This window comes from Harpegnathos saltator, unplaced genomic scaffold (assembly GCF_003227715.2).
Source record: "Harpegnathos saltator strain DR-91 unplaced genomic scaffold, Hsal_v8.6 scaffold384, whole genome shotgun sequence".
NCBI classification, from domain to species: domain Eukaryota; kingdom Metazoa; phylum Arthropoda; class Insecta; order Hymenoptera; family Formicidae; genus Harpegnathos; species Harpegnathos saltator.
The window spans coordinates 1,051,950-1,121,223 of record NW_020230188.1 but is presented as its reverse complement, the minus strand read 5'-3'; the positions used below and the strand labels follow the sequence as shown (position 1 = coordinate 1,121,223).

The window sequence follows — 69,274 nt, the reverse complement described above, 5'->3', positions numbered from 1 at the left end:
GGACGAAGGGGGGTGACGAGCGAGGGGGAGAGGGTGTGCGGATAAGCGCGCGGGGGTGCGCTCGCGTTGTCGAGCGGAGGTAATCACACACGGTTAGCACATGTTACCCGGGGGGCAATTCTCGAAAAAGGCCGCGGGTCGTTCCAGACGACGTCTTGCGCGAGGGGCGAGAGGGCGCGAAGGGGGTGAGAGATCTCGGGGCCCTCCGCGGACTCGCGGCGGCTCGAGGGGGGTCTCGGCGGAGGGATGTCGGCGGAGACGGTAGAGGCGGCGCCGGAGGCGGGCCGCAGTTTTTCAGGAGCTTGCGCATGCGGGTACTTTTATACCCCACCAGCGACACCGCCGCCTTGGCGTTCTTAGAGGCTTCTTAGGGTGAGTTTTGTCCCCTACGAGGCGCACTCCGACCTACCGCCGCCCACCCGCGCACCGCCGCCGCACGGTTGTCGCGGAGAAGTCGGCGGATGCCTCGGCTGGCTCGAAGGGGTTGCGTTCTGCTGCTTCTCGCGGTGCTTGCGGCTGTCGACGACGGCTGCCTCGAGAAGCTCCGTCATTTTCTCCTTTGTTTTTCTTTCTTCGTGTTTGTTCGTCGTGCGCGTTTTTCTCATCGTCACCGGGACCGCGATGACTTTTGCCTCCCGGCGGGCGACCCGATCGATCATCCGCGATCGATAAAACGTCGAGCGAGAATCGTCGTTATGGGAATCGAACGGGATCCCATTGTTCGCTGCTGAGACGCTGCGATCGGAACGTAAAATTTGCCATGGTTGCCTTCGCCGTCTCGTCCGGGTGGCGTTTTCTGCGCGCTCGAACCATGTTAGGCTCCGAAGTCTGTCTAATGGAGGTAACGAGATTATCGAGAGAAACCAACGGAGTAGCGTTAAGGAGTTCTCGGTCTGGAGGCAGCTGAAATCGGATTAGCAGTGAAACGAGTAATCGGCACCGGGGGCTTCTCGCGTCGTCGGTCCTTCGGGCTACCGGACACCGTGTCTTCGCGCGACGGAATCTGTCGGGATGACGAGACGGGAATGATCGTCCGCCATTCCGACGCGATATCTCAATAAAGATAGGGCGTTCGTAAATTAAAAGGGACTCTCCCAAAACTTTCTTTTTCAAAATCTCTGCATCTCCGCAGCTCCGCAGTTCTTCGGAGCGAGCACTCATCAGCCGCCCTCTCGTCTCGTTGCCTCGTCGCTCTAATTATTTTTTTTACCGTACCTCGTGCGCTCGATCGAAGGAAATAAAGATTCGTAGAGAGAAGCCCGGAACGCAGTCAAAGTCTCTCGGTACTCCAAGGGAGGAATCTTTCGGGTCAGTCGCGTCGCGATTTAATTCTCGCGCGCCACTGTCAGGCATCAGCTGTCTGCATCGAGAAGAAAATTGGCGAAGCAAGAGTCCGCGGGGTGCGAGAAATCGTTCTTAGGCAAGGGTAGCAACGCGCGACGAGCATTCGGCGAATGGGGAAAAACCAAGAAGAGAGAGAAAGAACTAGGAGGCCGATAGGGTAGGAGAGAGAGAGAGAGAGAGAGAGAGAGAGAGAGAGGGAAAACGGCAGGAGCTCCGTAACGGAGAAAATAAGAAAGCAAATTACCTAGCAGTCACCTACCCTCGGGGTGAGGTGTCGATATGACATGTAGTACGAGGAAGAGAGAGAGAGAGAGAGAGAGAGAGAGAGAGAGGAGAGAATGCGCGCGAGCGAGAGGGACCCACTGGTGGCAACCCCTGGGGTTTATTACAAGGGTGGAATCAAATACACCGGGTGTCAAAAAATGAAATGCCACCCTACCGCGTTTCTTGTCGACTCCCTTTCCGACGGGCGGCCGAGGGGTGGGGTCATGGTGAGTTACGGAAGAAAGAAAAGGAAGAGTCGTAATAGGGTGAAACCGCCGCTCTTCGCGGATAAAAGATCACAGATCGTTCCTTCTTCTCCTTACATCCGACGCGTTTCGGAGATTTAATTAGATATCAGGAGGGAGATTTTTCTGCGATACCGTTTCTACAAGTTTCCCGCTTCTTGCGTTGCTTTGGCAATCTCGCAATATTATGCATACTAAAAGTTAGCATTCTTTTTTTCTCACGCGAATTCTGAAATTTCCGTTTGGAGCGCTTTTTTCTAAATTTCATCGTCCAGGAGGAGTCTCGTGGAGCTCTGCTTGAGCGATGGCTCTCCCGCGGTGAAACAGTTTCAAAGGGTTAGCAGGAACCCGCTTGCGACATAGTCACCCCATTTGCCAGCTTCACGCTCTTGTTTGTTTCGTAATCTTTAAGATCGGAAGGGTTCGAAGTATTCCAGGTGATGCGGAAGTATTGTCGAACTCGAAGTCGTAGAATTTTCATCGGATCCGAAAACTGATTACTGTGACGATACTTGCGATCTTCCCTCCTCGTCGCCGTGAGTCTGTCTCTTCGATCCCGCGACACCGAAGGAGAAAAATCATCGCGTCGGTTGCAGATCGTAATCGAAGGGTCACGATGGTTTCTACGATTCGGACGATACATTTCCTGCTCGCAGCGGCGGCGAAACTTCTTGCGGAGGATCCTTCGGGAGGGAGAAGAAACGAGTGGTGATTAAATATTATGACCGGCTTAGTCTTCCGCGACGCGCGACGCCTGCGGGAGACGTTACTTAGCATAATTAGAAGCTCTCTGCCGAATATCCATGGGACAAACCACGTGGCAACGAGGATCTCTCTCCTAAATCATTTTCACAGTCGAGGCAAGTCCAGATAACGTGCATACGAGCGTTTAGAAATTACACGGCAACGCGTGTCCGGTCATTGATCACGCGGCTCGAAACACGTGGTGTTTCCTTTTGCTAATTTTATTTTTGCCAACTGTCGAATCTACGAATTTCATTGTTGGTAATCGCGATTCAAACGACGCTTGAACGTTTCGCTGTGAAATACCAAAGTAACATGTGAATCTTGAGAAAGACGTTTGTCTCGGATGATGTATGGTTAAAGTGTCTGGTAACTGTCAAGTGATGTCATCTCGCGCGCAAGCACAAGGAAACGACGAGAGGGTCCGTTAGCGACGCGCGAGATGACGACTCGTAGTCGCCGAAGGATGGACGTGCAGCTTGTTCCGTCGCTTTCAGCGCAATACCTCCCAACTACGTATCTCATCGTTTCCAGGCAACCTCCGATTAGCAGCGCGGTTACGTAAAAGTCTTACGTTCCCGTGAAATCAGTCAATCGATACGAAACAACTGCGCCGTTGCACACGCTCCTTCTTCGCCGTATGTATGATCGCACATTAGCGAGGAAAGGGAATTTCCTCTGTCGCGAGATGGAACGCGAGGATATTTACCGATCGGCGTGTCTTATTCGTGTATCGCAGCGATCGAGGAAGGGACCGTGCTTCTACGTGAGTATCGACCGCACTCGGTGAGTTACAACTGCTCGAGAGGCAGAAGCTCCTTAATCAGGATAGTTTCGTTATTCCGCCCCTCGCGATTCCGTCATCGCGCCTGACCAAGAACAACCCTAGAGAGCTACGATCCGGAGGCTGTCCCAGGGTCATTTCCATTTGCCCCTTGCAAAGTGGAATCATTTCCCAAGAGTCTGCGTTCCCCCGATCTTCGGGTTGCCGCTGGCACAGCTGGCCAGTACGTAGTATCTAGAATCACCCTTCTCCTTTCGTTCAATCGATGAAGCGAACTCACTCATAAGAACCAATCATCGATTAAGGGTTTCCCATCTATTATGGGGAGTGTTATGTTCCGATGATTTGTCCGGAGATTGTTGCGTGCAGTACTTTTATAGTGTGTGTTCCATGTGTACTATACTACTAGCTTGGAAAAAGTTGATACCAAAATGTTCGGCTGCCGCGCTGGTGTCGGACAGTTTGTTAAAATTGATTAACGATATTGCGTAGGTTTTGTTTGTTCGAACTGGTAAATGCGTAAGCACGTGTATCGAATTACTAATTAATTACGATGCCCGATCGTGCGTGCCATTATTACGTTTTGGAGTCGTGGCGGAGCGTCCGAAAGGCATTAAGGGGTGACTACATCTTACTTTCGTTAAAGTTAGAACAAGGCACAATTGGAATTTGATTGTTCTTGATTCCTTCGCATCGGGTAACCACCACCATGTCGTTAATTGGGACAATTATTTTTTGTTGTAGACTTGATGGAGTTGCAGTTGCAGGGGACGCGGCTGCGACAGATGCGGTAGATGCAGCACCGGAGAATCCGGTTCGGGCCAAGCGGGGTCGGCTTGAAGGTAGATTGCATACTTCTCTCTTCAAACTGTTGAGCAAAAACATAGAGATATTGACATTACTAATGACTCTGTGCACATTTCTTCATTGAACCGAATCCCAGTACCTGACCAAATTATTTCCCTTTCTTACCCCAGATTTGGTTAGCGAAACGTGGCCGGCCTTCGACTGCAAGTCGTTTGGTAAGTGAACGAATGAGTCACAAACATTCAATTTGGCAAGGGGGTTTATATGTACTTTTGTTGGGATCAATGCGATTTATTTTGCTAATAGTATTTTGCATGTGTACGCACATAAGACGAAATATACTGATCTGAATAATTAAGAGATTCAGATAGTTGTTATAAATGTGCATAAATTATAGTTCTAACAAATTATAGTTTCAACAAATATCTAGAGCGTCTCGACTACTTTTCTCCTAGTGTATCAGCTTTTTAATATTTAATGAGCTACATATATCGTCCAACACAACTATTCGTTCAGTGCAATCCCCTAATTGCTTCGGGCAATGTATTATGCAACACACCAAGCGCATCAGAATTGCGCCACCGCGCAATTGCGTGGAGAACTCGCGATTATTTCGCTCACGTTAATAAATATTTCAATTGTCGCATAGTTGTTCTTTTTTTTTTTTTTTTTAATTTCTCGCACGTATATATATTTGTGTCGTATTTACATCTTACGATACATATAAATCTCGCTGAATTAATCTTTCAAAGAATATGGTGGGGACAATCGATTTCGTCAATCTGTGGCGAAAGAAACCCATCACATGTGATTAATTTCTTTCATTATTCACAAATATGCCGTTCAACATTATCGTCATCTCGTCATTATTATTATTACCGAACAATGATAGTTATAATCAATATTATGCGTACAATTAATACTGCATGTATATTTTTTAACGGTATACGCTAATATGACAATGATATATGCGATAATATCATATTATAGACGATTGTGATTATATAGAGCGTTTAATCGAATCAATGCCTCATTGTTGTACAACCGTTATTATACCCAAAGGAATAGCTGCGAACTGTTAATGCCAGGATATTATTCGTATTGACTGAATTATACCATCACGTACGTATTTATATTGTTTTCTTTGAACCTTGTTTTTGAAAAATACGACAACAATTTGTGTAGCCAGAAACTTTTGCACGTTGTCGCATATTGTTTTGTAGTTGTTGTCGGAGATCGTTGTCTCCAATAACCTCTGGCTCGCTGCCGATCATAATTTTTATATGGCTTAAGATTACAGAAATTTGTCGTAATTTGTACTACAGTATTCTCTCCGTGTGGAGAATGGCCAGGTCAGCAGGCTCTTCGACTGCTGCTTATAATATTACAAAATATGAATGAAAGTTAGTGGATAAGATAAAAGGATTTGATAAATTATCAGGACATCCACAGATCAACTGTCGATTATAAAAGCCAGTTGGAACTTATGCAAGATATTAATCGGAAAATTCATAAATTTAAGGAAAAGAATTTTCGACGGTAATTCAGCTGCGGGAATTGCTCTTAAGGTATGAATAGAATGTAATTAAAATTAGATACCATGTGTGTCATACTGATAGTTTTTGAGAGGGATAATTTGTCATACTTCACGTTTCACGTTTATGTGAGCGTCAACGTTAACGCTCGTCCCGTTTGGACGATTTGGAAATCTGCGTCGTGCGACTCTATTTCCCTGTAATCTCTATTCTGGTTTATGCTCCGGTGGCTTCATCAAAAGCAGGCTCCCACCCGGAACTAACTACTAATGCAGCAATCTTTCTCGAGATCTTATGTAGCCAACTTATGATCGTGTGATTTACATAGAAATGGAAACGTGACGTTTTCAAGCTCACCGGGACCATTCCTTTGGTGAATCTCGCGCTCCTGTTGTAAAGTAGAAATCGCGCGCGCAAGTTCCGCGTCGTGCGCGCTCCTTGTTCGAAATATAATACCTCGAGATCTAGAACGAACGTAGGAAAAATCGCGCTTTGCCCTATCGCAGCCTCGCGGCGCAGCGGCTTTTCTAGCCGTTGTAAAACCGAGCGGATAATCGAGTGAAGAAATTCGATAGCCAAGAAATTCTCCCAAGTTGCCGGCTAGTTTCGGGTAACATGGTCGTACGCTCGTGACAGTTTATCAAATTGCAAGGCTGCCCTCGGTACCCGTAAAGGGATGTAAGGGTCGTAACGTGGAACGAGGTTTGAGGGGGGTAGCTTATTAGAGCCGCGACAGCGACCCCGACTCCACCTTGAAACCTCCGGCCAACCGCCACCCTGCCAGAGTCTTACCACCTTGCTTCCTTCCACCCACCTCTTCCTACCGCCTACCTTCGACCAGCTCCTTGCTGCCCCTCGCGCCGCGACCTTCTCGCCTAACACCGGCTCACGTCCGTACCAGTTCAAGCACCATGGAAAAGATGCTCCGACATAAAAGGCCGCGTGGGACTGGGAACGCTTGGTGCTCCTCTTTAATCTGAGAAGCCATCAAACTTGGGGAGGGATCGTTTTCCGAATGATCGAAGAGCGCAGCTTGCGCGGCAAATATTTGTGTGCGTATTCGGCGGCGTCACATTCGGGACTTGATCTCGACCAATTAACTGTGCCTACGCATCTCGAAGAAACGAGAGAGAGAGAGAGAGAGAGAGAGAGAGAGAGAGAGAGAGAGACGCCGAGCTGCTTCTTCGATCGCCTTTCTTTCGCCATCTTGGTAGGTCGAACTTTCAGGTCGAAGTTGAGTATCTAGTCGAAAGTTCGCGGAGAAGTTGGGCGCGTCAACTCTCTGAATGGCAACAGCTAGGGATGTACGTCGAGACGCATCGGCATATCCCTCGGGACATGTAGTTTCTTACGCAAGAACAGCACCGCACACAGCCCGATTTTAAAAAAGACGCATGGCCTCCCGCTTCTCTCTCGGGAGAGCAGTTTTAAAATTCAACCCCACGCGGCATCGCACACGAGGGGCGATGTGTGTTACACAGCGCTCATATCAATCCCAAGGATCGATATAAAAGCGCTGATAGTCCGCGGTATGCCGGAGGATACGCGTCAGGTTTTCCCCAGCATTGTAATTTCATCGTACGCCTAATAGACACACACACACACACACACGCATAAACACGTACCAGTTGTCATTAATTATGCATAATTATGTTCACGAAATAATATTAATTATACAGCTATATGTAAGTGTAAACTTTGGCAGCCTCTTGCTGACGCCAAAGGATGAAATAATTTCTCTCTCTCTCTCTCTCTCTCTCTCTCTCTCTCTCTCTCTCTCTCTCTCTCTCTCTCTCTCTCTCCGCAACATAAAGGAATCCGTTCGCGACATAGCTGGGTTCGGGCTCGGGACTAATCCGGTTATCCAGTTAAATTGACAACATAATTCTTTTCATGAAACGTTCCTACCGCCCTGTTTTCCAATTAATCGCCTCTATGCACGACAAAATCATGGATTCTAGGTTACGTCCGAATGCATGTTGCGCGTATCAGGAGCGGCTGGCCACGTCGCGCTAATCGTATCGATCGAGCACTCTTAATCCATTAATGAACTTCCCAGGCTCGTTTTACCCTGGGTACCCGGGCTTTTCGCAGGCATCGTCTGTATCTGTTACATTCTGCCGTTAGGTGTGTGTGCGTGCGAGAGTATGCGCTTCTACTTCACGTACGGTCGCGGACAAAAGTTCAAGTCAGAACTGCTTCAACTGCTACGATCTAGCGTGCCTCTCTCTTTCATTTTTGCCTTGTCTCTCGTTCTCTCTCGTGTCTTGTTACATTTTCACCGCTATATATCTCCCATTTGCGCGTTATTTGCTAGTATATCGTGTTTTCTCTCTCTGTCTCTCTCTCTCTCTCTCTCTCTCTCTCTCTCTCTCTCTCTCTCTCTCTCTCTCTCTCTCTCTCTCTCTCTCTCTCTCTCTCTCTCTCTCTCTCTCTCTCTCTCTCTCTGTCTTCTATTTTATATACTTTTTTGATGATGCTTGAAACATCGAACGCACTTGCAAACATTAGAGTGTTTTACGAAGCTCGATTTATTGCAGTTTTAATACGTGTCCGTCTGGTTTGTAGATGAAACTCGTCTCGTGCGCAGAAGATTCTATCAACGCGCGGCTATCATCGTCACTTTTGGCCGCGACTTTACAAGTACGCGCATGTATGTATTTGTATAATCCGACACTTTGCAGACTCTTGTTGGTTGACAGTGATTTTCCATGGGCTACAAAACTGTCGTTAGACCCTTTCGCGAAAGGTCCATCCCCGACCCTCGTACGTAGCTCACCTAAAACTTTTCCTACGAACCGCACACGAGGGCGTAATGCTGTACATCGAAGGGTTAGAAATTTCTCGTCACCGCGCTCCTCTCTCTCTCTCTCTCTCTTCGTTTTGTCACTCTTCCATTCACAACACGGCATCGCGTGAAAATTTCGTGCATATCCGGAATCGCTTTTCCGTTGAAAAAAAATCAACAATTAAAAAAGAAATTGTATTCCGTCGCAAAAGTAATGCCGCAACGCGAGAGTCCAGAGAAATCGGCCGAAATCTTTTTTTGTAGAGCCGCCAAACAAGCGATAAATCTCCCGTGCCGCCTTCATCCTCGACAACAAATTCCTCAAATATTTATCTGCCTTGCGCCCTCGAATCTCTCTAGTATGTCGTCGCCCCAAACGCCACTTCCGTTTCACACTCGACGAGTGTGTCAATTCTGACGCCTATCGACGTATGACAAACACCCTTCTCGTCTCGCTTTAGCTGCCGTCTTGTCGTTCCCGACAACTCTGACAATCGGGACAAAAGAATGACTCGGTGGAGAGGAAGACGCCGCGACGACCTCGACGTTTCTTCTTTGTTTTCTTTTTTCTTCTCGAGAATTCAGTCGCGACCGAGCTGCGTGACGCTTGAAATTGAACGGCATCTTCAAAATTAACATCGAGGTGGGCGACACTTTTCGCGTCGCAATTCATTATCTCGCGAACGCGATCACTGTGACGCGACTCCGCCGGCGCGCAAGTATTACGCGTAGGTGTGTGCTTTTATCGCGTCGTGAGCGAAAGAAATACAGCTTAGCTTTTGCACAAGTGCAGCGAAGCAAGCTCTTTCGAGCATCGACCAGGCCGAATGTTCGTGACGTGTTTCGCGTCTGCTGCGCGCAATTAATTTATTTTTCCCCGCTCGGGCGTTAATTGTTAAACTTAGATGGGCGGTCGTCGACGATCCCGCAGTTAGACTCCGTGATCGAAAGAAGGAGAGGGCGAGCGTACGGTAAGAAAAGAGAGGAGACGACGAGACGAGGATGCGACCGGACGTCTGACGCGAATCGAACAGAGAGGGACGATCGTATAGAAGACGACGGGTGTAAGGACTGGCTGGGTTAGACGCAGGGGGGTGCTGGTGGAAGGCTGCTAGGCCGGCGGCAGACCGAGACGAGAGAATCGAGAAGTTCCGAAGGGTGGCGGGAAGCCAAGGCGCGACAACGACGGGTAGATTGGGTTACCGAGATAATTAGAACGATGATCAGGAGCGATGCACGCCTCGTTGAACGATTCTTTTTAGCCGACCGGTTGTCCGACACCGTTGTCGGCTGTCGGCTGTCGGTTTCGTGTTTTCGAGAGAGGGTGAGAGAGAGAGAGAGAGAGAGAGAGAGGGGGGGGGAGGGGAGAAGCGGCGATAAAGGCGGGATAGTGGCCCCGTCGAGGGAAGATACGATCGCGCTGAGCGTGTCCTGTGCCCAGGAATCAAGACCATGGCGCGGCGCGTTTTCCTCGCCGATAAGTCTCAACGGGGAGATATTACGGCACCCCAGTGACACATTTTTATGCGCCGCAGCTACGACGACGTCGTCGTGTGATTGGTCGTTGAAGTCGGCGCCCCGTGAGATCGCTTGACCGGAAACGTGTAGCTGTCGTAAAAACGTCTACGGCGGCGTTCGCCGCCGACCGGAATATTCATCGCGATTCTTCTCCGCGCGGCAGCGAGTCGCCTCGCGCGCGCGATTTTCTTCCATCGGCGAAAGGCTCTTTCGGAAAAAAAGCATCGGCACGATACGGTGGTTGGCGACAGTTTGCGCAGCACACGTACAGCAAAATGCGCAAATGCGTAGAAGAGTCGCGATCTCAGACGGATGGCGAGGGCGCGAAGATATATATCTTTTCATTTCGACTTGGCGCAGTTTTTAGATTGCGCGCCTCTGCGCCGAGCGCGACGTCGCGCGCTTGACTTTACTCTATTTGCGTTGAGGGACATCTGAATATTTAATCGGCCCTTCAACTACCCCGCCTCCTTCGCTCCTCCGCAAACCCCGCTTCTCGTCCGACTCTCAGTCCCAGCTGCGGTGAATTATTTAACACCCCCAGGGAGACCCCGGTTACCTACGCGAACCGACGTGTCAGCGAGATTTTAGTATTCTTTGTTTATGTTTCTCTGTCACGTACGACATCGATAGCCGCGCGACTTTCGCTGTCCCACCCTTCGACTGTACAACTGAATGATGTAGTAAAAATATTTGGAATATGTGCCGGGGAACGTGTATGACTGTCATAAATTCAGCTTATCAGATGCAGTGTCAGATGAATGCACGAAGCGGCTGAGTGATCATTCGGAGAAGAGAACAAAGTGATAGGGAGAATCTCATCTTATTTACCGCTACTATCATCAGCTCATTATGTTGCGAGATTGCGCAACATGAAGCGCGGGTCTATATCATTACATAGATCGAAATTTCTACTGAAGAAGTATATTATCCCATAAGTAATTTAATCTTCTTTCTTTTTTTTTTTTTTTTTTTATCACCAAACTCAAATGAGAACGAAGGTTGTTAAAGGAAGTTCATTCGAGATACATTCATTATTTGAATACATACAACGCTGCAAATTTACGATATGCCATTTTATGCTTAATTCTGTGATCTCATATTATAATTTAAAAAAATTTTAAGCGAATATCAATATTTTACGTAATTACTTGCGGGATGATTGATTTATACGTTCTCACTGTGCTTCGGTAGACATCAATTTCTACGATGAAATCGTTAAATTTAATTTTGTCAGTGCGTACTTTTGACACTTCGCACTGCAGAGATGTTGAAATATTCCGGCTCGGATAAGCCAAGGGCGAGGGTGAGAAGATATTCGCAAGAATTTCCCATTTCCCCTCGAGTCGAAACCAACTCGGTAAATGCACAGGGCGATTGTTCGACAAATAGAGGTCGGGAGTAAATAATGTGCAAACACAACTTCGACTATGTGTGAAAGACGTCTTCGGCTGTGCATACATTACACATTTAAATGGAAAAGCCAAATATATCGTGGTAGATATTTACATGCAATTAAGCAAAAATTCATCGGGTCGAATTGCATGGTACTGATAAATTTTCAGCGTTAGCCATCTTCATTCAAATGTGTATCCCTGTTATTAGACGAGAAATATCGTCCTCTTTTGAACAACCTATTTATGCGATTAGCTCTCTCATATTGCTGGCGCCTCTCTCGGAGTAGGACGGTATCATCATGGTGACGTTGCTCGAGTTAGGTCCTGAAGAGAGTACGCTCTGTCGGGTTTATCTCTCGTCGGTAATATTTCCCCACGTCGTAATATCTCTCGTCATTTCTCTCTTCATTTTCGTCGAATTTGCTCCCGTCTCAAAACCGACCATGAGACCACCATGAGACGACAGAATTTATTAAAACGCTCAAATATATTGCGTCCAACGATTGTATCCAACGATGTTACGTCAGGTTACGTCTGTTTCTGAACAGAGTGCGCTAGATTGCATCTCCCTTGTCTCGATTGTGGCCTGTCTTCGAGTTTCATGGACGAGTGAGGCGGCAACTCGTACGGTAAACACGTAAGAGAGCTGCCATCGGTCTCGAAATGATAGACCCCGTCAATGCCAAGCGCGTTATGCATTGATTGCTGCAGTAACGGCGATAAGCCGTCGCGACCGTATAATTAGTTCGATTCCAAGGATTATGCAGAGAATTGGGGCGCGGGCGGGGGCGGGGGAGGGGAGAGATAACACACGCGAGGCTCGCTGTGAATGTGGCGCAGAAGCAGATATGATTGCAGTCCTTCGTCGAATGCAGTGACGCGAGAATGGCGGAAGGACCGGAATTGAGTTTTTTCGATTTGCGTACGGTGCACGATCATTTTGATCAGGCGCTCATGGAAAACGATGATATTGACTTGAAGGCGTATCTGGATGCCTACAACGAGTTGTACAAGTAAGTAGTGCCGCTCTATCGCTATTGCTATTGTTTGACATAACCTCAATGTCACACACGGGTGTCAAATTGTTCGACACCGTCAGTGTCCTTTGAAACGTTTCGAAACGACATAAAAATTCAGGTCGCATGACGACACAACGAAATAAATCTACGTTATCTGTTTAGAAAGATCGCTTACATCAGGCATTGTCTCAATATACGCAAGTGTATACAGCTCTATCATGCGGCTTCTTTTCTTTATCTGAAGAGTAAAATTCTGCATATTTTGCAAGTTTTGAAAAGCGTATGCGACAAAATGAAAAAAATCTGAGTCACGTGTCAAGGCAGCATTTCCATGATATACGCTATTATCAGAGATAATGCTTCTTGTCATTGTTTATTACGTTTCTCTTGAATCAGCAAGATAATCGCGCTATCTCTTCTGTATTTGTGACGTCAAAGAGTTTAGATTGCTTCCGCGTAAAGCGCGTAAAACGCATTGCGTAACCATGCCATATGGACAGATTTTTTCAGTTAATGGGCAGTGTCTTCAGTTTTGTGTCCTCTGATTTGAAGCAGAAGATAGACATATTGGCCGAGTTGAGAAACAAAGATAATCAGAATTATACAACCGTCAAGACCATGATCGAGTACGAAAGGGAGAATAAACTGTTGGAGAAGGCCGACTTCGTTAATGGCGCACGTACTTTACTACGGTTACATAGAGGTTTAGGTATTGCCGTCATTGTTTGGCTGGCGTTGACTCACCGGGATTCACGATTCACGCATACGTTTTGGCCTTCTAGATTTTATTAGGGAATTTTTACGGCAACTGGGTGATCTTACGGACGTCGACAAGACGTCCAGTTGTTGTCAGGATGCGTACAACAAAACCCTGGCGAAGCATCATCCGTGGGTGATTAGGAAAGCTGCGATAGTCGCGATGTACACTATGCCAACTAGGGAGATGTTATTGAAGAAGGTAAAGCGACTAGTGGATTTACTTTAAGGAGCTCGAGACAGGAGGAAATAACATTTCTCTAACACGCCTGACTCTTCAGGTCTGTGGTGAAAATGTCCAGCGAAACGTAGACATTCTACCGAAGATGTTGGAGGTGACTGCCGACGTGTTCGATCGTACACACACGGTTTTTGATAATTATCGGTTGCATACGCTACCATAAGCGATAGTAGAGAGATAAAATGGGGGAGAGAGAGAGAGAGAGAGAGACAAGGGAGAGAGTGGGAGAAACATTTATAAAACCAATGTTGCATTTTGTCGATACTATTATAGCTTTTCGAGGCACCGCACGCGATATTCCATATGTTCGAGATAATGTGATATATACGTAATTACCGTACTACTTGTCGATGTAATAAAATAAGCACGCTCACTTTTGGGGACATGTATTTCTTTTATGGGCGATTTTACGTATACTGATGATGTACAAATAATAGGCACGTACGTACTACAATAAGTGTATCATTTTTATAAGATGACATGTTTGTTGCGGCTTAGCGCGCGTGCACAAAATTTATTTCGCCACGCGAACAGGTCTGAGCATATCGCGTCGTTTCTCTTCTCCGCTCGAATGCTCGCGTATATTGATTACAGTCTGTATTTCGATGTTTCTATAACAGTATTGTATAAAAACTTAATAGCGATAAAGTGAAGGGACGGGTAATAAGATTATACAGCCTGTCTCATGTGTCGCTATCTAATGCTTAAATTGACGCCGAGTATTTAATTGGTGAGAGAGACAGAGAGAGAGAGAGAGAGAGAGAGAGAGAGAGAGAGAGAGAGAGAAATTTCTCGGGGAAATGCCGTATTCTCTCAGAGCGAAAATCCTCGAAACGAAATGGTTGATAAACGCGTCTGATTTAATAATAAACTACTGTAACATATAATTAAAATCATTTTTAATGAATTCACAATACTGAAGTCATTGGTGTTGTGATTGCGGTGTTGTTTGTTATCATCGTAACCGTAGAATTCGAGAGCGAGATGTTTTCGACCAGCATACCTGCAACAATGGAAAACTTGATCGATAACGCGAACGTCGCGCAACAAACGCCGCGACGGCGGACTCGAACGATGGCGGGCCGCCGTTTCTACATTCAGGATCGCGGCCTTACCGGCTATGCTGGCGGTGAGAAAGCAGACGGCGCTGCCGGCGAAGAAGGCTCGCACCACGACACTGGTGACTTGCTCCTTCTTTTCTGGCGCCAAAGAGGAGAGGCAGCCAATCATGATACCGATCGCACTTGGATTCGCGAAGCCGCACAATGCAAACGTGGCGATCGTTTCCGCCCTGCCGTATATCCTGCCTTGCATCTTGTACTCGCCCATCCTCTGGTACGCGACCAGTTCATTTATCACTGTCTTGAGACCTATCAATGTGCCCACGTCCTCGCAATGTTCCCAAGGAACACCCATGACCCAACTTAGCGGCATAAATACTTTCGCCAGGATGATCTGTAAATTCACGCGACTGTGAGTTTCACGCTCGGAAGAAGCGAGAAAGAAGCCTGTCGTCTGTCGTGAGTGACTCGTTACCTCGAGAGACAGGGCTTCGTAACCGACGAGGCCGCCGAACCAAGAGAGCAGGGCGTTGAAGAACGCGATGAAAGACACGAAGGCCACGATATTCGCGATTATGCCCAAGATAATCGGTAGCGCGGCTAATGCACCATTGGTAGCAGCGCCTAAGATGCTGGTGTCCGATCTAAACATGATTATCCACGAACCCTCGTGATTATCGAATTGAGAGGGACGAACGAGCGAGCGAGCAGGCGAGCAGCAACGTACTTCTCACGTCACTTACGATTTCTCCAGCTTCATGTTCTCGAACTTCGTCTGACTCTGCTCGAGCTCCGGGTAAAAGAGCTTGGAGTAGCACAGGGACGCGGGCGCGGACATCACGGAGGCGGTGATCAGGTAGACTGGTTGCGCGCCGAACGCGATGTAAGCGGCCAATATCGAACCTGCAACGGAGCCGAACGGACAGGACTCTGCATGTTATACGAGTCGAGCGAAGCGAGGGTTGTACGAGTTGTACGGAAAAGCCATTACAGACCGGAAACCGTGGAAAATCCCGAGCATATTATAGCGTGAATCTCCGAGGACGTCAGCTTGTTCAGGTACGGAGCGATTAGCAGAGGAGATTCCGACTGAAAAATGAGTGATTTTATTATCGAATTCGGGAGTACGAGAGATTTATTCCGATACATTTATTCCGATACACGAACGAGATATATTACCATGCCGATGAAAGGGTTGGCGACCGCGCATATCGACTCACACAGGGTTGTACCCATTACTCTTTGCAAGATCCATCCTAGTTTCAAGATAATCCATTGCATAGCGCCGAGATACGACAAGACTTGCACTATGAAACTGAAGAAGAAGATCACAGGCAACACCTAATGGAATAAAATATCGGTCCTGGTAGTGATCTGTGACAATTTACGAGATTACAAGATCCGGCCAGCCGTAATCGAGACCTCGCGGCGAAATCATAGAATTCGGCAATTTTTCAGTGGTAAAATTTTACGTGCTATTGATAGTTAAATTTACTAGGATGGGAAAAAAGTACTTTGTTGATAAAATTATGTCGAGCTAACACAATCTTGTTAAACAATTGGTTGTTAGTATTCATATTTTAAGTTATGTTTATCTAATATATGTATGAAGAGGCATCGAGATTACTCTAGCCGATCTTTGTGTGTTTTCGTTAAATATATCAGTGAGAGAAAGAAAGTTCAACCAACAGAGAACGCGAAAACTCCCTTGTTGACTAAATCCTCGGAGAACACGAATCTTGCGCCGGCTTTAGCGAAGTCCAAAAAGATAGCCACTCTGCCGGACACACATTGGAAGACGCTACGTCCGACCTCCCATCGAATCGTGATGAGTCCAAATGTAAATTGCAAAAACAGGCCCAAAATGACGGTACTCCAATTGATCTGTACGTATTTAATTAACGGGCATGACAGTAAATATGACAAGAGGGTAGTAGAGTAGCATTGAGTGCGAGAGTAAGTCAGCAAAGAAAATTCTATCGGGCACAATAGACTGACGAGGAAAGACGAAGAGACAGAAGGAGGGGGAAGGCTAAAGGATGAAATTATATAAAAGGCCCTTTTACTCGGAAACTGAATATGTTATGTTTATCCGAAGCCAACACGGTTGAAAAATATATCGTTGCTTTCTGTCTTTAGCTTGATGTACGTAGATGAGTTTGCTTTCCTGAGTTCCTCCAGGATCCCCTTAATTCTAGCTGGAATTAGCTAACCCTCGATAATTTTCCTCAGTATCGCTCGCGTATGCGTTAGAGTAATTGGAATGCGTTTGCGTCGATGCGACAGATAGGGGACGATTATTACATAAAGAGTCAAATTAGTGAGTCAACTGTTTTTCTCCGTACTACGAATGTGAAGACGAATCGACCGATAAGATGATCGCCGACGATATCTTGACGCATCCACAAAGCTTTATCCTTTCAGGATACAATGTACTAACCTGTCTCGGATGTTTGGAAAATATCAGTCCCAGTCCCAGTATGACGATAACACCGAGGCCACTAACTAATCTCTCTCTCGAGTCTGCGGTATCGATAACGAGGAAAGTAATAATGACGATGAACACGATCAAGTAGAAGATCGTCGCTCCAAAGCGCGTCACGAGCCTGCAAATTTTATTCGCACACGTAAATCATAATTTAGACAAATTTATTACGTTTTTTTGACGAAGAATCACATCAATTTCTTTTTTTTTCTTTTTTTACTTGGTATCTCGTAAGCGCACTAAGGAACTTGTCATTGGCTTGAAACGTTGTGCGATGCGCTTGCCGAAATATCGCTTCACGATCAGGAAGTAAACTAGGCCAACGTAAACGACTCCCACGATTATGAGCAGCATGCCGTAACCACCGCACCATCCGAATTCGCATCGTCTCCCCGAGGCTGAGAAACGTATTGTTGTCGTCGATTACAACGTTGCGGCCGCATCGATTTTTCAGTCATCTCAAGCTCGTCGTCACCGGTATATTTCGCCGGTCGAACAAGTCGAGTTGAGAATCTAAATTGAATGAAATCGCGCGGAATGAAACAACACCAAGGAGAAAATACCTGAGTTTTTCCAATATATCCCCGCGTAGATTATGTAGGCCAGAATGAGTAGATTCAATAGCATCACGCCGCAAATCTTGATGACCCTTCGATTCTTCGAGAGAAATGCTTCGATCGGCTCTTTTTTGGCTGCCCGATGACCTTCCGGTTTCTCGTGACGAGAAAGAACATCCTGTGTGAGCGTGATAATACGTGTTAATATTATATTTCGGGTCATTTGTTGCGCGCTACACGCGCGATATGCGACGGCATTAATGCGCGACCGCGCTGCGTTTTGTTATCGTCTGTGTTTGAGTTTCCATATTAAAGCGAGTATAAAATGAAATCCCGTGGATTACAGCGGTATACAGCCTCGATAATAGCGGAGCGAAACATTATCGTGCACTTTGCTAAGCGCATTACGCCGCGACCATTGTTCTCGAAACTGTTTGCGCGCACGAATGTGAAATTTTCATTGCACGTTCGGTCGGTATCGAACAAAGTTTCGCGATAAGTGGCGATAAGAACGTTACGAGAGCGTTACGAAAAGGAAGCTTGAAACGATATATTTACCTGATTCGCGTTGGTTTCACTTTTTCGACGGCCGCTCTCCAATTCCTCTAATTCATTGTCCTATTCATTAGGAATAACAGAATATTTCCAAATTATTTTTCGAGCAATGTTTCGTTTCGTTTCGTTTTGTTACAAACCGACCGAAGAATTGAGAACATTAGAAAATTGTAGCAATTACGGCACGGTACTTGGCGGTGCTTGGGAATTTAATAGAAGGCTTGAATTTTGGATAAAAACAGTTTTGAAGAGACTGATTACGTCGCGTATTTCAAGAAAACCAAGAGGATTGAACCAAGAGGATTGAATCTAGTCGCTCGAACCAGTTCGCTGACGGTAAAAGAGAAATAGATTTTACATAGAACGCCTGATTCACTCTGCCAGACATGGTTCGCCGCTGTGTACACTGCACTGTACAATATACGCGCTGCTAAAACGTGTCCTCCTTTCGTCGTACTTTTCGCATCAAAATGACGCGAATTGGAAAAACACGTCTCGTCGATGCGTGAAAGTAACAACGATCATTCCTGCATGAATGCCTCAATGCGCACAAATTTCTCGCACTTAGGCACTTCACAATCTCGTTGAGATCAACCGGCAGGTACAACAGGGTTGATAACAGGGCAATTTCGTAAAACTTCGGCGCAATTTAAGTCACCGTAATCTGGTTTGTGCACACCGTCGTTGTCGAAGCACGAGTAATGTCCAGTGCATTTTATGCGTCACGTTACATAATATCGTAGATCATGTTTCGAGCCGCTTTTCGCTCATTCCCGTCTCATCGCTCCCGATGTCGTCTCATACTTTGTGGATCAGATAATGTGTCATTGGTATCTTCATTGATCGTGGTATCGGTCGATCAGAGACTATCAATTGCGCACTAGATAACCGAGAACTCGAGGTACATTGTTTGCTGAGCGAAAGCGACTTGACACTGGAGAATGACGTACACACATGGCAAGGTATATCAGCGTTGCTTCACTCATGTGCAATGAAGTAAGCCTCGAGGCAACTGAAAATTACCACTATTCAGGTGTAGTCAGGTAACGTCGACGAAGAATGTGAGTGGGGGTGTCCAATGTCTTAGCGTCATGCTGTACTTGACAAGGAGGAAAGTAAGCATTTTTATTTCCCGTCACGGCGTGACTTTCGTGAATTGATGGATTTGATGATGCGTATCTCAAATCTGCGACATTTCTCGTCGCCTCTCGATCTTCTTTGATTAATTTTAAATTAATTACAATTGATACAAGTGGAACTTTGATGTCCCATTTTCATTTTTTACGATTTCAATTTTGCACATTAAGCAGCTTAAAGATTTCTCGTTAGAATTTCACGGAGATAATAATGTTGATAGTAGAGATGATAATAGAAAATTTTTAATGCGACATTCATTGCTCACCGCGGAAATTGCAAGAATTTTTATCCGTAATTTATCGATTGTTTCATGTTCTTTTCTGCGCTTAGATCATTATAAGTGGGAGAATGTGGAATGAGGAAAAATATGATGATGAACCGCATACAGGCATGCTTATTTTTATATCTATAGTGAACAGTAATTCCCCGAACCATCATGCTATCAATCGTGAATATCTGAACGATCGAAATTTTTAGAAATCCCATTTAATCGATCACGTGTGATCATCAGTTCACGAAACTCACAGACATTTCTCGAACTGCAAAAAGCTGCAAGCGTTATTAATAATTGTTCTGTTGCTCTTTCATGCTCCCATGAAAATACGATTTCTCGTCTGACAAATTATGAATTTCAGGTTTCATTCTCACTTTTCTCACTTCTCTTTCCATCTCTACACTTTCACTGCAGCGCTGTAACTACGCCCATGGAAAAAGGAAAAGACGCGTTATCAAATATTTACATAACGCGTCTGAATTATGTATAAATATTTCCATTTATATCGAAGCGCGTCTTACACACATACTCCTCGCGTCACCGTTTCGTCATATCCGTTTTGTGTGACTCGAGACGCATGGAATTTTGTTTATTTCGCGCGGCGATACTGTCAGTGCTACGACTTATCTCCTCTATCATTATATCTGTAAAAAGTGCTTCAATTATTCCGGCGAATCTGGCTTCTCCGTATCCTTTTCCTACTCTTTTGATACATAACGCCTACTCATCACACGATTTCTTATCGGACCGGTGCTTCGTGCAACTTACGTATCTTCTATGCTAAACTTCCCCATTATTTATCCTCGTCGTTAACGAGGAACAAATTACCGCCTCATGAGACGGGCAGCACCAAAAAGCCAACGAAAAATCACCAAGTCCGTCACGCGTGTGTCTCTCTCTCTCTCTCTCTCTCTCTCTCTCTCTCTCTCTCTCTCTCTCTCTCTCTCTCTCTCCTCTCTCTCTCTCTCTCTCTCTCTCTCTCTCTCTTCCTCCTCCTTTTCCTCATCATTCTCACACGCACAAGTGCGCGGTGATTATCACGCGATGCGTCGTCCTCTTCTTAACGGATCGCTGCGAGGTCCGCCCGATGAATGCATGCGTGAGGCGCAATTCAAAACAGGTGCGTAAAAATCCTCGCGCGGATGTGTGTGTAGTTAATCACGTTACCACGATGACGAGCCGAGCCGGATGGTACATAGAAATTGGAGAACTAAACCGGAAGACGAGGCTGCGAGCTCGCGCGCGATGCGCCGCGTCGCTCTAGAGAGAAAGAGAGAAAGAGAGAAGGGAGAAGAGAGAAAAAAGTCTGATTGTGCGATGCACATTTTAATGCCTGTAATTGTCTGTAGTAACCGCGTCGTGGTCTGTCGCGGGAATATCACACTCTTCGTGTGTGTGTGTGTGTGTAGGGGGGGGGGAGTCTGGTAAAAGAAACGAAAGAAACTAAACATTACTGCAAAAAATAATTTGCGTCTCGCACATTGAGAAAGTCGTCGCGAGGCGAGTCGGTTGCGTAAAACCGATAACCGATAATCGATATCGATAATATATCATGGTGGATAATATATTATGTTTGTTTCTCTGGTGAAGACATGTTTCACTCGCAGTGCATGCGAGTGTGTGCATGCACTGCGTCATAATTTGTCGAATATCGAAAGAGACACGAGATTCGATAAATTAAAAAGATAAACGTGTCTTTACGAAATGACGAAGTTTTTTAAATTATATGTGATGAAAAATAAGGTTTGGAAAATGGAAATTAAATGTCCCACGTGAACGCGCGTGAATTTTTTACATCGCAATGCATCGTCGCCGTGGACAGCTGTAGTCACTCACGTAAGCACGAATGCGCGTGGTAATTATTGGAGATTTAGATATAATGTGTCTGTTTGTGTGGATGAGATTGCAAAAATTCACATCGAACTTGTAGTAATTCGCCTCGACGGTATCTACAGCTTAATCTATAGTTCCTGCATTATTTAACACATTTTTGTAGATGGACTTATCTACACAAGTACGAAGGTTGAATCCGACAAGGTTGAATCGCTGCTAATAATGCGCACGCGTAGATATCGATACGTGATATCTGTTTGATCTGTTGTCCTATTGTGAAACGAATCTGTTGAATTCCCGATTGTGACGCCTTTCCGATCAGACTTGATGCGGATAATTTCTTTCTCACTTTCTCAGGCAAATTGAACCTACAAGCTGATCGGGAGGAGAGCGAAGCAACACAAATTTCACGATTTGCTTCTGCTTGTGTGTGTAGCCTTGAAACGAAATCTCGAAACGGATGTCGAATGAACACGATCGCGCGCTTTAGATCGCGTTAAATTGCAACGTCCTGGTGGTATCTGCAGCGAATCTGTGATTATGTGTCTGAATCCCCACTTTTTCTTTTTTTTAATGTACAGTTTTTTTTTTTTTTTTTTTTTTGAACTGTGCATTAACACGAGAGACTAAAGGTAAAAGTACCAAAGGCGTGTACGCACCAGACGCGACCAAAACCCACGATGAATTCGAGTGGAACTGGATCAGCCGGAAGAAAAAAGAAGGCCGTTCGCCAAAGTGCGTACCGCTGGAGGTCCAGAGTGCTCGACGGGTTTGTTGTCGAAGTTGAACACGAAGTTGAATTAGATTGCCTTGTAAAACTCGAAGCAGGAAGTCCGAGTAATCGGAGGCTCCCAAGGCTAAACTGTCTGGCTGCTGGTGAGGAGCAAAAAAATCGGGAAGATGATGCTTAGCTTATCTCGTCGAGACGCGACGAGAAGATACCATTATATGCCGAGAATGATGGTGTTCGAATTTTTGTTCGAAGCTGCGCGCGACGTCTCGAGTTTTTCCTCGCTGTAAGCGTTCTCCCTTTCGTTTGATATACTCGAGTTACTTAGGGTTACTCCTTGGAGCGAGAGCATCGCGACTGAGGAAGAGAAAGAGGAAATGCCGAACTCTCCAAGATTTACTCGACGGCGCCATCTCGTTTACGCGCTTGACGCATTTTCAGCGGACACTTCAGCGTGTAGGCGAATAAACGTTGTGATCGCATCAGCGTAATTCCTACGGACGTACGCGACAACATTTTTCGCCGACGTGAGGTCTGTTTTTATTAGAGGATTACATTCCGCTTGGACTCCCTTTTCGGCACTGTCACGTGACGTAATAATGTGTTTAGTCTGCCGAATGTTTTACACTTGGTGCTATTTACAAACGGCAAACGGTCTGCCGTGCTGCTCGAGGAAGAGAGAGAGAGAGAGAGAGAGAGAGAGAGAGAGAGAGAGAGAGTGGCGAAGACGATCTACGAGACGGGAAGCCGAATTAACCTTCGGCACTTTGCGACGCTGAGCGAGAGATCGTCGTCCGTGTCGCTCGTGGTACATCGGCAATATGTTCGCGTTGAATCCCCGAGTGATCTCTTTCGATTCGCGGATCGATGATCAACGAACGATGGAAGAGTGAATAAGATATTCCTCGACGGTTTATCGCGCTGACGCGATTTACGAAATTCTGCTCTCGATCAGTCCGCGAATAGTCCGGTCTATCTTAGATTCGCGTGACGGGTCTCTTTTTTGTTTATGTCTAATGCCTCGACCTTGAATCTAATTTGGAGAAATTCTATTTTTCTCCGCGTAGACGCGACGCGAGCTAGGCGAGCTCCAGCTTTAGATCTTTGGCGCCGTGCCCGAAACAACGCGGGATAGCCAAACGCGAAAAACCCGGACTTGCAAAACCCGAGAGAGACGTAGCGCGCCACGCGCGCGTTCCCGTATATATTATTGAAATCATCGAGCGGAGCCGGAAGGCATCGGGACGTGTCGTCGTCGTCGTCGTCGTCGTCGTCGTCGTCGTGTTAAACGCCAAATATTGTGCCGCGACTCTCCCAGACGAATCCGACGCGCGGATATGCGGTCTCGCTGCCTTGCGCGCGGAAATAGTAAACCCCGCTGATCTGCCTGCTCTGGATAACTGGACACACGAGACACCCGGGAAAATTGAATATTCCGCGGAATCCCACCGCCCTGCCCCTTTGCTCTGCCCTACACCCCTCCGCGCCGCCTCCGTAGCTTCCAAACGTCCTCGACTCGTTCAAACGTCGTCAACAACATCGCACGCATCGCGCCGCGTTTCTTATCGGTCTCTCCCTTGCCTGCTGAAAACAACAGCGTCGAATTTGAGCCTTTCGTTCGGAGCAGGAACGCGCGCGCGCGCGCGCGCGCGCGAGTCCGCTCGAGGTTATTCGAAGCTATAAAATCTGCAAACCCGAGAGGACTCTCAAGAGAATCCTTCAGTGGACGAGACTTTCGCGTTTTCGAACCTTTGTATTATTTGTCATTTTTTTATGTTCTTCATCTTCATCCTTCATTTCATTTATTTCATTCACTTCCCTTTGTCTCGTCTGACTGTTTCTCTTCTTGCTTCCGTTGATCTCTCGTGTAATTAATCGCGGAACGTTATGCAGCTCGCTTATAACGTCGCGAGAGGCGGTGACGCGTGCAGACTTACGCTGCAAGTCGGAATTACATAATCGGGGGGACGGTATCCACGGCGACGAGATCCGTTGTCGCATCCGCGACATAATTCGCGACTAAGCAGGCACCACCTCGTCATTATGCGATTTAACCAGACGGAGCGTACGTGACTGCGCGTACCCTCGCTTCCTCGTGCGTTCTTCTGTTTCTTCTTATGTTTCCCTCCGGTTTCGCTGGAACGTTTGCGTGTCCGATTTATCCGTCATCGTCTGTCGCAGCACGCGACACACAGCTTCTGCGGCGTCTGCGAGGCTCGTGTTCCATCTTGTAACTCTCCTGCGTCACTTCCGACATTCGTCACCCGGTCTCACGATGTTACGTAACTCCGTTTGAGGACGAGAGAGTGCCGAATTTCCGGCATTCACTTTCGCATTCACCTACGTTCTCTCCCTCTCTCTCTCTCTCTCTCTCTCTCTCTCTCTCTCTCTCTCTCTCTCTCTGATCGATTTGCATTTCAGCCGAACACTCTGTGTCTCTGACTTATCGCGAGATGCTGAAAACTTGACGCTTTTCCCGATGGTATTCGTCTCCTCGGGTCGCCTTCGTTCAAAATTCCGGAAGATTCCCAGAACAATTGGGCCTGCGCGGTCTTCTCCACACGTTACCACCCTGTGTGATCTAAAAATGCGCACGGCGGGAAGTTTATACATCTAGCTTAGAAAGTTTAAAAAAAGGTGCGCTTGCATTCCGTCCTCACGGCTTGCGTCTCCGTCTTGCGCTCGTGGAATATCGAAAGTCGAGAGAGAGCCAACGAGCGGCGGCCGTTCTCCGCCGGTGGAGACCAAGCGCGGAGAGCCAGAGGGGGGGGGAGGGGGCGACACAGGGAGATCTTCCCAATCTCTTCTCGGGCGATTTGCGTGTTCTCGATAGGCGGGTATCGAGTTTAAAATGACTGGCCGGCCGAAGACGATTGCGTTGCGCGCGTGGGTGCCGACACGCGGATTGCGCAATCCGTTCCGAAATTCAAATCCCGATTCCACGAAGCGATCAGAGAAGCGGGAAGGCGGACCGAGAGAGAGAGAGAGAGAGAGAGAGAGAGAGAGAGAGAGAGAGGAGTATCCCCTGACGGAACTCGAGAGAGGAGACCTTATCTCGATTGCCGTCTGCCTCCGTTCTCTCGCGGCGAAAGACGTCGACGAGGGCCGAGAGCGCGGCCAGAGAGAGAGAGAGAGAGAGAGAGAGAGAGAGAGAGAGAGAGAGAGAGTGAGAGAGAGAGAGAGAGAGAGAGAGGAGGCCATGCAAATTGCACGATTTCCATTTCTTTTTCGTTCTGTTTCACCACTTCCCCACCGTCTCGCGCCCTTCGCCCCTATTTCTCACCGCTACCACACACTGCTACCACTGGCGGCCGGCCGGCTCCTCCGCGGGCCTCGCCGCGCCGGCCGGTCCCCGTTCGGCCAGCGTCGGTGGACCTCTTTTTTTACAATTCCGATCGGGGGAAACGGGCATAAGGCGGAATAATTTGGCGCGCGTGGGCAGAGCGTCTTAAATTCTCACTCGGACGTCCCCCGTCTCTCTCCGAGAGAGAGGGAGAAGGTGGAGAAGAGAGAGAGCGAGAGAGAGAGAGAGAGAGAGAGAGAGAGAGAGAGAGAGAGAGAGCGAGGGGAACGGAGACTCTGTCATTAACGGAGGCGTATCTCGGATGCACCACGTCGCGACTCGACGCCAGGTGAGACGACGTGGTTTCGTGGGGCCCTCATGTTTACGCGCTGTGCTTTTTCTGCGTCGATGCCTCGCTCCCGCCTCCTGCCCTATGTCGCCTGCATCATCGCCGAGAAGTCGACGCCTCGTATATTATCCTACCCTGGACTATGAAAACAATTCCAAGAAACACCGGTCGCCGGTGTTACTATATATACGTCTCGAATTATTTGCGATCGCGTCGCGAAAACTTCGCCGAAGCCCCCCAGCCCCAGCCCCAGCCCCGTCTTCGACCTTTTTTGCACAGCCTAATCTCCACGACCAACGTCGTGGCGCGGAGGACGTGCCGTTATTTTAGGGCCAATCGACATTCAGTCTCTATCTCAGGCCGATCGAGAGCCCCGAAATATTTGGTCGCTTCGGTTCGGATTAATCGGTGCCGCTTCCGACCAGTTTTCAGAGCGGCCCCCAGAGGGATCCCTCCGTCGCCACATCGTCGCGTAGAAACTCGACCAAGAGTCAAATGCGTAGATCCCGCCGCCTCCAGCACACTGTCAAATTCGACGAGTCAGTCCTACAATCGACTCGCGCGAAACGTCATCAATCTTCGTCAGAGGCCGGCACATAACACGTAGCGTCTAATCTCTCGCGGCTTTGCGTAATATTCGCCACACGTTACGCACGTTCGACCGTGCGATATTCGTCGTTCATGGTCCCGTGTGTGACGCATCGAGCGGAAGGACTCGTGGGTGTCTTGGTCTCTCTCGTTCTCTCTCTCTCTCTCTCTCTCTCTCCCTCTCCCTCTCCGTAAGCATCCCCCATGAGGCAACGAGGCGAAGAGACGCGTCATGGACAAGGACGACGAACGAGCGTGCGTTACAAGTGCGAACAACAATTTCACTTGGCGAGGCGAGGCCCCGCGTTATTTATTTTGGTACGTCTAGACGCGCGCCAGATTGTCTGTCCGTATGTCCGATCCGCGACGGAGAATTCGGTGGTGACGTCAGACAGCCGTTGCACCCCGGCCGTCGCTGTCGCCGCCGCTGCCGTCGCCTCCGCCGCCGCCGCCGCCGCCGTCGCCGTCTCTCGCACGCGGGATCAAATTGCATTGTGTGTCTCTCCTTCGCTCACCCTATAACCCTCCGACTGCGCTGTGCGCAGTTAAGCCCGCGTGTCTGCACGCCCGCGCGTGATCGCACGTGGGTACTTTATGTACTCGACGTGTCTTCCGAGTCTAAGGGCCGGTTTCACCGACGACGACGGCGTCGCTTAACTTTAACCTCAGCTTAACTCGTTCTTTGTCTCTCTCTCTCTCTCTCTCTCTCTCTCTCTCTCTCTTTTCATCGCTTTCTCCCTTTCCTCTTTCCCTGGGTATATGACGAGAAGTCACTGTAGTTGAACCAATTCTCAAGCGTCTGTAACCGAGACTAGAGCTAGAAACAGCCAGTTTCACTAACGTCGTTTAATTTTAACTGCGCGCCGACTGACACTTGGCCTCTTTCTAGCTCTAGTTCCAGAAGGAGACACCGGCCATACGTCTCCCAACGTCTTGTCGCGGTAACTTTGGATATTCGACGCGCAGTGAAAACGCAGTCTCGCGGTCCATGTCGCGCCTCGTCATTTGACGGTTTGCGCGCGAGTAAGAGCGATTTGATGCGGACGGGGCCGATTATTCGGAGTGTATCTAGAAGAGGCAGCGTATTCAAACCGTAAAGGAGTCACACTCGTCTATACGTATGTAATTTAAGCATGCACCGTATAAGCAGCGCGAGACTGAATGTAAGGTATGGGAGACGTGTGTGTGTGTGTGTGTGTGTGTGTGTGTGTGTGTGTGTGCGTGTCCGGGGCACCGCATTGCACTTCCTTCGACACACGTGGCCCCCCACCAGACGACGCCGTTGTCGGCCAGGCTGAGTTTGAACAGGGGTGAATAAGTGGTTACGTCGTTTGGTCCCGATTCATCGATTTGTTTACCGCTGGCATTTCGTTCTCTTCTTTTTCCTTACATCATCACACACGCCACCCAGTCGTCTCTGACGACTGTGGCGAATCGACCTGCGAGAAAGATGGATCGCGTTTATTCCTTCAACGCGTGTGATACGTGCGGCGCGCGGAGGTCTGTTGTTGAGGAAATATTTGATGGTGACGGAGACGCAGGAATTCGCAGCGCTTTCTTCGTTTGACAATTAGAATGTCGTTGACGGTGTACTGGCGAGAGTGGTTACGTCGAGAGGAAACTCTCATTGGCAAGGTTCTCGCGAGCGCCAAAGAAAGCTTTCCAGCGAGGATTCTTCAATGTTAATTTGGTCCTGTCGATTTTTCACGAGTTCGATTCGCGGAGATTTGATTGCGTCACAGCGATTTCAGCGCTAGGTTGGATCCGAAAGTTTGGTTGTCTACGAGCTCGCGCTCGGCAACGTCTATTCTCAATGCAGTCCCAATTTTTCATCGTCGGCTACGAGTCGTCCTCGTCGAAATCGAAATAAAACGGGTCGCGCGGTTACGTTCTCTCGAGAACGTTACGATATTTTAAGGGAAAAAAAGATCGTCGTCCTCCGTTGATGTCAGGAATTACGATTCCTTGCATCGTTATTCCGCTCCTCAAGAGTTTCGGTACGTTTTCTTTTTCTTTCTTTTTTTTTTTTCGGGACTTTGCACGTCCAGCGGATTCTCGCCGTTGGCGTGTGCTGTGCTACGCATCGTATTTTCACGCACGCACGCAGAGGCTGCATTTATTAAAAGCGATATATTATGATTCAAAGATCATATCTTTCGATTCGTCTAGACAGCGGAGAGGGAGACACCGTATAAAGTCGTACGTGGCTGCCACTGAAACGACCATCCGAACACGACGAGCCTGCTTGTACATTTCTCTCGTCAGACCTCGTGTGCGTTCCCGTCGTATATATTCCCTTACCTGTTCCGCTTTTTCTTCTTTTTTTTTTTTTTTTCTTTTTCTTTTTCGTTTAACTTTCATTTCTTTCGTATTTCGTCGTAACGCTCCGCGAAGCGCGTTCGATCAAAGGAACTCTCACCGCATAGCCGAGATTTCGTGGAAAGAGACGAAGAAGAGAGGAGCTCATTCTCCTCTTTCCGCTCTTCTCTCGAATTGATCGAAATATCCGCGATCGACACGATTGAGTATAGCCGGGTAAACACGTCACTTTATGCGATCGTGATTGTTGTCAGTTCTCGATAGCAGATCGAAGTCGATCCTTTTGGCGTGGCGAAAGAGTTCGGCACGCGCATTCACGTGGAGTTCACGTTTGTGGGTCCCTCGATGAGGGCGGAGAAATAACTTTGGACAATATCCATTCGTAAAGAAACTTGGACGCACACGGTATGTAGATTCACAGGTGCGATTACACGAGGATCCGCGCACGTGAGGCAGAAGGAGGGAGGGAGGGAGGGAGGGAGGGAGGTCCACCTGTCTGTGTGCGAGACACTGGGCCGACGTTCGGGGACGAGTGTGAGATTTGCGGAATTTGATGTGACAGCAGTCGTGCCCGAGTGTGACGTGAGAAGGGACACCAGGATAAGCAGGAATTTGGTCACCGGATCAATCCGATCTGATCCTCTGGTAGTCAACAGTCGGAAAGGCGAATTCGCGCCGAAAAGGAAAAACACAAAGAGGGATACGAAAAGAGGAGGAAGCGACGGAGGTGAAAGAAGAGGAGAAGAAGGAGGCGAAACGTCGCGAGGAGAGCAAATGCTGTTCTCCTCGCGGTATTTCGATGTACGAGGAAAAGGGGTTACCCAGGTTTGAACGAGTGGAGGAGAAAGAGTGGAGCCGTGAGAGAGGCGGCGGTGGTGGAGAGAGAGCAAGAGAAAGAGAGGGAGAACGGGAGAGAGACGGATAGGAAGAGCAGAGAGAGAGAGAGAGAGAGAGAGAGAGAGAGAGAGTGTGTGTGTGTGTGTGTGTGTGTGTGCGAGAGAGAGAGAGAGAGAGAGAGAGAGAGAGAGAGAGAGAGAGAGAGAGAGAGAGAGAGAGAGAGAGAGAGAGAGAGAGAAGAGAGAGAGAGAGAGAGAGAGAGAGAGAGAGAGAGAGAGAGAGAGAGAGAGAGAGAGAGAGAGAGAAGAGAGAGAGAGATAGAGACAGTGAGAGAGGGGGGGAGGGGGAGGGGGAGGAGAGGGAAGAAAAAAGGAGTCATCGTAGTAACACCGGCGCGTCTCCTCTCGCGGCTTCGTGGTTGTCTCGGAATTAGTGAGTAGACAGAATTATGTCTGTGAGCTGGCCAGCACGGCTCAGTTGAGACTTACTGCTCAGAGCGTACACACGCATACTACGAATCCTTCCTACTTACGCACCTCGCGCCTTCCTCGTGCGATTAGAACTTAGTTCGCAACCGTCTGCAGACCAATCACGGTCCAGTTCGCTAACGCGCCTCCGTACGAAACGGTTTCCTCGTCTCTTCACGTGGACGTGCTGTTGAGTTTGCCTCGAGTTTGAAAAGCGCCGCAACCTAGGACAGACGGACAGTTCGCCACGCGGTGACACCTCGAGGTCCCTTTAAAGCAGCACCCACAAAAGTACGAAGACCTACTAGAAGACGTGCACTTCCTAATACTGACCAACGCGGTGGTGCAGCGCTCGTTATCTCCGCGTGACACCGCGAGGTGAGCGAAATTAAAGTCGGAGGCAGAGACTGATATCGTAATTCAGCAGAGATCGATCATCCAGCTTCGAGTCAGGTACGCATCGGTCGGTGGACATTTGTAGAGACGTTTGTAGAGAGGGAAGACGAGAGAAGATCAGCGGAAGATCTACCCGAGGCGGAAATCGCCGGTTATTTTCTCGCAGAAATTCGTTGGTTGCCGCAATTTTCCACGATATTGTCGCGATTTATTCCGAAGTTGCGACCGTCAGGCAATTCCCACGGGATTCTGGCGGTATCTTGTCTTGTGAGCTCGTCAGAGTTGTTTTAACTAGTCGCGCATAGATTTTTGAACAGTTTCAGGAGATACACTTGAACACGGTCGATACACCCCCCACCTATGCATGCCGTTAAATAATCTGGATGCAAAATATACCGTAAATTGAACTAGAGTTCTTTGATCGTTGCCGCTTTAATCTCTAATTTCTTCTTTCGAATACCGTTCCCATACGTGTAAACTTCTATACGACGTGTAAGACGTCGTCTTCATTAATTGCTCTTAATTACCGGCGGAAATGAAACGTTAATTGTGTCGCTAAGGGACGTATTTTATCTCCGTGAGAATTCCATATAGAGTCGAAACTATTTTTCGGGAACTTTGAGTGCGCCGTTATCGCAAGCGAGAGAGAGAGAGAGAGAGAGAGAGAGAGAGAGAGGGAGAGAGAGAGAGAGAGAGAGGGAGAGAGAGTACATTCTCAATCGGTTGCTGTTTCTTTAATCGCGGCAATGGGTATTACGAAATTCTTCGTGCTTCTCTTACTGGCGTCCATCGCGACCTGCGTACGATCTCACCGTCATCATGGATATTATCCGGAGCATAGGAAAGAAAACGGTCATGTGGATTTTGTCGAGCGAGCATCAGTCGTCGATGAGTCGGGCGAAAAGACCGCAGATTACACCACGCGATCAGAACTCTCGGAAAGGCGCTCCGATGCCTTAGACGGCAAGGACTTGCCTCCCTACAGCACGCGGAGACTTGAAAAAATGCTGGAGAAGGCGATACTGAAGATAATCACGGGCGACCTCAGTACGGCCGATATGCTGCTGCTCAAGAGCTTGAATTACACTTTCGAGGAGATACTGGCGATTCGTGAGCAGGAACTGAGTCGGCGAAAGGACGAGGAGAAAACAAAGAAATTTTACGATTCGATGATAATCGCGCCCTCCTCGTCGTCGCACAACCGCGACGCGGAGGTGTCGAAAGGCGAAAAGAAGAAGAACCGGTACAAGGAGAAAGCCTCCTACGACGACTTCGACTTCGACGCGTACAACCGGCAGGCGATGATAGATTATGAGAATTTGGCCTCCAAGTTTGATCAGCAGCAGCAGTCGTCGTGGTCCGAACCGGCAGCTTTCGATTACGAGGATGAGTCGAAGAGCTCGAAGGAGCAGGACCAGTCGCGAAACTTGCATCGGAGCTTCGACCGCGCCATGGAGCCCCACGTGATCTTCAAGATTCGCTACGACGATTCCGAGTTCGATTCCAGTTCCGGTTCCAACGAGAGGCCGAGACTTCGAGACGCCTTCCCTTCGAAGGATCTCAAGCATCGCGCTCCCTCGACCTTGAGACACACGACCGCCAAGAACGTCGCTAATTCCTTTCATGCTTCGTCACCGTCTTCATCATCTTCTTCTTCTTCTTCTTCTTCCTCTTCTTCTTCGCCTTCTTCCCCTACTGCTGAGCACACTCCACTTCCCGTAGTATATCAGATGAGGAATCTCAGAGACATTAAGCCAGATTATCTTAAGCATCAACATTCCATCGCCTTGATGGCGTCCCCGGAACCTAACGATACCGTTGCCAGCAATATCAGCTCTGACGCAACCACCTCTGAAGCGACAGTTGATTCGACAAACGGGAGTGATTTATCCACCAGGAATGAATCCAAGAAGGTCAGCGAATACGAGGGGTTGGAGTGGGTCGAGGACGATGTCTACAGAGTGATACCCTCGCTGGCGGACACGCTGGGCTACGAAGACGCTGATGAGAACGGGACATCGGACTATGAGGAGACGAACTTGGCCTATCTTCCGGAGGAGAGCGAAAACGACACCATGGAGTATCAGAACGACTCCCCGGTGAGGCTCTTCAACGCGAACACATCCACGGAGAAAGTACCACTGACGAATCAATCCATCCGTCATCAAATGGCGCTCGCTCATCGTCAAAAGTAAGTTCGAAGCTCGAGAGAGAGAGAGAGAGAGAGAGAGAGAGAGAGAGAGAGAGAGAACACAAGTACTCAAACACGGTACACAGGAAGAGGCGAAACGCCGAGGAAAGTAAGCCGCTACGGCGATTTTGATCATGTGTTGCGGATGTGTCGTTAATCGGCATCAGCACCTCTCGATTCCTCGACAATCGCACTTTCTCACGTGCCGAATTACATTGAAAAACGTCTCTCATCACATACGCATTCCGCTTTCTGCAGAAATGCAAATCTAGTACTAGATAACATTGCGTGTATACTTACAACATGTGGTATTTACAACATGTACTTCTGCGTTTACATGTTGTACCTACAACATGTGCTTCTTGTGTCTTTTAGACGCAACGTAACTTCAAGCTTCAACAGGTAAGCTTCCCTGGAGGCCCTCAAGAAGGGTAAGGGGTTCGGTGTGCCGTGCGTTTCCCTCGTCTACCTACTGTCCGCTTTTTGATCGTTGCTTTTGCGGTGTGCGACGCGTTTCCTTTCGTGTATTTCTGCCGTCGAATCTCGCTTGTGGCTCGCCTCTGCGCTTTCGCGCGACGAAATTGGTGGCGCGTTTTCGCTCACGTCTCGAGAGAGAGAGAGAGAGAGAGAGCGAGAGAGAGAGAGAGAGAGAGAGAGCGAGAGAGAGAGAGAGAGAGAGAGAGAGAGAGAGAGAGAGAGAGAGAGAGAAATGCGCCGTCCACATCTGTGTGTGACTTTCGTTGATGCCGCTTTGCTAATTCGAGCAGTTTCGTAAACACGTTTCATCCGCATTCATCACGTGGTGGCGCAGGCGGCAGGCGGCAGGCGATGCGTCAACAAGAGATTACAAAAATATCGCTCGTGCTTATGTTATTCGCAGCAATTCGCCCTGCGTATCTCCCGACTTCTCGCTTTTTCGCTCTCGATTGTATCTATTTCGCAATATGTCGTTATACGCGTGCATTCTTACGACGTAAAAAAGTATCATCGCGTCGCTCACACAGTCTTACACAATCGGTACTCCCGATTAATCGCGCAGTGTTCGAAAGATCGCGATCGAACATGCGCAACATACGGACAGAGTCACGCGTAATCACTTTGTGCGCGAGTGCACGATGTCGCAATGTGTTAATTCCTTCATTTTTCCGTCCGTGCGCGCGCGCGCGCGCGTGTGTGTGTGTGTGTGTGTGTGTGTGTGTGTATGTATGTTCATCCCGAACGTGTAACGCATGAATTTGTGCAAGATCCGACGCGCGTGTTACGTGTACAAGGCGAGAGAATTCGCCGGCGACGGCGGCGACGCTCGACGCTACGACGAGCATCGGCCTTCTCAGCAAAACGTTGCCCCCGTCACGTAAAAATATCTCGATGGACCGATAAAAGTCGAGGGAAGCAAAAAAGGAGGAGCGCCGCGCGGCCGCGCGCTCAGGGAAATTCCGCGCTTTAAGACCTTCTCTCCCACGTCAAGTAGATAATACCCGGCGCATTTTGCGGTTGATCTGTGTTTTGTTTGGCCAACTACGTCATCCGGGGTCCCGATACAGCTGACGAGTTAAACGATGAGCGTCTTTGTAATCTCTTTCGCCGTATGGAACGCGTCGTGCGAAAAATTGAGTCGTACATAAAATTTGTGAATAGATTCCACGATGACTTAAAGGACTTGACGGTAGCGCGAACGAAAAAGTCGAGTGTGTCGCCGCGACACCGGATAGATTCGAAATCGCGAGGTGAGGTGAGGTGAGGTGAGGTGAGGTGAGGCGAGGCGAGGCAAGGCGAGGCGAGGCGAGGCGAGGCGAGGCGCAATATAAAGTTTTCGCGAGGGACAGGTTTAGGACAGCGCGCCTCACACGAGGCAGGAAGGATACGCGATGGAAATTCCGCTGCGGTCTCTAGCTGTGTTTTTAAATCGCCCCCTCCCGCGCTCCCCCACAACCGCTCGCAGCCCCACTCGTGCGGGTGCGCGGGCATTTCTTTTATTTTATTAAGTCTAGACGCGTAAATGCATTCGTGCCGGCACTGGCGTAGCCCGTCTCGAGAGTCCTCCGCGCGTGCTGTTGCCGATGCATTTGTGCCTCGCACGATCGTGCACGCGGTTGCATCGGATCCTCCGGCTATTATCCTCCTCGGAGCTTCGTGCGGGTGCGCGCGCGCGCACCCATAAACACACACACACATGGCACAGCATATACACATGGCATGCACGGCAAAATGTCTCCTCTCCTAATTCCTTATCCTTTTGATATCACGAATTTTTATTACACGAAGCCCCGCGCCTCTCAGTACTGGACCTCGCGACTAGATGAGATTTGAGACGACGTTGGACGTTGTTTTTTGTCGATGGCATACGATTTATCTCAAGTACCGGTCCATCTGCAATCTCCGGTCTCCGGTCCCCGGTCCGGTCCTGCAATTGTTTTACGATTAGCTCTTGAGCGATAAGCGTGAAATGTCGAACGGCCGGAACGAAAGAGGAGGGGGCAGATGTTACGTCTGAGATGACGAGCTCTCGCCGGCGAGACATAATAGAAACGCGAGAGAAGCTATATGTGACTACGACGACGAGTGGTCTCTTCTCGAGCGATTCGCGGCCGAGCGAACCTAACCGCGGCGAGACACCGAGTTGAGCACCCCCGTAATCGCCGGGTGTCTAGTCGGGCTGCAGTTAGAACTCTCTTACGAGGTTACGTAACACATTTCAATTTAATGCGTTGACCTTGTCTATGCGTCTCTCTTCCTATGTCGACGAAGACGGAGTGACGGTGCGCGCGCGACGGAGAGCGAGGAGGAAGTTTTCGCCGGTGATCCCCCCTCGCTCTCTCCGTTCCTCTCCTCCCCCTCCACGTCTCCTGCATCGTCCACCGCCGCAGCCGTCGCACCGCCAGACGGTGCAATGTGCATTTTTACGGACGGCCCAATCAGGCCGCCACGCTGGTTACGCGTCGTCGGCCTATCGCATCGCGGGCAACCGTTCTGCCTCTATTCTTTCAGCTCTTTTTCTCTCATTTTTTCTATCGGCGCGAGAATCTCTTTCCTCTTTCTTCCCTTTTCTCGCCTTTCCTTTTTGCGCGTGCACTAACCGACATTCCGCCGCGCCGCGCCGCGCCGCGCCGCGACCGGACGTGAAAATTTTCGCCGGCAACACAGCGCCGCTAGGCTTGCTTTCCCCCCTCTCCTCCCCCCTCCCCCCGTTTCTCTCTATCTAATTTCGAACGCTAATGGCCGACGCGGCGACTGCTCGGCCGTGCTCCAGTGAATTTCATTATCGCGACACTCGGCCCATGGCGAGCGAGGAGAATCATCCACCGTACCGCCGGTTCTCATGATGCAACGGCCTCCAGACTCTTCAGGTCCTTCCCTTTCCCAGACGGCGGACAGACGTGGCACGTACGCTGCGAGCCGGCGCGAGAAACGCGTGACTTGGCCGCAGCTAGATTAACGAGCATGCCTAGAATCGAACATGAGGGCCTCGGTTATACCGTATCCGAGATTTCGCAGAAGAGCGCCGTAACTTTTCCCCGCTGTCCACCCACCCCGCGATAGAGCAGGGGCCTTACCTTTCGGATAATCTGGATCCTAGACGAAATATATCAGGATATATATATATATATATATATATATATCCGTGGTCTAAACTTCGTTAAGGAACAATTAATATTCATCGTCTCCTCGGAAGAGGGAGAGAGGAAAAAAAAGAAGTCCTTAGATATTCGAGCCGGTATATATAACGAGGCTCTTAACGACTCCTCCCAGACGGTGGAGAAAAAATGGGACAGACCCGCGGGACCTGAGGACGAGGTCGCCGTCATTGAGAAAATTCTTATCCTTGTTCCCGCTCGCTATTCGTTTCTCGTAGTAGTCGGACGCGCTCCTTCTCCCTTGTGTGTCTCTCTCTCTCTCTCTCTCTCTCTCTCTCTCCCTCCCCCCTCTCTCTCTCTCTCTCTCTCTCTCTTGTACGTCTCTTCTTTTCTTCTCTTTCCCGTCATTCAGGGAAATGCATTTCTCTGGTTGGCGCTCGGGCAGCCAACGAGGTCGTTGACGTGGAGGCTACGCTGAAATCTCCGAGTGGGCGTCGAACACGGCGGTCCTCATCGATGACGTAGAGAAACGACGCTCATCCTCGTCCTCCTCCTTTTCTCTCTCTCTCTCTCTCTCTCTCTCTCTCTCTCTCTCTCTCTCTCTCTCTCTCTCTCTCTCTCTCTCTCTCTCTCTCTCTCTCTCTCTCTCTCTTCGTCCCGTCGTTCTCTTGTCCTATTTCGCTAGTCGTTGGTTAGCTAGAAATGTATTATGCAACTCCGCGACCCCGACCGATCGTCCGTTGTCGACGTGTTTCGAAACGCGACGTCTGTGGTCCGTCGCTGGCCGGTTGAAGGTTTCGGAAAGGCCGTGGGCTCGCTGAGCGCGAGTAAACAACGAATTCTTCGCGCGGTACCGCGACGACAAGCGTAAGATCGCGACTTCACACGTGTCGTAAACATGAGATCTGCAAATTAGAAGCGCCGAATAGAACGCGCGCGCGCGCGAATACGATGCGTCGCGCCGCATCAGGGAAAGGCGTGAAATTCGAGTCACGCGAACGCGAACGACCGACGTCCAGTGGCGAAGAAAAAGTCTCGGTCGGAGGTAGGGCGATGCAAATGAGCTGGCTGAGAGACGTCTTGGGAGTGGACTTAAGATTCGAGACGCGGCTTTAAAAAAGTTAAGGTTCCGAGACCAGACGGAAAGTCGAGGTGATTGGGGTGGCCGGTGTGTATCCGCCGACTGTCTAGCCGCTGTCTGCAACGTGTAATAAATGCCTCCGAGCCGTACCGTGCCTCTGTAGGTCACTGACCATCGTTCGTTGGCCCGTGTCGGCACCCGGAAGAGTTTACCGGGAATTCGAGGTGAAAATTCTCTCTCGTGCCGCCGCGTGGACGCGAGGCGCCGTTGCACTAGGTCGTTGCAACGGGTCGACACGATCTTTTCCGGGGATCGCGTCCTTCCGAGATTTCCATATCGAGACATATCAAGGTCTGCTCGATCGTTGTCACGCATCGCGCGCAACTCAAACTAACCGTCGTCGATGAGAAACCGTCGCCTGACGAGAAACGTTACGTTGACGGTTCAAATTGGCGACAGCCATTTACTGCACACTTCTGACGTTGACATTCGAGATGTCTGGGAGATCTCTCGATCTCGAGTGAACCATTTTTCTTTCGGATTCGGCACCCGCGACAAATCGTTGCTTTATCGATCGACGCAACAGGGCATGATGCTCCGCCGAATTTTCCTTCTTCTCGGATTTCTTCGTCGCGAGAACACTCTCTTCGCTCTTCGGTGCACGACGGTGATGTAAAGTAATCGTTGCTTTTACTAACGCACGATAATACGGCATAGCGCCGAGTGAGATGAATTCACTTGCGTTTCGCTGCTTCGTTGCTGCTGTACCGTGTTAAAAACCGCTTGGCATGCGACATCGTACGTCACCGTTTCATTTAGGCGCTCCGTGTAACCTAATAAACTTTGATCCATCTGTGCAGTGAGAGTCAGAAGGTACTCGAAGATATTAAGATGCGAGTCCTCTTGTTAACTGGAAAAATGATTCTCAAGAACAGCACCAGTGAGATCGAGCGCGAGAGACTCACCATGTTCTCGCCTACTTGTGAGTAGCTCGATACCTAAGGGGTTAATCGTGTTACGCATTTAGAACACGCGTTTCTCCTCCGCGGGAATGTTGTACATATCAAAGAAAAAAAAAGAAGGGAGACAGTAGCGTAAAATAAGATGGGAATAAATAGCAGTATTTAAAGAGAGAAAAAAAAAAGAACAAACAAATAGTAGCAGCAGCTTCTATGGGATATTAGAGAAAGGACATGATGATTCCTCGTGTGTAGGTCAAATACCTCGAAACACAGACTTCGAGGCGTGGACGGATCCGCTTTTGATGAACTTGCATTTCCAATTGAATCTGACCGCCAACGACGACGTGAAAGCGGCGAAATTGCGAATTTACAAGCTGCCGCAGGAGAACCTCACGTCCTCCTCCGCAAACGGAGATCCCGGTCAGGACGAAGTTAGCGAGAAGAAAATCAGGATATCCGTTTTTTATTACAAGAAGTCGCTCAAGACTTACCGATGTGAGTTCAGGTTCTAAATCGCCCAAGAGGTGATATCTCCGCGAGAGATATTTCGAGAAATATTTCGAACAACTTGGATCATTTTCGTTTCTCCACAGCGAAGAGATGGCTGATGGACTCTGTCCTGACGCCTCTGACGGCCAAGGGCGGTTACGTGGTGCTGGATGTGGAGGAGGGCTTGAAATTTTGGAGGCCGCCTTCGCGAAACTCACATGGCAGCGGTAGCAATCACGGCCTAGTTATTCAGGTAGAACAGCAGGCTGACGAAAGGAAGCTGAAACCTGCTCTGTACATCCAACAACCGTCCTGCGGTGACCACGATTTGGATCAGAAGGCATGTGAGTGTGTGGCCTAACAATACTAACTCCTTTTTGAGTCGTGGATTACCTTGGCATATTTTTTTCCCGTTTTCTCGTGTGAGACTAAACACAGTGCGTGCAGTAACACATGAAACAACAGTATGTTCGCGTGATGAACATAATAGGTGTCTCGCATATATACACACACGTATATGGATGTAGATGTCTCGAGTAGAGCATGGTAAATGGATCTCTCAACGTTTACGTGCTGGATGCATGTTCACTCGTGTTGAAGTTTCTTGCAACTTTGTAATTTTTTAATTCGCTGAAACTCAAGATTGAATTGAAATTCGTTTTTGTGAACATTGCTATTTTCTCTCGTTTGCTGTTGTGTGTGTGTGTGTGTGTGTGTGTATTTTGATCAGTTCACTTGTTAGGACTTTTGATGATTCGAGATTATCGTCTTGAAATTTTGTTTTCTTTTTGTACAGCCCAACGGATACCCGCCCTCTTCGTACGAGCCTGTCCTCGTTACGTTCGTATCGTGAACGGTGAAAAAATTTCACTCGACTATTGCAGGGACTAGACAGAGGTGACAAAAAACGATCGGATCGCGGAACGATCGAATCCGTTTCGACACGATAGAAACAGACTTAAATTATGTTGTGATCGTCGTTCTCTCAAAGCAGTTGCCATTAGCAGGCACAGAGACACATATGTGCAATTTATTGTTAAAATTTAAATTGTATAGAAAATAATGAAAGAGAAGGAGAGAGAGAGAGAGAGAGAGAGAGAGAGAGAAAGGGAAAGAGAATTAATGTTAAGACATTTCATTTAGAAATAAGTTCCATAGCAAAATAGAACTTTTTAGCATTAGAAATGGAGATGTTTTTTACAATAATGACGAAGAGAATCTCGCGATATTCGTAATTGTAAATTATCCACGTCCTTTACTTGAGAATATAATCACAGATTTTCATTGTTTTGAATCATTAAGTATAATATAAGATAATACATAGACAGTATAGGTATGGATCGACGAAAAATCAGAGGTTTTCGCCAAGTTGATTATTTATGAAGTAATAACGAACTATTAATACCGATCTGAGAAAAGACGAGCAAAAGGACATTAATTTTGCTGCCAAATCCTGTATCTTAATGACGAAGACTAACAACAGATAGAAACAAGGCCAGAGACTATCGAGCGAAATACATTTCGCTACTGTTTCTTACGAAAGAAAAGCACACGTGCGCAGTCTAAGCGGCAACAACTTTAGTTATAAAAATAAAGATAAGATCTTGTAGGAGACTGCTCTATTCGGTATTAACTTAAGAGAAATAATTATTTATGTGTAACATAGGGTATAAGGGCTCTCAGTATGATAATTCTTGTACATTTAAGTATACATTATACCCCCTCTTTTAGGTAATCATATTGTAATGTACATACGGTTAGATTTAAAATAGCACCATCGACGACTTGTATGCATTCGTCTACAATGTGTCAACACGCCCATGACTGATGTAGACACAAGTGCGTGTGAGAATTTAAAATCACACACGCACACACACATATATTTATGTTTAAGCGTTGAGATTGAAGGTAAGCAACCCGGAACTCTTCTGAGTCGATCATTTGTGGTCGGGTGAATGTGTAGGAGACATTTTTGCAAAGGCGTATCGTGGTGATTCCGCCATCGGTTGCATGCCTTGCAATCGTAGTCGGACTCATCCGATTCTTCCTGCTTGCTGAATGTCCTTGATTCTTCCTATGCGTCGTATTTTATATGTATGGGAAAAGGAAGTACATAATTTTTTGTCACATGTTTTCTGCGATACATCGTCGTTGTATATAATGCGAATTTATATGTTCACGTTACGAGCAAATAAATTCATTTGCAGTAAGATTTAATTAATACATGTTTATGTCACCGTTGAACTGTACGTCTGGGAGAGAAATGGCAAATGTTGTACAAAACAGATTTTATTAAAAAGGCTTATATTGTAGGAAAAAATACTTTTGACGCGATTTACAATATATCGGTTCACACCAAATCGCCATTATAACCAGTAAAAAAAAAAGCAAAAACATTGTTGCTGTTACTTAAATCATACTAACTTAGGAGAAATGTTACAAGATAGGGATATCTATACAAGTAATGCAATTTCGGTAGAGCATAAAATATTTTACGTATTTTCGGATTAATTTATGTATTATTTTTTAAGAGAAAAAATATTATTCGATGTCGATGTCGAAATGTGATATGCACAAATGCGCGAAAAACATTTATCATAATTATTTGTCGCCTCGACGATAAATTGAACGATAATTTATCGTTAATATAAATTTTCTTCGAAAACAAATGTCCATCGTAAAACGACAGAGATTTCTCTTTTTTCAACCGAAATTAATGAAGGTTGATTAAGACTAACGAAAAGAACGAGTAGAATCGTGTAACCTAAGCGTTGTTTTACGGTTCAAACTGCACAATATTGGTCGAACTCCATTTCTTAGAAGTTAAGATTTAGAATATGCTCCTCCCTACTTACATTCATGATTTTTTTGTATCAGAAGGTACGGTTTTAGAACACAACCTTACCGACATTTACTGACCGCGCTGTTTGACGCGATAGTCTGGAGAACGGCAACAATTTCATTGAGATACTAGCACGATATTTCCCCCTCGTTAATTCCTCGATTGCTCATTGTGTCATCGAAAATGTTACGAGATGCGCGAAAAAGACATCGATAAAATACTAACTTTGTGTGATCGCTCCTTGACATATACACGCGGTTTTCTTAATATCGCATTTTAAAGCCCTTCATTCCGACGAATCAATCGGGGGCGCTGTATCAGTACAGTTTACTGTACTGTCCGTCCGGTCGATTTTTGATTCATGGGGTTTCTCAGTCGAGTGCGTGAAGACTTGGCCAAATATTGTCGATTGTGTGCTATTGTGTTTGCCGTTTGTGGACGATACGACTTAGCTGTCCCGATCGAGAGAGTCCAGAGTGTCGTTGCTGGACGAATGTGTAAGGTCGCTCAGTTCATCCAAATGCTTCTGTCGCTTCCTCACGTTCCAGTGAAGACATTCGGCTAGTGAATCGAACCAGTCGGTGATCTGATCGGTCGCGCAAATACTAGGCACCGGGTAAATAGAAGTAGTCACTTTTAAGCTGAAAAATTATACAATCTGTAACATTACCTGGTCCGACATGATAATATTAATATATGATAAATCCTACGCGGAAGCTCGATATTGTGAAAAGTTTACGAGATCTTTTTTGCTCGCAGAAGCGAAATTTGATTGATGCTGCTATATAATACTTTGAACGCATATTTGATTGAACAATTGACAGAAATATGATATACTTTGTAAAAAAAATATATATTTCTCCTGTAAGATAGTATTAATTTTAATCGAAGTGTTTTCATGTGAAGCAAAGCATTTTTAGCTCGTAGAGAATTAAGATAATATGCATGAAATGTTCTTCGCACAATATGAATAATGAAAAATAAAGTACCATCACCCTGTAGGACAGCCAACGTCTCGCTCCAGGAAAATGTAGAGTGACATCGTATAAGGAATGGTCAGCGAAAACAATATATTAAAACCATCTGGGCAATGAATCAAGCGTATTCATGTGTAATTTCGATGTATGATTATCGAAACGAAAAAATCTAGTATCGGTAAAAATTATATTAGAAGAGTGCAAAGCGGTATATTGGTCGGAATAAGAAGAATGTTTCGTCATAAGGCAAGAAGGAAGGCAAGAAGGAAAATGAGCCTCGACATGAAATAGCCAAAATAAGCTCTCAGTGAATAAAACGTATTTTTTTCCCGCGGAGTCTGCAATATTCAAATAAGAAAAAGAACTATACAAATATATCGTAACAATATGTTGAGGCGATAGAGAAAGAGAGGGGGGAGGGGAGGGGGAGAGAGAGAGAGAGAGAGAGAGAGAGAGAGAGAGAGAGAGAGAGAGAGAGAGAGAGAGAGGCGAAACAGATGCACTGTATGAAATAATCACGCACACACCTGTCACCAACACACAGCTCTTGCTGATTGCGACCGTCGAAAGAGACGCAAGCTGTACTACGGGCCTGGTTGTTCGCCATTATCTGAAATAATTGTAGAAAAGGCAAACGATTAGGTGGGGAATGTCAGCTGTTGTTTTACCTGTCACCGTGCAGCAGCTCCTGTCTATTTCTACCATCGAAGGACACCCACGATGAATTCCTGCTGTCGGGTGAAACAGAGATCTGCGGTGGAAAGCAAGACGACGGTGTTAATTGGTGAGTTACTACATTGGCATTGTCGCTCGGCGACTCGCGCTCAGCGCGAAATAACGTTCGTCTGTCGGCTCCGATCTAGCCACATTCGAGCTTGCTTCACCGCTCATCGTGGATTTCTTTCTTGTTCACGTGCCTCGTTGTGATCGTCGTTTCGCGACGAACAATGCGTGAGAGGAAATACTTTAAAAGTATTGCTCAAGATCGCTGCGTAAGACCGACAAAATGAAACAAAATGACTCGAGTGTTGTTAACCTCGCCTCGTGAAAACAGTCGTCGTGGCCGCAATCCGAAGTTTTCACGCGAATTATCTCCGTCGCGTCTTAAAAAATCTTGAAAACTTTAGTGCGAACGAGACGGCGCAATGGTCTGGGAATGCGGGCGACATCCGTCGGAACCAGGTTTTCCTTCTATGGTACATTGACACGAGTCTGTAACTCCTGCCGCGACGAAAGAACTTTTACCGACCTCGTGAAAATACAACATCGCGCTAATTCATTGGTGGATGTGTTGTTACGTACGGGACGCGAACGCCTTTCTCTGTATGTATCCGATTTTACGGACAGAAGTTAAAGTGCTTTCTCTCTCTCTCTCTCTCTCTCTCTCTCTCTCTCTCTCTCTCTCTCTCTCTCTCTCTCTCTCTCTCTCTCTCTCTCTGTCTTTCGAATCGCCCGAAAATACCGAGCCGATCATTGTACAGGATGATCACTTGAAAATGTCTCTTTTTTTTTTATTAGTCAAAGGATTCGTGTTATACCTTGAGTTCGACGCCGGCAGGTACGACGATCGGCCTGAAGGACAAAGAGTGAGGGCAGATCGGTGTGATCATGATGGCAGGAACTGAAGGGTGCATCATGCTGGCACCGGCGGCAACCGCGTAGGCAGTCGATCCGGTTGGCGTGCTTACGATTAAGCCATCACCCTGGACGCTTGTCACGTGCTTGCCGTCAATAAAGAGATCGATGTTTGACAGGTAAGGTGAGGGCCCCCGATCTACCACCACTTCGTTCAGCACCAGCAGCTTCGTAGGTGGTTTGTCCGGTTGATCGCCATCGTCCTTGCGCGCGATAATGCATCGAAGACGACTCCTTAGAGTCAAGGCTGCGTGACCTGGTGTTAAAAAGAAAGAAAAAATGCAAACAGTCTGAGTGAACGAACGATGAATGAGAGGTCGGATCGAATGAACTCGAAACAACTTCCTCACCTTCGAGAACGTTCGTTACTTGGTCTCGGAAATTATCAAACTCAAAGGGAGTGAGAAAGCCCAAGGAACCAAGATGGAATGCCATCACAGGCGGCACTGACTGTTGGAACAGCAGAGAAGCGTAGAGAAGAGTGCCGTCACCGCCTAAACAAATTATGAAATCTATCCTGTCCTGAAAAGCAAGACGCAATACATTCGATTTACTGCCAGAGAGCACAGATTAAGAAATGATAGGAATGTTTTTTCGTTAGCGTCACGCGGAGCTGTTTATTTCGGATATTATTGAACCGGATCGGGGGCGTGATAAGGTTGGAAATGAACTTTAGCTTCACTATCCCGTTCGCCGGCCATAATGGGTAAGTCGTGAGAGACGTGTATTGTAAGTTTCACTCGTTTTTGACGGAACAAACGTTTATTACCTGCAAGTCATCTCCGTCCCTAAAAGTTTGCAATTTGTCACGCACAGCTTGAAATCTAGGGTCTTTGGCTAAAGCCGGATCTTCCAGAACAGAAGCTTCCACAAAGACCACCATTTGCTTTTCCTGCATTCAGAAATGGAATTAAAAAAAATTCTGTTCAATAGTATCGAGGCTACGAATGTAGTAAGTATTTTACTTGTGAAGTTTTTTTTTTTTTTTTTTTTTTCCCCAAAAGGACACGAAGTAACAGAAAAGGATTGAATTAATTTAGCGTCAGAAATAATTGAAAGGAAGTAAATAAGTAAAAAAAAAAAAAAAAAACTAAATATATTTCATGCATATTCCGTGGCAAGTTCCATAACGTTGTATTGTACGGGAAATAGACTCTTTGCACCAGTCGCTACTCTTCATACCAATCATCTTGTTGATCGATGCGCATCCGTAATCTCTTTGCTGTCTTCAAGTTAGTATAATCATGAGATACTAACCTGTATTAACCATGTGACCATCTCCACAAACGGCGGCAAGACCGCCGAGTCGCGAACTTTTTTGATGACCAGAACAGTAAGCGGTGGTTTGTACCACGTCAACCTCTGAGAAGCCGGGTCTTGGATAGCTCTGAAAATCAGCAGAGAGAAATCGTGATATGATATGCCGTATATCACTCTTCCAGTACAGTAATCATCGCGCGGAACGCGACACAGCGGATCTCGCGTTCGTGTTTTCTTCATCAACGGGTCGACCAAACCTCTCTGTCGCTTCCACATGGGATCGATTTGATTATTTATGAGCTGTTCATAATCACGATCTTAAACGTCAAGGTACAATCGGCGGAATGGGGCGAAGGTGAGCTCGGATGAAATGCAAAAAGTGTCGACCGTTGGCACGTGTCTCTTCCGCTGCTTATGATCCAATGTAAATGAATTATTAATTATTCCTCTTCTTACGGTTATCGCGATACGATTATTGCATTACTTCAAATATATATTCTACTTCTTACGCGGTTCAGGTATGACTGGGGAGGACAAAGATTCACATTTAATCAGTTCCGTACGAATTTGCGGATACCGCAACGTCGAACGTGTCACGATCCATCATCACGCGAGAGGCAACACGCGCGAGTCCATCCAGAATTTCCCGCGGTCTTTCGTCTAATTTCAGCTGTAAATCCGCCTAATTTCTCACAGCGTCTCTTTTCTCAAAGCGTAAGCGGTCACACGCGAAGCTTTTCCCGAGGGACTATTTACACTCGAGACGCGCTATGACACGCGCCGACGATGATCCGGCAATCGTGGACGCTGTATTTTTTTACATGTCGATTATTGGTCAGCTGTCAATGATATGAAAAGTGAAGCCGCGACCTACTTGATAATGCTAACCATGATGCGACGATGCTCTGCCCGTTGCGAGCTGATCGTCGCGAGCGCTCACTAAACGCCACGCGTCACTGTGTCGCTCATTTTTACCGCCACGCAGTTGAATGGACAATCGATCACACATGCGTTTTCTCGCGCACCGATCCGAATCGCCGCGTCACTTTTCACGTACACTCCTCCCCGCTGTGCCCGCTCAAGAGAAATGCAATTCATGCGTGCGTTACGATTTACGTATTATCTGTATAAATCCGGGTGTAACCCGGAATACTCTTCGGATAATTTTCATGTTTATGTTTGCTATTGTTGCATAACTAGTAGGGAGACGGACAGCGATCGCGCGCGGGGGGCCTTCGACAGGGACGACGGTGTGAATTTTTTCGGGGATGATGTTTCATATCGTCTGTGAGGAAACCGTGTGATCGAAGCGAGTAAACAACACGCAGAGACTCACGGTGAATTCACCGTATCGAGGAAAACCGCGGAATAATTCATATTCAATCGTTTATCACTAGCAACCGTTGCACACCGAGTTTATCTATCGAATGTTCGCTTCGTGTCCGTTTGGTGCAGTTTAAAGTATCGAGGTGACGAAGCTCGACTATTCACGATATGAGAAAGCTTTTACCTCTCATACATTGTTATGTATGTATATTACGGAATATCAAAGAAGTATCGTGCATTCCGATTGACGGGCCCACCTTTCAGATCCAACCATGGTGCTAGTTTGCTAGTACCGCTAGTATCGCTAGCTTGAGAGACGCACGTTTACTGAACAAGCACAACTAAGTCTTGGATGTATTTCAAGGGAAACGATGCACGTGCTGCGCCCGAACTGCGCATGCGTCAGCACATCACGTGACGAGCGCGGGAAATCGAGGCAGTCGAGGGAAATCAGTGCGTGATTCGCTGTTGCGTTTACGCAGGCTCGTTTTCGAAGCGTAGAAAATTACATATTCTTATTTAGCGTGCTCGTTAGTGGGCAGGTTTTCGATCAACTCTTTTCTATCATATTGACCGCGCGATTCGTCATTGTGATCCAGTGATCGATCCAGTGAATACGTGGTTTTGTAAAATAAAAAATCGCCGGCACGATGCATGGCGGAACGTATAAAGAGTCGAGAACCCTAGATTGTTCCTCTTTAGCATCCAGTTGCTCAATGTTATGCGCAAGTGGCAAAGTTTAAACAGTGAATTTGCGGGGGAGAGGTGAGCGTAAGGTGTGGTAATAATACCGTTCGATCGACTCTTAAAAATTAAACCGGTGTCGCGGAGTAAAGTGACGTGGCAAATACAGCGCGGCGTGAAATCACAGTTGGCAGAGGAAAGCAAAATGCAGGCGGAAATCTCGTGGATATCTCGAACAATACTCTCCGTACTTCATTTCAAACGCTATCATATTGTACAGAGTATCGCGTGCTTAGTCATCGTTCCTTGCGAAAAGAAACGCAAATGAACCGTCGCCCCACTAGTCCTAGTCAGTTCGACATTTATCACATGAACGTGCCACGATTACAATCTCACGATGTGTGATTGTGTGCTAATGAAGATGACGATTAAACTTAACCTCCCGAAGAAAGCGAATACGACCCGAACGAATGAAGCGCGAAGCGCGTTTGAGGATTTTTCCGCGCGTATCTACCGTGTTGAAATATCGGCAGCTATCTTTAATCGGGGATCAAGAGCGAGATAATAATCGACTTATTGCGATTTATAAATATTTTGTCGAATTTTTGTCGCCGATGGCGAGCATAAAATTGCCGGAGCTTTTTTAATTACCGAACGATGGTAATATCGAACGGAGGCGATACAGAGCGGAGATCTGTATATTAATACGACTCTTAAACGCGTCCTTTAGAATATAGATGGACGCGAATAATAAATGTGATAAATATAGATTGACGCGAATGACGAACGTGTCCGTGATGAATGTTCACGACTGATAAACCCACTCGTTAAATTAATGCAAACACGGAAACATTCAATTGTGCTGCGTTAATCAATCACAATCTCTTCCTCCTTCCGAGTGGGAATGCAAGATAGTAGTTACTTACACAATGGACGCAGAATTTTTCATGATACGCCCGCATCGCCCGAACAGATGATACGGATTGGGTGCATTTAAACTCCTTGTCCTCCTGAAATGTAAACAAACGAAAACCATCAGAATGTGTAGGACGGACACAGGCCGGTGGTGATAATCGTGTTGCGGCTGTGGCGGCGGATAAGAAGCTGATAAAAAGTAAGATTTACATAATCGTGTTTCGCGTATTAATGGCGGCTGAAGCCGCGAGTGAAGGCGATTACCGCTCTTGACGTTATTACTTACCGATACACGGCACGAGTTGCAATTACGAGTTGCATTAGCGCGCACGATATTTTTCCGACCTTTTGCCATCGAGCATTTTACTTTGTGCGTTAATTTAACGTGTCTAATAAGCGCTAGGCACACGGTAACACGACAAACTCACTCGTGAGTACATTATAAAGCGGAATAATTTATGTCCGCCAGCTTCGTGTTCTATTGCATAATCTTCACGCTGTAATTGAATGCGGGAATGGTCCGAGAATTACTACTATTATTTCGCAACTACACGCAACTACGCGCGTATTATTTATCTTGGGTGTCTCCAGCGGAACCGTCCCGTCCCATCGGAGTTCGAAGACCCGATCAGTACCGGACGAGCGTGAGTCCGCGAATTACTGATAAAAGCTGATCGAAGCATAGCTTACTTTCGTAAGTCGTGAAGGTTATATACGATTACGTCGAGGATGTCTACCTGAGAACACGAATGTGCGGGATATTCATCATCAACGACGACACGTCTGAACTATTGCACTGTGAATCGGCGACGTCGCAGATGTCATCGTACGTTACACTTTCACTGTCGCACGAGGCCAGGCTCGAATCTTGTGCCATTTTGTACACGAGGAAGTGACAGAGCACGTTCTTCTCAGTGTAAACGCAAAACCTGCGCGGTGTACTTCAAGGTATTCGCGATGCGTTATTAACGGGGTGAGCGATAAGCTAACCGACTTGCCGCGGGAAATTCGCTAAAAAGCTGACAATTTGCGGATTGTCAAACAACGCGATAAGATATCACGCTTTATCGCGATTATTGTATCACACAGTGATTGTCGGCTGTTAATATTCGAGGTAGTTGAAATGTAGCGTGTAAATATTGCGCGGCGTGTAAACTATTGTGATAATTCTGAATGAACTTCCATACGTGGCCGGGTACGAGCCATTTCATTGCCGGAGTTGGTTTGTTTTCAGATCTCTGTAAAGCCAACGTAAGAAGAAAATGAAAGTCATTAAATGGTCGTTTTGTCGTTTAAGGCGCGCGTTTAATATTCACGAAAATGTGCTCGTAAAAACGCAAAGATAAAAACTCTCTCGCTGCAATTCGTTCCGCCGTGTCCCCAAGGTCGAGATAGTCCATTCATTTTCGTTCCTTTCTCATTTGAAACTTTCCATCGTTTACTCAGTTTGTTGAAGATTATTAGTCGGATGGCTCTCTCAGTGTTCTACAATTTCACGGTTACAGAGTACGGGAGGGACGTTGGCTTTCACGAGCGCGATCGTGCTATTAGGTTTCTAAACTAAACTAAACTCTTACGAGCATTTTCTTTGGAAATAGAAGCTGCAAGAAGGGTCGACCTTGTGTTTTGAATATTGACGCACCACAATACTCTACGGTTGTCCGCAGAACCACATCGTCAGAACCCGAGAATTCCGAGATCACGGATTTTCCATCATTTGTAAAAATCACCGATCAAAATGGTGGCTTGAATGGTAATCTTGTCGACTTTTAGACTACGTCATACAGACGTATCTTATCGTTACGCAATATTTCATGCGCTCTCGAGCGCAAAAGCTTCTAAACGGGAAAAGAAGCTTCCAGCGAGAAGTTAAACATGGACGTGCGTTAAGTAAGACAAAACGTAAGCGTCATAATTATGATCGAATAGTGGTCATTAATCAACGTGTCGAGAGCTCGCCTCAAGGAGAATCGGCATTTGCATGAGACTACTTTCGCGTGTGATTTGTATGACGAGCGTGCAAAATAACGGCAAATAACAGAACGACAAATCTTGCAGGCCTTGAACTTCGCCCAAAACTCTGGGCGAAGTTCTGGAGCTACTTCGGATCGACGCTAGCTTGCAATCTTTCCATGTCGACTCGATATAGAAACCGCGACATTGCGTGACAAGCGCGTGTATTTCCCACCTCGACTTCCCCAATAGGAATGTTCTTTATGTCACTGAATCACTGAATCACTATTGAAACGAGCATCATCGGTACAGACAATGAGCACCAATTTGTCCTCCGAACTTCCGCGAGACTTCGCGTGTGGCGAACGGCGTACTATCGGACAACACTCTACTTGTTGACGGAAAGCGGAGGAAGTAGAGGAGGGAGAAGAGATAGCGCGTTTTTAATAATAATATCGCAAGCGACTACTGCGAATTGATTACAAATGGCGCACGACGCGTTGGTCACTGATCGTAGACACAATTATAGAATGTTCAGTGTACTCAGAGGAGGATCCCAAAGACGACGCTTCGGCGGTCGGTAAACGGCCCGCAAGGTGAGGTTCGCGTCGACGCTCAGCCGCGAGCGGCAATCTTCCGATTGCGTGTTGCAGCCATGCGATGCCGAGATAATTCTGGTGCTGAATTCGCGCGGAGGAACACGAGCCGCCCGCCGCACCGCCGTGTCGGTGCACTCGAAACGCGAAACGCGAGGGTATTTTTGTCGTCCGCTAGCCGTATCTCCTCGGCGATCACCGAGTTATTTTTCCCCGCTCGACGTACATACGCTCTGATGTGACAACGCTTTTTTGTGTGCGGTAGCGCAGCGTGAGGGGGCGAGTGTGGGAGTCCCACGGACATCGCGTTTTCTAAAACGCGTTGCCTCGCGTTGGACGGTCGCGAACATGACGCGACTGGTGCGGTGAAACGCAAACCCAGATGAACGTGCGCGCGCGAGCGCGATGTCAGGAACGAAAATCGATTTTCGTTCCTGACGCTCTATCGCGATATTATCTTCTCTCAGTTTCGTTTTCAAACAGTTGCCTCGTTTCTTTACGAAGTTGTCTTCTCTTAGGTTGGATCAGTTGGGGTAGGTCTAGTCGTTGAGGCGCATACTTTTTCTTCCAGTTTCGTCGGACAAATTAAACGAGGAGAAACTTTCTCCCGGTCGGTTAAGAAACCACCATTGGAATGCCTTTGACTCACCACGCGATACGAAAGTTCTTTTCGCGCGAAAACAACCTGTATCGTGATGAGTACACACATGGACGCGCGCACCGTGTTGGGGAGGAGTTCATTAGATTCTGAAGCAATGCGGCGACTCTAGTGCCGGATCGCACCGTGTTCGGATCGAGGAGCACACAGCGACGAGACTCACGCTCGCAACGAGATGTGCTCGAATCTTCGATTCGAAAAGCGATCTGGCCGAGAGGTGACGAGGCGCGGCCCGGCCCGCAGCTGTTTGGCTGGCCCGACCGACCAAGAGAAAACGGAGAGAACGCGTATACGCGCGGTGTTCGGTAATCGATTGCATCGGGCGTGAATTCTTGAGATTCCGCGCAATGGAGAGGAGGCGCCATGAGCAAGCCGTACACGCGGGAGCCTATCGAGCAAAAGCCGGATCGGATGGAATGTGTGCGGCGAAAGGTGAACGCGTTCTCGCTCTCGAAGAAAGGAGCAACAAAGAGTGCTCCCGCGCGCGGTGTTCGTGATTCGAGCGGACACACGCTGAGCTGTGCACGTGTAGAGCTAAATATCAATACATAATTTTTTGCGTAGACCACCAAGAGAAACCAGCACTCCGCAAACACGGAACCCCATTAATGTCGCGAGTCTCCTATATCGGTTGTCGGCTGAGCATCGCCCAAAGTTCGCGCACTTTCCTTCGGAGTGAACGCAGCGTGGCACGTTACGTGGAAGATGAGACATATGCGTGCGACAGTAAATCAATCGTTATTTTCTTGCCGCGACGGTACCTTAGTTCAGCCTCGTCCATGTGGGCCGATATTGACCGGCGCGCACGTTCCCGCACACCGATTCCTTCTTCTTTCGTCAAGGAGGGAGGGAGAAAGAAACGGTCCTTTCGGATAATTCAGCTGACGTGGACCAGCGGTGATTAAGGCACGCTTCGGCACTGACGTACCGCGAGGAAGGAGCCGGGTTATTGGCGTAGTCTCGTAGGTCGCGAGAACGCCGGCGTCGCGACGCCCAGTGCGACGCACGCAGGCGCGACCAGTGCTTTACTAATCAATTCCGTCACGCAAGCCGTTTCTTCGGAGCGTTATTTCCGCTATAAAACTTTTTTTGTTGTAATTTGCGTCGGGTTGACGGAGCTCGAGTTGAGAGAGCATCCAATTGACGCGAGGTACAAACTTTGAGCGTGGTTGTTGGTAAAAATATGTAATTTAGAATTGATTGCACGATATCGCTCACAGATTTGCGGCCTCGATCTTTCAATTCTCAAAACATTCGAATTCTAGCGTGATAAATCATCATTTGTCCCGCAGGATGATGACCACCCCATTTCACAGTCAATTCACAGTCGCTTCGAAATCTCGTAGAAATGTCACATTTGTCATAAATCTAACGACGGGGTGGGTGGATGAGGGCAGTGGGATTTGTTTGTTGGAGAGAACTTTTGTCCCGAGGGATTATCTCAATTTTCATTCATATCTTTTGTCATCGGATTTTCACGAAAGAATGACATTCATCATTCAGCATTGTCTGGAAACTGGATTTTCGTCCAGCAGGATTGCGAGCCCCTTTGATACCGAAGTGAAAAGGGAGGGACAAAGGTGTTTTGTGTTAAATCACACACACACAAGATCGTACAAAACAAGATCGTATTTTCTAACACAAGATCCGGTATTTTCTAATTGTTTGCAATAAGATCTCCTGTATAATCCCGATCGAACTTATAAAAATACTGACGGTTTAATCTACTTATCTGGTACAAAAGCGTTACAAAAAGGAAATCATTTCAAAGTTTATATGTGTGTGTGTGTGAGATTTAATACGAAATGGACCTTTGTCCCTTTTCACTTCGATATAGAAACTTAATCCTGCTGAACGAAAATCCAATTTCCATGCAATGTCGAACGATGAATGTCATTCTTTTATGAAAATCCGATGACAAAAGATTGCAAGAGAAGATCGTGTCCGGTATTTTCTAATTGTTTGAGTTTGTTATTTTTTCAATTGTATTTTTATACTTGCTTTATCCGATACTTCCGTCTTCTCGTGAAATAAGCTTCAATTTGGATTCTGCTTATAGTCCATCGCAACAGAGAATCTCATACGATATGGAAACGCTCAAGCTCCGGTATGGTCTAGTGGCTAGGATACCTGGCTTTCACCCAGGAGGCTCGGGTTCGATTCCCGGTACCGGAATATATCTTTTGCCCTGTGGAACGAAAGTTCCATTTTGCTTCGAATGCAGACCCTACAGAGTCAGAATCCTCATACAAAGTGAGAATTCTCAACGTCCGGTATGGTCTAGTGGCTAGGATACCTGGCTCTCACCCAGGAGGCTCGGGTTCGATTCCCGGTACCGGAAAAGTTTTACTTTTTCGTTCTTAATTTTGATCTTGGGACTTAAATTTTAATTATTTTAAAATTTTTTATCAATATATAGCGCTCTGTTACTCATACCGAATATATAAGGACGGTGCACTCGATCAATGATAAGTGACACAACAGTGTTCTCGATACGTTGCTAAAAATATATCGTCACATTAATTAGCCTACATCCGACGTTGCTTCGCTGATTATTACAAAATCGCGCCGGTCACGAAGACTCGAGCGTGCAGCTTTGCTGACGAAAAATCAGGCTGATCAATTTCGTAATTAAACTGGAATCACGTAATCTGATTCGAGCTCACCCGAAACGTGAGACTCGGCGCGCATTAGCTTACTCAACACTTGTCTCGCCACAACATGTCATCGGCCTTGTTGAAGATTAGGTTATGCGGTACGTAAAATCAAATCAGAATCGTTCTTGACTTAATTGGCTCGATTTGAGCGTTTAATATGATAAAAATTTAACCGCGTTTTGGAAATGGAAGTAGATATATAAAAATATTATATGGAGTAAAATGAATCAATTAACAATATAATTTCGAAACGTCCAAAATTTGCTTTTATATCCATCAACAAATGCTCTTCGTTCACACTCGGGATTCTCGCTGGATGCATATTTACGGTCTTTACAGTCTAAAGATTGACATAAATTTTTATAAAATATTCCGGTGACATTGTGCTTATGAATGGAGCCGAAAGTAAAATACTTTGTCCTATAGGAGACAAAAATGAATTTTCCGGTACCGGGAATCGAACCCGAGCCTCCTGGGTGAGAGCCAGGTATCCTAGCCACTAGACCATACCGGACTTCGAGTACAGTAGCTTAGAGTAAAGTTCAGAGGTATCAGTCCACAGACAGAGCTAAAATTAAATACAATCCCGCGGGACAAAAGATGCATTCCGGTACCGGGAATCGAACCCGAGCCTCCTGGGTGAGAGCCAGGTATCCTAGCCACTAGACCATACCGGACGTTGGAAGCGATTGTGTTACTTTGACTATTCAGCCGGACGCCGTAGTGCTGTTAAAGCCCGCGTCTCGAGGACAATAAACTAATCGGAAAAGGTGTCCGTTACTTCCGCGCGTGCGAGGATTTATGAACGATGGGCGACATAATTATAAACTGCCGTGTACCGGCTCTGCGATACAAAAGTAGACATTAAAACGGTGCCAACTTGTAACCACGCCTTGAAATTGTCAACTCGTTATATTCCTCGTGTTTTGCTCGCAGCCAAGCATGAAGAACGCAAGTTGAAGCTATTCTCAAGAAACATGAAACAAGAAAAAGATGAAAAGGACCAAACGTGTTCTCGAGAGTGTCAACGGCTCCCGGTCAGATAATTAAAAAATATAGGACTGCTTTCTCGTATCTCGCGCGAGAGTCGTTACTTCGCTAAACTTCATCGTCGTGTTTCTCCTCACCTCATGAAAGGATGCCCGGCTGATGTTTTTATGATATTATTAGATTCGCAGTTTATTGGATATTTCCCAAAGTCGCAACTCTGTCCTCTGCTCGGGAGATTATTTTTACCCCTGATTTCTACTCACGGCCATGTATCGGATCGTTTCCGTCTACGAGTTTCCGGCTCCTTATCACGGTCCTCCAAAAAGAGTCCTCCATCGTCGATCACGGCGACGGTGTTCTTGCATTCGGCTACGCATCTCCAATCGAGCAAATCGCTCACGCTTCGACTACGCGGTTTTTCCTTCACCATGTCCGTCAGAGCCGAAGAACATTTCCTTGCTTAATTTCGCCACGTGTATTTGACTCCCCGCGATTAGATTAGGTTAAGTCTGATAAAATTGTCCGAGTCCACTGTTGCGAGATTGCATGTTTGGCACGGGATTACGGGTGAACGCTTTTGTTTCTACGTGTCATTTCCATCACGAACGGACAGCGTGTGTGAGTCCTAGCACCGCTTTCCGCATCGCGGCTCCTTTCGGCAACTCGAGCGAGTTCTCACAGTTGCGCTGCTCTGATATCGCGATTAGTTTCGTGCGCGTCGCCTCGGCAATCAGAGCTGCTGCTCGCTTTCAACACGTGTTTTCTGCGCGCGCTACTTTCAGACGTATAGCGAACTATGCGCTTTCTTTCTTGCGCAACAGTAATCGCTCGTGACATCCGAAGACCTCCTTTCGCGAGAGGTTGCTCTCGCGGTTTCGACCGAATGCGACTGAAAGTATATCGTGCCTGTGTGGCTAATCGTGACATTTTTTCAAATGGTACGAGTGGCGATAACGCGCTTACTCCTCATTATTCGCACAAAAAGCTAACGATGCCACACGAAGGCCACACAACACAACTGCTGCGTCTATAGGAAGGACGGACACCGCGCGTGTCCTCCCCGCTCTTGCGCATCGATCGCGGATTTTAAATAATTCTCAGGTCGAGTTTAATTTCGCGGCTTTTTGCGACGAGCCTTGAACTCTTTTTTTTTTTTTTCTTTTTTTTTTTATCGAAAAGATGCAAGTATAAGAAGACTGTTCGACATACCCGGTCGCGTAAACTCCGTTCTCGTTTCACGTATACTAGCACGTATTTGCGACCTACTTCTCGCGGAAGAAACGGAGAATTTCACTTATCGATGAATGAGAGAAGTAGATGACGATATAATTTAATATAATGGCGTTCCGTTATCATCGCGCTCGGTCTTTATTTTAATGTCAATTGCAATCTTCGTGAAACTCTTCAGTCGGCGATTCAGTTTGCACGTCGATTACGCAAGTCTGCTTGAACAAAATGAAGTGATGCGCAGCGATGGGTAATTATAGGCATAATCTCGCGATAAAGTGCACTGTTCTCAGCTCTCGCTTACCGTACACATTTCGGTGGAAATATGTAAAATTAGTTTGCAGTGTTTCTTTCCTTTCACGAGAGTTGTACGTTTCTTTCATGCATATTCTAGTAGTCATCGAGGCGACGTACCGTGCGCTGCGAACATAATTCTTTCCGATTGAAATCACGACAAAAGTTCGAGTCTCTTCGCTGAAAGTTTAAGTCTCGCGCGATTGATCTCGCTGATTGAGTCGCTCCGTGAAGTATGCCGCGTTTATTCACACAAATCTGATTTTGCAATGAATTCTCTTCCGGCGGGCCTTCCTGCACACGGGCAGATCATTCTGCGGTGAAAAGAAGTAGGCTAACTCGGTTTGTACCAGCGGTCTGTTTCGTTAATCGAATGAAACGAGGTCTCAAAGTTGGCACATACGGCGAACTGCAACCGCGATCGACGACCGCTGAACGTTCACTGAGGAACGATTTTACCGTCTGCAACCAGCCGCGAGAGGCGGTTAGGGCTTTCTAACCCGTATTTCCCTCCCCACCATATGTGCCCCCGTTATCGTCACGCTCGTGATACCGAACAACTCCGCGAAAGGGTCGGGAGTTTTTGAACAATTCGTGATGCAAGCGCGGGAGCTTCGGGTCGATAGATGAGAACGATACATCGTCGATATATTGTCAATTTTTTCTCTATTAATTTTTTGCTGCCGCATTTTGTTGCGTATGCCGCGTTATGTCGTTCCCTCGCCTTCTCTCTGCTTCTCCTCTTCATGTCGTCCTCCATTATTCTTCGCTGTTCAATACGACGACACTATCACTTTGCTGCCGGTTTTCTCAGAATCGTCTCGATCTCGTGAAGAGAGCTCAACTTCGTTCCTTTACGCTCTAATGAGTCTCTCTCTCCGGCAGAGTTATTCGTTCGCGAGACAAAGGCACAGTCAAGTACGAAACTTACCGCGGTACTTTTGCCGGAAGTTTCTACCTCGACGATGTGTCGTCCACTTCCGGCCGGTGAAAGCGACAATAGTCGTAAGCGAACATACTACTGTTAACTCACACTCGTCTAAATGACGAGTGAGTACGCTTGCTGAATTCCTTAATGCTGACGTTTTTAACAGACCGTTATGTCCCAGCTTCTTTTTTATATACGTATTCTCTTTTTCTCTTTTCTCTCAAATATGAGAGATATTTGAGTCGTGTTTCGTTCTCGCAATCGCCTGTTGGATCTTTCCTGTTAGTATCAGAACTTGGTACACATTGTATACTTGGCTACGTGTGTGTTCGCAATAGAACGCGATAACGCGTCATGAATAATGTATGATGTTGGAAATATTTGTCAGTCAAAAATTTATTTCACATCACGCGATAAGCAGAACTCGTTGGCTTCACTCGCGCTATTTTCATTTCTCAGCGACCCACGTGAGACTCTTTCGAGAAATTTGAAGACATGAAATTGTGACCGGTACGCTTTCAACGGTAAATATTGACGTATTCATTGACGTGAAACGATAAGTTAAAGGACATGCTAAACGACGATGATGCGAGATTTCGTCGTATATTCGTCGAACACGTAACACATTTATTTCGCTTGTTATGAATCGCAGTGCTATACATAAATTGTACAGTACTCGTTTGAATCATAGCGATCAAAACAACTGTTAACAATATATGTATACATGCGGGTCAATGATAATAGAACTTCCGAGCAATGTAATGCCAGTTGTATCGTGGTTGTAACTCGCGTTTAACAGACGCTATCGGAATCAATACTCATACTCATACCTATCTTCTATTTTTCAAATGCACAAGGTAACTCTTAAACTTTAGACTTTACTTAAACTTTATATTTTGAAGTGAATCATGCATATCATGCATATCATAAATTTCCATAATGCAAGCCTTTTTTTCGCTGATATTCTCATAATTTAATAATGTTTTGCTTGCAACATAATACTGTCTTAAAATGTATTTTTAATGTCAAGGCAGAACATCGTCATTCTATTTAATATTGTCTAAAGATGAAGTCTGCATGCAAACGAAGCAATAATTATGCAAATATAAGTCGATTTACGTAACGTGGCTAATGAATAAAAAATTAGCAATCGACGTACTTGAAAAGTAAACGCGTATGATGAATTATATAAAGTCGTGTATCTTGTTTTTTTCCAAATAACAATATTGCAATTTAAATTTATGTCGCAACCATCGCACTCCTTCACTGTAAGCACAGAGGATTGCAAGTGCGATGGTGGTGTAATGGTCAGCATAGTTGCCTTCCAAGCAGTTGATCCGGGTTCGATTCCCGGCCATCGCACATCTTTATTTTTTGTTATATTATGGTTTTATATTTTTATAAATATGACTCTAAAATATATACCCGCAAACCGTAGGTATATCTTATGTTTTCTTCTCCATATTGTAATTATAACGTTATCGTTGTACGTACAAAAACCGAGTTCTTTTATTGATCGAATATTAAAGCGCGCATTGTCCAAAAGAAATTTTTTTTTATTGTATCTTTCGACTCGTCATAGTTTTTGTATGGAATTTGTACGATACTACTAAAATTAATACGTAAGAAATATGTAATAATTTATTGATTTCAGTCCTCGATATGACCGCTTTATATCCGTCGAAGTAAACGACGGAGTATCAACAGCACTGCTGGTGTAGTGGTATCATGCAAGATTCCCATTCTTGCGACCCGGGTTCGATTCCCGGGCAGTGCAGTTAATTTTTTCTTTCGCAATTTCTTTTTATTTCACGTCCAGCTTAATTAGCGAAGTAACTTCAAAGCGGGAAGCACGGAAAAAAATTTACTCAATTTATTATACTAGTAAACCGTTTCGTTTACTCATTTAAATTATTATCCACTGCATTTAAGTTATCCATTCCAAATTAGCGGTTTTATCATAATATATGAAAATAAGACAAGAACGTCATTTGTGCTGTGCAATTAAGTACTATTGTAATCTTATTTTCGTGTTTGTCAACGTGATAATTAGAAATAGAAATCGAAGGTTCAGTATTTCCAACGAGATTGCATGGAGTTGCGACCCTTTTTTTCTCATTCAACGAGATTTTGGACATGAAAATCGTGCGGTGCGCGTTTGCACGATTTTCGTATACTCCAAAATACATCGGGAAATAAAACATTCGTAATCTTTTTAACCACTGATTACACATGGGTGACCATCATTAATACTATACCTGACAGTGGGATGGATAAGGGAGTTTCTTGTCCGTACAACTACTTTCAAAAGAGTACCACCACGTAGCATCACTCTATACTTAGTGTCACTGTACTGAGCGGTGCACCGTTTCTTCAACAAACGGTGCATCGTTTGATAAGAGAAAGTAAAAATTTCCCCTGATAAGAGGAGCCTCCACGATAACCTTAGTCTTACGCGAGCAAAGAACGTTCGCGAACCGACGGTTCGCTCGATTGATTAGTTATAATGATATTTCGAAACTTGTCGAAAGTAAATGCGTGCGATATGCAAATAAAATGCGATGTCTGCTTATTTGACGCATCATGCATTTTTATCGGTCATGCATTTTTATCGTTTGTGCGGTGGAGAAATTTCGACGGTGAACATTAATTGGACGTGTAAATTCGTGCGAAATATTGCAACTGTTATTGTCACGATGTTTCCAGGTGAAAAGATCGTGCTTACAAGACGGTGAATTATTTGTAATTTTATTGTAGTTTCGTGTATTTTGTCATTAACAGTGAGCATATTGGCATGTTCTTACTTTACGTTTCACTGGACTAGAATTTATCAGTTTACTTCTCATTGGTGACTTATCGGTAAGATATCGCGATTAAATTTCGCAGTTCCGTTCGCTCGGCGCGATTAAGATAGCTGGTTATGTAATACCTGTCTGTTTATGAAAGAGAGTCGAACGAAGTAAGATAATCTTAGGCTCGATGCAGTTGCGATAAAATTCGCATGGAGAAATTTGATTGATCACCACGAACCGCGGTGATTAATTGATCGCTACTTAATCCGACTAATTGACCGTAAATTGATCAGAAAGTCGCAAGGCTTCGGCAATCTCCTTGCTTATTCTTGGGGGGATATTGTAGTTTAAACGAGTCAAACTTTCAGATCTACGATTGGAGATTGGAATAAATATGTGCCGTAAAGAGAGCTTCGATTGCTTTCATGCAAATCAAACTTTTGTCCCTCTCATTTCAATCGTTGGTCTATTTGAAGACTATGAGATGGGTTTACAAACAAGAGAATCTACTCGCTCGAAAACAAAATTATGAGTCAGTGTCTTTTAGTTAGTATGCCAATAATAAATTATGCCACGTCATAGACGAAACACGTGCGCTTGTGGACTTGGACAAAATGTGCACCGCTAATTCATACAAAAAAAGCCATTTCTACACACTGGACAAACACTGGACAAAGGACTGAGACTTGTGAATATTTTATGATGAATCGATACGTGCTTACACACAGCCGCGTTATTTCTACTCGCGTGTTTAACATGACTGATGGTTCATCCAGACGAAGGAAGGTAGCATTTCGATTACATAAATAACAAAAAGCTACTTTTATTATGTTCCCAATGAAAATGTAGAATTTTCATTACCTAAGAAAATTGAATTTTTGCCATGTACATGATGAAAATTTGGCGTTTATATTATGTGGGTGGACAGAAATTAAGTTTCTATTTTGGTAAACTGACGAGACTTTCATTTTACCTTTTATTTCTTAATATGCACTCGGTTTCTCGATCAATGAACAGTCATGAAATATGCGTAGTTACTAATGACGTGGCCGAATTCTTTGAGCAATTATCGATATGTCAATGAGACATTCGTGGGTTTCTGAGTGCAGAAGAAATGAGGCACAGCACGCGCGCGGATCTACAACTCAAGCGCGAACTGGTGGTGAAACATCAATTATAGGCGCTCGTCTCGCAAATGAGCCGACTGTCGATTGCAGTAACAAACTGGCGACTTCAGGTGCCGAGAAATCACCGCCCACATCTGAAGCGCGATAAACACGATTAAGAAATTAGGCGTCGACAGTAATGCAAGATTCTTCACTCCGACGAGCAGTCTGACGAGTGTTGAGGAAGTCAGCCAGATTTGCGTCGAGTACGCCAAGTCGTTTGAACGATCGTGCAATGCCATAAGAACGATTACGACACGGCTTAGCGTCGATTAGCATGCTGCCCGACACACATGTGGCCACGAGTACCATATTCCCGAACGAGATGATCCAACAGACGGGGAGGAGAACGTTCATGCGGGTTGTGCCAGCTGGCGCTAGCTACAGATCAACTGTTGAACACACTGTAAAGAACTGTATTACCTTCGCGTCTCTACCATTCCGACGTGATCGACCGTTAACCCGTTCTGCGGCCCGCTTCAAGAAAGAGAAAAAAAGCATCGTTAAGATACACCGGTAATCTTATCAGCGTTATTAATAACGTCTGCCGTGCTGACACGCGTCCTGTGTGCGACGAACGCGCGCGCTTTCGCAGTTCCGCTCAGTTAAAATAGATAAGTTACTTCGCGATAAGTACGTTGCACGTGCGATTAGCAGCGTGCGTGCCACGCCGAAAGGGAGCGCACTGTTAGAAACGAAACGTTCACGTTTCTATTAAGCTGGCACAGCCATTTCAGCACAATCGCATGGGACTGGAAATTTAGTGCTTTTTGGTTGCTAATTTGTCGCTCTATTCCCGATTTTGTTGCTCCAGCCATTTCGAAAAAAAAAAAAAAAAAAACAGTGGCTAGCTTAACATTAAAGTTAGCACAGCCACTCGAAAAACAAGATAAAAAGCGAAAAACGAACACATATTTTTAAACTACGATTTTCTTGCTAATTTGTTGCTAGGTAAAGGTGTTCACCTTTACACAGCCCGCGTGAAATGACCTTGATGTTAACCTTGACATCCTTAAGGATATCAAAGTCATAAACTTCTCCCGTCGCTCGTTCTTCATTAAAAAATTATTAACAAAAGAAGTTTGTCAATTGAACGTAATCTTTCGACAATATTCTACGTACTTAGTGAAAGAATTTTGAGTAAAATTGTTATAAACGTCAAAAAACTCCTTGTAATCCTTGCAGTACACATATATGCGCGGGGGAGGGACTCCGCCCAAAAAGACTAACCCTAACCTAACCTAACCTATCTATTGAAATATGGTAAATTATACATTCTTGTGTTGTTTCTCCTTTAGGTTAGGTTAGGGTTAGTTTTTTTAGGCAGAGTCCCTCCCCCGCGCATATACGTATACTCTTTTCTCTTACGAACTTTTCACATTACTTCTATATCCAACAAATCTGTTGCACTTATGTAACTTCTTTGCATAACTTTTTAATTCTATATTCTTTTTATATCGTGACGTAAATGGACTTACAATGACATTGAAAAGGAAATCCAATGTATGTCTGTTTTCATAACAAAGTCAAGGTTCATACTCTATAAATACATATCTTCTATTATACATTATCTTACATACATACATACACTGCATTTTTGAAATTTTTGAAATTTCCAGTATTTGATGAAACAATTGGCAAAACTGTTAATTTTTAATTTTTGTTAAGAATTTTTTAATGAAGAACGAGCGACGGGAAAAGTTTATGACTTTGACATCCTTAAGGGTCAATGTTAACATCAAGGTCAACCGGAGGTTATTTCACGCGGGCTGTGCAAAGGTGAATATTTGCCTTTGTTGCTAATTTGTTGCGCTATTCCCGATTTTGTTGCTCCAGCCATTTCGCGAAGAAAACAGTGTGGCTGTGCTAGCTTAACATTAAAGTTAGCGCAGCCATTCGGAAAAAAAAAAATAAAAATCGAAAAGCGCATACATATCTTTAAACTACGACTTTGTTGCTAGTTTGTTGCTTTATTCCTGATTTTGATGCGCCAGACGTTGCGCCAAAAATCGGTGTGTTAAAAGTAGCCGGGGACCTAGCTAAGTAGACGTGACGCTAGCTACAAGAGTAAATTACCCGGAAAAATTTTGTTGCTCACCCAATTTCGGTCTTAATATCTTGTCCGATTTTGTTGCTCTTAAGATATCGCAGTTTCAAGTTTGTTGCTCGCGGTATATATGTTTAAACAATACCCAAGAACCCACAGGTGTGTGCTGGCTACAAGAGTAAACTACTCGAAAAAAGTTTCTTGCTCGCCCAACTTCGGTCTCAGCATGTTGCCTGATTTTGTTGCTCTTAAGACATCCCAGTTTCAAATTTGTTGCTCGCGGCGTGTGTTTAAACAACAGCCGAAAACCCACAGGTGTGTGCTGGCTACGAGAGTAAGCTACTTGAAAGAAAGTTGTTGCTAAATTTCTGTGCTAATCCCATGCGATTGTGCTGAAATGGCTGTGCCAGCCTTAATAGAAACGTGAAACGTTCGTGACCCTGACACGGATGACCATCTACGTGCTTTCTCGCGATAGTAATCAAACCCGAGCACATTGTCGTCATCGATGTATATGCGCCGTTGCGCGGACGAACGTTGTTTCTCGTCGTGGCGTACCATGAAAATCGTACAAGCCAAGGATGCTGGGATATCGATTTGACGATTATGCTTCGACGTTCCGCGTCGAGGAGAAATCGTGATAATTTTATGCAAACCGTAGGATATTAAGATCGATCTCGACGTAAACTGGTTATGCTGATTATTCAATAATCTTTAATTTATCGAAAGCATCACGGCTCTCTCGGTCGCGTGTCCTTGAATTTTACTTATCTCTGACGTGAGAGACACTTTGCTTTTTATCCAGGCCTTATGTGTCTGGCATTTTGCAAAGAGAATCTTAAACAGGACTCGTTCGAGGCTGGAATTTTGAACTTGCCGCTGCGCAGTTCCCTCGTCCGGAGAATTCACACAATGTAACGCGAAGGAAAGTATAGCTGCAGCGTCCCATAAATCGCTCGCGCGCGCGCGCATGTCGACGACGCGATGCGGCTCGCTGATTAACGCGACGTTATAGATCGTCGCGTCTGCAATTTTCTGACATTCACGAATGTATCGTTCGCGTTCCTCGCGAGGGTCGCTAAGAATAGCCAGCTTCGAGCGAGTCGCGTATCGAAAGTTTTCACGGGGTTCACGGAGAAGGTCAAGGGTGTTGATCTTACTTGAAGGTGTGCTTCTTGTCGAACATGACCATCTCGAACGGCTTCTCTTCGTCCATCTTTCTCTCCCTCTCTCTCTCTCCCTCTCTCTCTCTCTCTTTCTCTTTCTCTCTCTCTCTCTCTCTCTCTCTCTCTCTCTCTCTCTCTCTCTCTCTCTCTCCCTCTCTCTCCGCCGGTCGTCCGCGAACGCCTGCACAGCTGGCCGCGAAACAGGGAATCCAGGGAGCGTGCGCGATGTACTTTGACAACAGTTACAATCCGGCGAACTGCACGGAGAGATGTCTGGTGGCGTACTGAAAGGGCGCTTCGTCGCCGATAGAGCCGACCTGGTCGGTGCCGAACTTGTAACCGCGCCGTCACTGTTCTGTATTACCGCGTTCCTTGGCTTCCTGCTCTCTCTCTCTCTCTCTCTCTCTATCTCTCTCTCTCTCTCTCTCTCTCTCTCTCCCTCCCCGTCGGTGCTGGCAAGCGTCGTCGATGAGTTTCCTCGTGTGAATGATATCCGCGCGCTGAACCGCTGTTTTTGTTGTAGACTCGGGTCTCCGCACTTCCCCGCGACGCAGTCACCGAGTATTATGACGCGTATATATCGGGACGGACCTTTTAAACGGCCTTCGCGCGATTCCCGCTCCCATGAACGAAGCAGCTCACAAAGCTGGGTCCAAAATTGAGCGTATTGACGTCATGCCTCTTTTATTCATATTTATATCCGCGCTAATATATTCCTGTCTACATGGCACACAGAGGCTGAGGATTAACTTTACATACGAAGATCTACTTCCGAGACCTTGTCAATATTATGCAACTTAGGCATCGCTCACAACACCGTGTACACTTCTTGTTCCTCCGGTATATTATCCGATAACCTGCTGCCGCATCTGGATTCTAAATTCGCCGGCGGGAATGCGGGGGATATCTCAGCGGGTATCTGACAGATGGCACGACTGATTTCTTCCTGAAAGACACCTGTCGCAGTACTGATACGTAGCCTGACGCTAGATGGCGCGCGCGTGACCGCAGGCTGCGGACTCTCGCTCGCTCGCGAGCGCGCGCGGCGGATGTGTGTGATTTTGCTTTTATTTCGTCTATTAAATCCGTAGTCGTGTCGTGTTGGTCGTGGTGGAGACATGAGTCAAGGTCCTCGATAGATCCGGCCTCGCAGGATATATCTATCGAGGTTCGTTTCTCGATCGATCGTAACAACCAAACTTTCGTAACACTGTCGAAGGCGCTTTGCACGCCACGGACGTTACGGGCGATATCATTTACGGTATGCAGCGATCGCGTTCAATCGTTTCATCGATTGATCCTGGTGCGTGCGTACGTCGCTCGCGTGCGTTCGCGCGAGCGACGCGATGTAAGGAGAAGTAAGCCCGGTGATACGCGAACGACGTCCGTAAATCATTCCCCTTAATCGAACCGTGGCGGCGCGCGCCACGGGGACGCCGATTAAAGACGTGTATCGGATCTCGCGACGGGCATTTCCTCGGCGCGGCTCCGTAGCGAGGAGCGATCCAGTTTACGGCTTCAGCCAGAGATCCGCCGATCGATCGGCCTGTCGGGGCTCGGTCGATCGAGCGTCGTATATATTCGCGGCGTGCCTGTTTCTTCTCTCCTCTCGAGCCGCTTACCATGGCCTCGGTACCGCTGGCTATCAAGGCCACTCACTCGATTACCCGCGGTTTCTTGTGAACCGAACGTGAAAATCGCGCGTGGAACAAGTCGTGCGTGCGTTGCTTCGTGGATATGAGCCACGATTCTGCATCGAATCTCGCCGTCTAGGAGGATCGCGCGATTTCCTTCTCCGCCGTCCAATTGTTGGATTGGGACCACGGGCGAGACAATGGTCTCGCTCTCCTCCTCGTGGTCCTCGCCGTAATCGGGACGTTACTCGATGATACCGTTGATCGTTCGCCGGGCGTGGGTCCTCCTCTCTCTCTCTCTCTCTCTCTCTCTCTCTCTCTCATGTGTCGCGAGTCTACTTGATGCGCGTATGAAGCGGTTTCTTATGCTGATAATAATGCCGAGACCGTTCTGCTCGTTACATGCGGAACCGTTTCCAGAACGCGATGTCTCGTCCTCGTCGTCTCACGTCGCGAGAGAAGAACCGTCCGAAATTTTATTAAAGCTTTAGAAACGCGCTGCTTTTTACGAATTAAGTGATTCGGCTCATCACGGGCCGCGGCCTGGAAGATGCGCGCCGCGGGGCGCGAGCAAGTGTCGTTTACCTTGATACGCGTGATCGAAGAGAGATTCTCCGAGATAAGGACTCCTTCGAGGAGAGAAAAGAGGAGAAAGAGGAGACACGTGAGATTGTGCCTCGAGTGAAAGTATATTCTCGCACGATTGCCGCAACCGCGAAATTCTCAAGCTCGCTGCACGACAACTTCTCTCTCTCTCTCTCTCTCTCTCTCTCTCTCTCTCTCTCTCTCTCTCTCTCTCTCTCTCTCTCTCTCTCTCTCTCTCTCTCTCTCTCTCTCTCTCTCTCTCAGTTGGGCTCCTCGTGCGTCCAGCAGGTGTTTTTCGCGCGCGCGCGCTCGTCGGTCCGTAGTAATCGCGACCGATCGTCCTCGAGGACGACGAGCAGAGGTTTTGTTCTGCGCGGCGCTCACAAGTAAGTAAACCTCGGGGAACGTCAGACGCCGATTTGTTTCCAATTTTTTGTAGTTGCTTTTAATGTCAAAATATAAAGAAATCCGTAGTCATGTTCAGCTCGAATTAATTTTTTCAATTTTCTCGAAATTTCTCAAGTTTCTCGTTCATTTCTCGTTCATTTTTTTGCCAGATTTTGACGTTAAAGTCAGCTTGTTTGCTGGATAGGCAGCCGAAAGATTACCCAACGTCGAATGTAGCGTAAAACTGAAGACTCTCTCAACAATGACGTCTCAGCCATTTTCTAGACCCGCCATTTGGAATTTTGCAAAATTGTTCGGATTCATAATCGGCGACATGTGTGTGTGTGTGCGTGTGCAAGTTTCAACAAATCAGATATATATATTTTTAAGAAGTATTGTTTCAAATGGTGTATAAAAAATAGTGCAAACTTGTGCAAAACTTGAAAAATTTCTAAAAAAATTGACAGAATTAATTTAAGCTGAAAATGACGAACAGATTTCTTCATATTTCGACATAAAAAAATAACTATAAAAAATTGGAAACAAATCGACGTCTGACGTTCCCCGAGGTTTACTTCAGATCACCGGCGACATTTAAATGTTCCGCCGGCATTGATACCATCCGCGCCGAGCCGAGCCGAGCCGAGCCGAGGTGCTCTCCGCGCGTCGCGAACTTGAAACCACAACGACGACACGCGGGGCGACTCGCGCTGACCTTTCATTATACGTGCGCGCATTCTCGCGCGACCGACATATTCTTTTAATCAGTCGGCTGAACCTTTCGTTTCTCCGCGCGTCGATAGTGATCTCCGTCAGCCTTTCGTTTCCTCGCCGCGAGCGAAGCAGACCGGGAGGAGGAAGGAGTCTCCGCCATCACGGCCAGCGGTAAATCATCGAATTCACCTGGCCGAATGACGAGGAAGAGGCACGCGCGGCGGCAGCGGCGGAATCGTCTCCTTCTTCTCCCTCCTCTCCGTCTTTCTCTTCCTCACTTTGTCTCTCTCTCTCTCTCTCTCGCACTATGCGCCGCGCTACATGCCCGCTGCTAATTCCGCGCGTAATTGTCCGGACTCTCAAAAGCGTTGCGGTGCGATTAATGAGCGACGCCGTTGCGCGGCGTGCATTAAAGTGCGCTCCAAATAAATGACGACGGGCGACGACGAGCTGGAAACGTATCGCGATGTGGCGCAGGTGTCCGCACCTACGTATTACGTATAGATTCCAGTCCGTGTAACTACGCAGCACGCGCAGATTGTAATAAATACGTTACATTAAAGCGAACAGCGAGGCGCGGGTAAGTCGCTGCTTTTTGCTAGGCGCGCGCGCGCGCGCGCGCGAGCTCATAATACTCGCTCGCTACTCGGAGAGGAAAGAAGCCTTCCTGCATCGTCGTTGATTTCTAGCTGATGAACGGGACGTATTATGAAAGGAGTCTTCTCTCTTGGGCGCGCGCATACACTAGACGGCGGCGAGCCGGAAAAAAGTTTTCGACGTTGTGTAACGAGCATGTTTAAAACATATTTCTAGGCCTCTCTGTCTTTGTTTCGCGCTCTTCTTTACCGTCGCTTGCTTCACCGCCGCCGTAGCTCGGTGGACGTTGAAAAGTTGATATTAATTTGTCGCTGAGCGGTTTCCCCCCGAGTGAGCGGGACGAGGCGCGACAGTTGAAGTGGATTTTTATGCGAAGCAGGCTGTAAAAGTTCGTATATATCTCAATTAAAAAGTAGTTTCGACAGCTATAACGAACGAGTGAAAGTTCGCGTCGCGATGGCTCCTCGAGTATACGATAAGGTCGAGAGGAAACGTTCGCGAATGAGGTTTCGCACACGTGCGAGGTCTCGCCGAATGAGAATACTGAAAAAACGGTGATTTTCAACTCTTGTCCAAGAGGCTAGGCGAAGACCACCGACGGGGTCGTCGATTTCGCGCCGTTCCAGCGATTTC

At 46.7% G+C, this 69,274-nt stretch overlaps 4 protein-coding genes and 6 non-coding genes across 22 annotated transcripts; 6 read left to right on the top strand and 4 right to left on the bottom strand.

Moving 5' to 3' along the window:
• The first annotated feature begins 12,044 nt into the window (after window positions 1-12,044).
• On the top strand, window positions 12,045-14,271 carry LOC105188723 (ceramide-1-phosphate transfer protein). Its single transcript, XM_011150321.3, has 4 exons — window positions 12,045-12,439; window positions 12,946-13,154; window positions 13,228-13,403; window positions 13,483-14,271. Exons 1-4 carry the CDS (start codon window positions 12,312-12,314, stop codon window positions 13,603-13,605), a joined length of 636 nt encoding a protein of 211 aa, XP_011148623.1. The 5' UTR covers window positions 12,045-12,311; the 3' UTR covers window positions 13,606-14,271.
• CNT2 (Concentrative nucleoside transporter 2) lies at window positions 14,030-19,318 on the bottom strand. 3 transcript variants are annotated; one of them, XM_011150323.3, is made up of 12 exons: window positions 18,459-19,312; window positions 18,104-18,163; window positions 17,552-17,723; window positions 17,209-17,386; window positions 16,944-17,109; window positions 16,193-16,387; window positions 15,683-15,844; window positions 15,499-15,592; window positions 15,247-15,406; window positions 14,979-15,147; window positions 14,558-14,897; window positions 14,030-14,445 (listed from the first exon to the last, which is right to left on the bottom strand). In XM_011150323.3, exons 1-12 carry the CDS (start codon window positions 18,486-18,488, stop codon window positions 14,351-14,353), a joined length of 1,821 nt encoding a protein of 606 aa, XP_011148625.1. In that variant the 5' UTR covers window positions 18,489-19,312; the 3' UTR covers window positions 14,030-14,350. The 3 variants fall into 3 exon arrangements, with proteins under 3 accessions (XP_011148625.1, XP_025156584.1, XP_025156585.1); XM_025300799.1 differs by having other exon boundaries at window positions 14,558-15,147; window positions 18,459-19,318; XM_025300800.1 differs by having other exon boundaries at window positions 14,558-15,147; window positions 18,780-19,316.
• Window positions 19,319-29,791: 10,473 nt separating this feature from the next.
• Window positions 29,792-40,828, top strand: LOC105188725 (uncharacterized). 3 transcript variants are annotated; one of them, XM_011150327.3, is made up of 6 exons: window positions 29,792-32,504; window positions 32,880-32,906; window positions 38,021-38,142; window positions 38,375-38,617; window positions 38,716-38,951; window positions 39,408-40,828. In XM_011150327.3, exons 1-6 carry the CDS (start codon window positions 31,060-31,062, stop codon window positions 39,462-39,464), a joined length of 2,130 nt encoding a protein of 709 aa, XP_011148629.1. In that variant the 5' UTR covers window positions 29,792-31,059; the 3' UTR covers window positions 39,465-40,828. The 3 variants fall into 3 exon arrangements, with proteins under 3 accessions (XP_011148629.1, XP_011148626.1, XP_011148628.1); XM_011150324.3 differs by having other exon boundaries at window positions 38,716-38,955; XM_011150326.3 differs by lacking the exon at window positions 32,880-32,906 and having other exon boundaries at window positions 38,716-38,955.
• Window positions 40,829-40,898: 70 nt separating this feature from the next.
• Window positions 40,899-65,285, bottom strand: LOC105188726 (NAD kinase). 9 transcript variants are annotated; one of them, XM_011150334.3, is made up of 9 exons: window positions 64,719-65,285; window positions 61,935-61,988; window positions 48,262-48,345; window positions 45,323-45,452; window positions 44,835-44,957; window positions 44,416-44,587; window positions 43,969-44,321; window positions 43,099-43,181; window positions 40,899-42,094 (listed from the first exon to the last, which is right to left on the bottom strand). In XM_011150334.3, the coding sequence occupies exons 1-9, from the start codon at window positions 64,772-64,774 to the stop codon at window positions 41,902-41,904; spliced, it is 1,248 nt and encodes a 415-aa protein (XP_011148636.1). In that variant the 5' UTR covers window positions 64,775-65,285; the 3' UTR covers window positions 40,899-41,901. The 9 variants fall into 9 exon arrangements, with proteins under 9 accessions (XP_011148636.1, XP_011148639.1, XP_011148643.1 ...); XM_011150337.3 differs by lacking the exon at window positions 61,935-61,988; XM_011150341.3 differs by lacking the exons at window positions 61,935-61,988; window positions 64,719-65,285 and adding an exon at window positions 56,746-57,087.
• Window positions 53,561-53,632, top strand: TRNAE-UUC (transfer RNA glutamic acid (anticodon UUC)). The gene has a single exon. It is a non-coding gene; the product is annotated as a tRNA-Glu (tRNA).
• Window positions 53,727-53,798, top strand: TRNAE-CUC (transfer RNA glutamic acid (anticodon UUC)). The gene has a single exon. It is a non-coding gene; the product is annotated as a tRNA-Glu (tRNA).
• Window positions 54,557-54,628, bottom strand: TRNAE-CUC (transfer RNA glutamic acid (anticodon CUC)). Its single transcript has one exon. It is a non-coding gene; the product is annotated as a tRNA-Glu (tRNA).
• Window positions 54,720-54,791, bottom strand: TRNAE-CUC (transfer RNA glutamic acid (anticodon CUC)). The gene has a single exon. It is a non-coding gene; the product is annotated as a tRNA-Glu (tRNA).
• Window positions 58,844-58,915, top strand: TRNAG-UCC (transfer RNA glycine (anticodon UCC)). Its single transcript has one exon. It is a non-coding gene; the product is annotated as a tRNA-Gly (tRNA).
• TRNAG-CCC (transfer RNA glycine (anticodon CCC)) lies at window positions 59,260-59,330 on the top strand. Its single transcript has one exon. It is a non-coding gene; the product is annotated as a tRNA-Gly (tRNA).
• Window positions 65,286-69,274: the final 3,989 nt, after the last annotated feature.

Excerpts from the sequence above, each read along its gene's own strand:
- CNT2 (XM_025300799.1), bottom strand. The coding sequence starts at position 18,488 with ATGTCTGGCAGAGTGAATCAGGCGTTCTAT. Across the intron at positions 17,724-18,103 it reads GTGAAACCAACGCGAATCAG|GATGTTCTTTCTCGTCACGA; the intron begins GTAAATATATCG and ends ACGCTCACACAG. Across the intron at positions 16,388-16,943 it reads TTTCCAAACATCCGAGACAG|ATCAATTGGAGTACCGTCAT; the intron begins GTTAGTACATTG and ends AAATACGTACAG.
- LOC105188723 (XM_011150321.3), top strand. The coding sequence starts at position 12,312 with ATGGCGGAAGGACCGGAATTGAGTTTTTTCGATTTGCGTACGGTGCAC. Across the intron at positions 12,440-12,945 it reads GCCTACAACGAGTTGTACAA|ATTTTTTCAGTTAATGGGCA; the intron begins GTAAGTAGTGCC and ends CCATATGGACAG. Across the intron at positions 13,155-13,227 it reads ACGGTTACATAGAGGTTTAG|ATTTTATTAGGGAATTTTTA; the intron begins GTATTGCCGTCA and ends TTGGCCTTCTAG.
- LOC105188725 (XM_011150324.3), top strand. The coding sequence starts at position 31,060 with ATGGGTATTACGAAATTCTTCGTGCTTCTCTTACTGGCGTCCATCGCG. Across the intron at positions 32,907-38,020 it reads GTAACTTCAAGCTTCAACAG|TGAGAGTCAGAAGGTACTCG; the intron begins GTAAGCTTCCCT and ends CCATCTGTGCAG. Across the intron at positions 38,143-38,374 it reads CACCATGTTCTCGCCTACTT|GTCAAATACCTCGAAACACA; the intron begins GTGAGTAGCTCG and ends CCTCGTGTGTAG.
- LOC105188726 (XM_011150331.3), bottom strand. The coding sequence starts at position 55,534 with ATGGTGAAGGAAAAACCGCGTAGTCGAAGCGTGAGCGATTTGCTCGAT. Across the intron at positions 48,346-55,367 it reads AAACGATCCGATACATGGCC|GAGGACAAGGAGTTTAAATG; the intron begins GTGAGTAGAAAT and ends TTTACATTTCAG. Across the intron at positions 42,095-42,957 it reads GAGCTGTGTGTTGGTGACAG|CTTAAAAGTGACTACTTCTA; the intron begins GTGTGTGCGTGA and ends ATAATTTTTCAG.